The sequence below is a fragment of the Phaenicophaeus curvirostris genome, chromosome 25 (genome assembly GCF_032191515.1).
Source record: "Phaenicophaeus curvirostris isolate KB17595 chromosome 25, BPBGC_Pcur_1.0, whole genome shotgun sequence".
Taxonomy (NCBI): Eukaryota; Metazoa; Chordata; class Aves; order Cuculiformes; family Cuculidae; genus Phaenicophaeus; species Phaenicophaeus curvirostris.
Window position 1 is genome coordinate 5,199,604 of NC_091416.1, and position 71,751 is coordinate 5,271,354.

The following is a 71,751-nucleotide window of genomic DNA, read 5'->3' on the forward strand; positions in this document are numbered from 1 at the left end:
TCTTGTACTACATCCCAACCGAGTTGTAGGGAGGACGCCAGGATTCTGAGCGTGAGTCCGTCGTCCCCCCCTCCTCCCCAATATTTGGAATATATTTCTGTGGGTGTCGTTGTGGTTACATCACAGCGCGCGCCTTCCTCATCTCCATTCTTGTGCAAAATTCAAATAATTCCCCCCCTTCCCCGATAGCAGCTGTGCATGGGTTTTTAAGTCGGTCTTTAACGTTGCGAAAGGAACAATAAAATGAAAGGCAAAACCGGCATCTTAAAACTTGGCAAGTGAAAGCAGCTTGGACTGGCAGCCAAGAATCCTGCTGTGGTGCAAAAAGAATAGCATCCGCGAAGCCACCACAATCCGGGGTTTCGCTTCTTTTAACAATCGCATCGGCAGAGAGAAATAATTATTCCTTGTATCAGTGTTAAAAGAGTCAAAAAGCTTAAAATGCTTGCTTGGTGAACCTTCTCAAAAGCAGGTAACGATCCTCCTATTTGATTCTGTTTTCTCAAACTTTAATTGGATAAGAATCTAGATATAACTAATCAGTTTAAGAAGTTGGTGCGGGTTACTAACTAGCAGGGAATGCGTTTGCTGTTGCGTCTTCCACGTTGCTTTATTTTTCTTCATCGCTTTGGTGGTAATTGAGTTGGCAAGCTTCTTAAATGCTTGTGTTACCAGAAATGTTTTATTTCCACAGATTTAACTCCTTGCGTGGGGCAGGGCAGGGCTGAATTGAGGTGTGAGATGGAAAATAATCCTCATAAACAAGATTAAAAACTGGGATATCAGGAGGGGGGAGTAATTCCTCTCTTAGGACTTGGTCTGTTCCTTTCGCTTCTACAGCTGTAGCTTCTAGGAGTATAAAGGTAGAATCGATGTCTTGAAAATATGCCATGAAAATGTCCATAAATATTTTGTCTTCCAGAATATGTTTCTTGAAGAGTTGGGCCTAGCAAGATGGCAGCGTGCATTCAATAAGGTATCTCGTAAAATGCTGCTACGGAGGTAATGTGGTTTCTCATACCTTCTCCAGTCAGTATCTTCCCTTTCCTTATAGTTTCTTAAAATTATTTGAACTATGGAAATCTATTGATGCAGGTCTTTAAACCTAAGGTAGAGAGAGTGTCTGTGTGTGTGTGTCTATATATAAATATATCTATTTATAGGCCTAAATAGATTTAGGTTAAAACTGGGGGAAGGGGTAGGGGAAAAGAATGGGAATTATTTAGCAGTCGTGTTTCTTATTTGTCTTATTTTCATGGCAGAAGTACGAAATAGCTGCAAACAGCTTTTTATTCAGGCACACAATGCATTCCATAATGATCGATTTTCCTGAACAGGGCATTTATGCTTTGTGGTTTGCAAGAATACCACCCACAGACCAAAGCCAATGTTATGTCTTTGGAGACTTTTATTTCTACGTGTTTCCTTCTATACTCCTTTGGCTATAAATCTATAACGTTCCAGTCTTGGACTGGGTTAACACTAACAAAAATAACTTTTTTGGCTGTCCCAGGTTCTAGCACCAAAGCCTTCTTGATCCTGTGATCATTGACATGTAATAAAATCAATAGTGAAGCAAAATATGCTTCGTAAAAGGATATCACAAATATAAATAATGTGTTCCCTAATGTATAGATTGAAACTTTTTGTTTGTAATCTTAGCGTTCTAGACAAATGCAGTGGGAAGGGGATTGATTTGTTTGGCTCTCATGGATTTTCTGCCACTGTGCGTATGTTCATCAGGTTTTCAGAAGGTACAACAGCTGGATGATTAATCAATGTAGGGAAACGTTTCAAACCCCAGATCTTGTATAATTATGGCTCTCATTCAACCTCCCTGAATAGATTTGCTAGAAGTAAAATTCATCTTTAAAAAAAGCAGTGCTCGTTAAAAAAAAAAAAAAAAATCCATATCTTTCAAAAAACAAACCTGTATTTATTTGCTGCTGCCTTTATCAGTTCGCTGTCTCTGCAATTGTCCATGAGTTGGTTGCCCAAAATGTAGGAGGGGGAGGAGGCTGGTTCCTGGATAGCTTTAATTTACAGCGTGCAGGTGCCACTTGGTGAAATCTCCGTGCCACCGAGCTGCCTTTCCCCGGGGCTCCCAGGAACGACCGATCAGATTTAATAGTGGGGACCTGCCCGAGTGATTTATTTGGCAGGCATAGGTGCTTTTCTAGAGAGACCTAGTGCTGCTTTCTCTTCTGCTCTCTTTCCTTTTTTTAACAACTGAAGCTGTGGTGAGGGATCCTAACGCTCCTTCCCTTTTGTGTTGTAAAAGCCAATCAGGTGGCAAGGGAGGAGGAGGTGGTTGCCCTGAACTGCGACAGGGATGGGCTCTGGTGTAGGCAACTAAATAAAGGGGATATTTTCTGTGTGGGTCAACACCTAACAGCTGCCCTCGCAAGCACGTGGTGGGCTCTGAGAAGGTCTGGCTCAGTCCTGTCTCTGAGAAGAGCTGCGATAATTCAGTAATAAAGAGCAGTTGCTGATGTGAGTTGGGTGCCTGCAGCTTCCATTCAGCCCAGTCAGAATTGAGGACACATGTCCCATACCGCAAGGAGGTATGTACAGGCCACCCAAACGTTACAGCTTGGTTTCTTTCATGGACGTGAACTATCCCAGTGGTTAGGAAATGAGATTGTGAGCTTTCAAAGGGGAAGAAGAGTTTTAGAGGTAGGAAAACCTAGCAAAAACGTGACCTCTGCATCGTATAAGAACCTCAGTGAGATCACTACTTCTTTTCCTATCTCAAATGAAAAAAAAGAAGTATTTCTTTGCCTTGCAAGAGAGACATGCAAATCTGCTTACCTCCATATACATACATTAATGGAAAGAATATTAGGGTCAAAATGAATATACTCATAAAGAAAATACTCTGTTTTGTGCAATGTTGCATTATAGCTTGAGAGTGACACGTGTCGGATGGAAAAATTCCTTGCCATTGTAAGATGTACTGGTACATGCAGCAGCAACGTTACTGGCTCCTAATACTGTGCCCACCGGGCTCTGTTAAAAGGGTCGAAAGACAATTTGAATTTCAATCTTGGCCTCCCTGAAATAAATGAGCTTTGTAGTTGGAGGGCTGGGGTTATTTTTGGTAGGGTAACATTTGTTATATCCCGCTTGCGGTTGAGTTCCAAAGGAGTGCACAATACGTGTATTTGTGCATGATGTGACTCTGTTCTGTCTGCAGGACCACGTGCTCCCTGACCCATTGCCTTGACTGCTGCACAGTTATTGCAGGGTGAGAGCTCTCGGAATTCTGGGTGCTCCTAAATTGCATTTAGGCTCCAACATAAAAATAATCCTGAGTTTTCAAAGATGGGAAAGCCCTGCAGCTCCTGTTCTTGGTATGAATTCTGGGTGCTGTGAAAACTTTGAGAAAGCTGGACACTTTTAAGGTAGGTATTGGAGGATAAGTGTTAGGAATCTAAATTTAGAGGATCGATTTAGATAACCTTTGGACAGATGGTGAAAGTTTAACATCTCTGTCGCTGGATGGAACAGGAGTTTCTTGTAACCCAGCCCAAGCAGCAATTCCAATAAAGGAAAATTGCATGTTTTAATTGCCTACTTACCAGGCTGGAAAGGTTGAAGTGATTTATTTTAAGAACCTGCACAAGAAGTGGGGGAACTTTCTAAAAGCATCCAAGTAGCAGAATTCTTTTCCAAGTGTTGACTGTTTCATTTCATAGAGAATAACACCAGCTTGCATTAATGTAGCTTATCTTCTGAAGAAAGAGAAGAGACAGAAAGTGAAAATGTTGTGAGACTTTAAGTGACAATTAATCGTGCGGATTCTGTTCCCCAGTGCTCACAGCCAGACCACTTCTCAGCCCAACTCCCCACCAGTTGCCCACCCAATAAAATGTCATTAATTGGAAATGTTACGTGGGAAAGAAAACTTGGAAACTTCAGGGGAAGGAGGGGACGCTTCTTGCTTGCAGTGGCAAAACTTTGCTCCACGACTCTTTCTCAAGATTTATTAGAAAACTCCTAAAGAAGTTTTATATTTGTCTTTTTAGGACCAAATGCGGTGGGGCTGCAGAAAGCTGGGGCTGGGGGAGATTTCTGGGTTGTTCAGCGGAGTGAAAGGAATTTTTTTTCCCCTTTAAAAAGGGAATTAAAATAGAACTCCAGATCAGTAATGACTTCTCTGAAAGTTAAAACAACTCTTATGCAGTTGTTTTTTCTGTTTTAAGCAGGCTGCCAGAGTGGAAACAGGACAACTTGGAGTGGGGTGGGGGTATGCGTGTGTGCTGCAGCTCTGTCTACATATAAAATCTTTGCTGTTGGATGATTTGCTCCACTGCGAGCGAGATATACCTCCAGCGTTGGCTGTTAACCGCCCAGGACTGTGTAATCATCAGGAATTCTGTCCAGCAAAGGGCTGCCCAGAAACACAGAGCTGCTTTATTTTGTTTATTTTAAAAATCTGTTTTATTTTGCTGATCTTTTTTCAAGGGTTTCATGGGAGCAAAGGGAACTCTAGCTCAGAGCTAATGTTAGAGCAAAGTCAATACGCGAATCTCCCCCTCCCTAAAGGAGGGGCTTCAGTTTTTTAAGGTGCTGTGGAGAATGAAAGCTGGTATTTACTAACAGCTCTGAAATTTCGTTTGCAGAGATGGTTTTCCTCTTTCATTACAAAATCAAAAATCTCAACCCTAGCAAATTACAGAAGAGATTCCTGCCTGTTGCCACAAACCCGTAGATCCGAACTTGTGGTTATATTCCACACAAGCTTGTATCTATAGGTATGTGTCTGTCTGGCAAGTGCGCGGTGTTGGGTTTATGCTTTTCGACTGACAATGTTCAACTTTGCTGCTCGTATCTTTCTTCTAATGCCCTCTTCCCTCCTCCTGTCTTTTGTTTCCAGATATATAAAATTAGAGCTGTAAATATTGTTCCGCAATTATCGTATCAGCTTTCGGCTTTGGTTACTGTTCAAATACGCTCCTTGCAAACCAGCCGCTCTGTTGTGCTCGAGTAAAATGGGACGGGGGAGTTGTTTGACATCAGACTGGAGAAATTAAATCTCAGACACGTTATGCATTGGTCTGGCTGTGGGGACGTGGTAGGGACTGTTCTTAGGCTGTTTAATTTGGAGGTTGTTGGGAAGCAGATAAAATTCTGTTTATGAAGTAATGTGGATCCGTTTTTTTGCAGCTCTGTAACAGGGGAGAGGATCAACCCTCCACCTCCTATTGTCTCTCAAAAATTAGCTTATTGTAGAATCCCATTCCTCCCTATTTCATGGTATTATGTTTTTTTAAAACGGTATTTAAGGGAAAATAATCATGTTGTAAACTCCAAAGAACTGGTAGGGCTGGAAAAAAAACCTCCTACCATGTAAGAAGGCAGCAGAAAACCTGCTATGGAAAAGAAACTTTTTTGAGTTGTGAAAGTGGAACAATTCTTTTTGAAGCAGTCATTTTTTTAAAAAACCCAATATACACATTCTATATGAAAATAATTAGACTGTAAGCTCAAAATAAAGTCTGACTCTTTCTTTCCAGCAGCTTTCAGTGTTAATTCTACCAAAGATTTGGTCTGCGTTTCCACTTTTAAATGTCTCTGCTTTTGAACTTGGCTGGTTTGACGCATGCTGCTGCAGTCCAAAAAAAGGACTTTTTCTTCCTTGCTGAATTTCCAAGGTTTTCTATGTGTTTTCTATTTACTATAGAAGCATAAACCAATGTCAAAGAAGGCTTCTGCTAATAAAATTTCAGTCTAACTACTCTTCTTTCTCCCTGTGAGTTGAAACTAGCTTTTAAAAGAGGAAACAAACCACACAGTTTGGTGTTCTCTGTCACCATAAATTTGGGTGCAGGAACTGGTGGTCAATATTCCCCTCCCGTGAGTCTAGGAAATGAAGGTATAAAGGTTACCCTGTGATAGCTCCGTGGCTTCTAGGAGAACCTTTGCTGTCTCTGTAGTGCCACACAGGTGGTTTTCAGGTCTGCGCTTACTTTTGCCATAGTGGAGAATGAATGCTGGGCACCACCATTCTGGTCCCAGCTACATAAATGTGAAAAGTCTTTGATGTGTGTCCATAAGGAACATGTTGGCTCTTCAAAACCAGACGGAGGTGTCTGAGGAGAGGGGATGATAAATATCTTTCAGGTGAGGGTGCTGCAAGATTGTGGGAGACTACCCAGAGCAGGGATCTTGAGTCAAGATGTCCTTAGGGATGTGGTGCTGGTTCCTTCCTCTGCTTTTGCCTTTGCTGGTGGACATTGGTTTGTCCGTAGTGGGATGAGTGGCTCATCCTGGGCTATGATGGAAGTAGGATACGTTTTTGTCTAGTTGTGACAGCAAAAATTCATAGAATCATAGAATAACCAGGTTGGAAGAGACCTACTGGATCATCGAGTCCAACCATTCCTATCTAACACTAAACCATGTCCCTTAGCACCTCATCCACCCGTGCCTTAAACACCTCCAGGGAAGGTGACTCAACCCCCTCCCTGGGCAGCCTGTTCCAGTGCCCAGTGACCCTTTCTGTGAAAAATTTTTTTAGAAGGGCTGTTAATGTTCTGTGGTTTTTTTGTTTGTTTTTAAATGCTATGGATTTTCACTGCGTTAGATTCCTATGTTTTTGGCTATAGAAGAAGTATTGGCTCATTTAACCTAACCCCCAAAGAGAAACGAGCTGCCCAAACCCAGCTCCCAATATTATCTCTTCCTGCATGGTGGTCTCTTCTCTGTGAAACCATTTGGAGACATCAGGCTTCTGGCAGAATGTGCCAAGAAAAGCCTGGAATGTGTCACGGGTGTTTCCAGAGGCTGGCACTTCAGGTGCTGTTGCTTTGGGAGCTCCAGAAGCCCGTGGCGGGGGGAATTGGGCAGATGTGCTGCAAAACGAGATCCCGCAGTTGGGTCTGAAAGCATATTTTTGGATTAGAAAATCAATATTTGAATCAAAGAGGAGGCAAGAGGAAACAGATTTTTTGTTAAAGTATTTCAGTGTATCTTCTCACTGACTGTGCTGGGACCTGCTCATCGATATCCAACTTTATTTTTCCCTTTGGTGAGAGACTTGATCCAAACACGGTTGGATGCTTAGAAAGCTTTAGAAATGCACCATCAGGAATGGGGCTGAGATGCAGTCCCCGTGCTGCTGTGAGGAGAACCATCTCACTGTATCCTGAAGCTGGGCATGTTTTCTGGTTGCTTCTGGTTTTCTGGTGCTTGGCAAAGAACAAGGATAGCTGTGCCACTGCGTGGGCATGCATCAGCTCAGCCTGACATGAGCTTGGAGACGCTGTGGCCTCTGCTTTATGGGACAGGGTAGACGTGCCCGAGGAAGCCTCTCGAACGCTGGTGTCTTCTGCAGCAAGAGGTGCAGCAGAGAGGATGCCGACGGCACAGGTAGAGTCAGTGCTTCTGTCGGCGATACCAGCGTAGCTTCTCGTAGCCATGGTTTCTGCCACGATGCTACGTGTCGTTTGGGTATCGAAGTGTTCTTTCGCTGTACCTGTTTGCTTGATGTTGCTAAGGCAGCACTGGGAGCCAAAGTTAGTACTTGGGATGGCCTGGCTCCAACTCCTGCCTTCCTGCCACTAGCTCGGTGCCTTTCCCCTCCCCTCCTCCTCCTCTTATGTTGTACTAAATGTTAAAATTGTTAAACTACCCCCTGTTCTTCTTAACTACAGCCTCCAAAATCCTCCCCCACCCCTTTGTTTTTCAGCCTTTTGAAAAGCCTTTTTGTTATTGTGTTTTCAGCCTTAATTTGTATTTCTTTTCTGTTGGTTGGATTTCACTGCACTTCATTAAGTTTCTGAGTGAAACTGGAGTCTGGACAAAATGATGTGAAGAGCCCTGAAATGTGTCTTCCCTTTGGGATGGAAGAAACTAATTGGAAGCTGTGGAGCTTCTACCTGTATGTTTCTTATGAATTTTTCTTCCTCGCTTTGTTGATAAGGAGCTTACGTTTATGCAGCAGCTTTGATCCCAGTGCCATACAGTGTGCTGAGAGATCTCTTCATCTGTCACTGAGGCACAGACTCACTGCAAAATTACTAAGGGCAGGAAAGTACTGAATGCTTCACCCAGTTTGATGTTGCAGGGGAACTTAAAGAAATACATGACGATTACTGAAGCTGGAAACAAACCGGAGCACCTGTACGTAGAAAGTACCAGGGAGACCTTGGGGATATTAAAAAGTCCCAATATCCTCTTCAAAAATTGGTATCTTAATTAATGCAGCTCCTTTCTCCAGCAATAGGCAGAGTCATCGCTGTGGTGCCTCCCAAGAGAAAAAAAAATGCTTCCTGTGGAGCTACGTGGCTCTATCTGCATCTGGGGAGGCTTTACGATTGTGTTTCGTTTGGCCTGAGTTACGGTTTAAACCAGAAGCAGAGTTCTTGTCTGAAGAAGCAAACCAAAGCCTTTCCAAAGCAAACTCTCTTTTTTTTTTTTTTTCCCCAGATTTGGTAAATCATGTCTCTCTCCCTCAAAATAACAAGACCATTTCTTATTTCTGGTACATCTTTCACGGAAAGCACCTGTAAGGTCCCTTGCAAACAAGTCCGTTGCTCGATATCCATCCTTATGGGTATGGATATCATCACATTTGTGTGCTCCCTGTTTTCCCAGTCCTGTCTGGTGTGGAGCACAGAGAGCCCTTGTCAGCAGAGGAGCACACAATAGCATTTGGGTAATTAGAATAACCATATGCAGTGGCAAATGGGATTCATGAGGAGCAGAATGTAATTGTGTACCCTGGACTTTGAACCATATCCAAATTCTCTTATTCAGATAATCAAATCTGGTTAAACTCTTAAAAGGCAGATAAATAACTAATTCAGTACTCTGATGTGGTTTGGTTTTTTTTCTTTGTTTATCTGATTTTAATCAGTAAGGGAGAAAATAAGGAGAGGATGTTCTTGGGGAGGAATCCAAGACTAAGTACGACACCTGCCCTTGAGCCAGGAAGGCTCCATAACTTAGGAGCATTACGTAAGCATTGGCCAGAGCGATCTGAAGGAGGACAGGAGATGTGCTCCAGCCAAACTGTGGAGCCTTTGGTTGTAGATGTGCAGTATCATGATGCGACACAGCCTCTCCGTGCCACCTTGGAAGTGGCACCAAGTTTTAGTACAGCTTCCTAGCAGTCACCTATGAGTTCCTTTACTTTCCTGTGTGGATATGAAGCCAGCATGGGCTCTGGGTCTTATCCTGCTGTGCAGAGTATCAAATGAGGGTGTTCAACCTGGGCTTGGCTCGCTGAGCTTCACACCAAAAAAAAGGTGTTACGGTTTTAAACTGAAAGAAGGGAGATTGAGATGAGATCTTAGGAAAAAATGTTTTGCTGTGAGGGTAGGGAGGTCCTGGCCCAGGTTGCCCAGAGCAGTGGTGGCTGCCCCATCCCTGGAGGGGTTCAAGGCCAGGTTGGATGGGGCTTGGAGCCCCTGATCCAGTGGGAGGTGTCCCTGCCTATGGCAGGGGTGGTGGAACAGGAATTAGATGATCTTTGAGGTCCCTTCCAACCCAAGCCATCCTGTGAAATCATAGGGCACTGCTTGATCACAGAGCAGGCCCAGGATAAGTTAAAAAAATTAGGTTTTGGGGTCATTTGAAGTCATAAACCTTGCATCCCTTGCTAGCTTGTGGTATCTTACGCCCCAGCATCCCTGATCCACCCGTAAAGCCGGCAGAGAGCGTCTCTGTCATGTGTTGTCTAACCCAGAGCTGCTGCTGCGTCCCAGCTGCTGACAAGAAGCTACATATGGTTCAGGAGCAAGAGCATTGCTACCCTTCCCCTAGAAAGTACCAACTATTGAAATGTAATATTGAGCAAATCTTCAGATTGCTGTAACTCTTGCTAAAAGCTGGGGCAGAGACCATTTTTGTTATGTGTTGAAAAAATTTGGATAGGTTTCAGAGTATTTCCATGCTTTGGATTCCAGCTGAGCCCAGATGAGACTTCTTTCCTGATTTTGCAGACTCTTGAAGTTCCAGCCATGCTTAGCGTGCCTGCCAGACTTCTAGGAGAACCCTCTGAGCTAGAGTAAACCTTTGAACCTCTTGAGGTTCCCCATCGCAACCAAGTTCTAGTAACAGAGTTTTATCACATAGAACTGAATGGGTGAGATGACCAGTAGTTTCCAGTAGTCAGAGATGACCAGTAGATGACCAGTAGTCAGCGTTTCCATTGTAAAATCTCTTCTTTCTGAGGTTTATGAAAGTCAGCTGTAAAAAAGATCACTCCAGGCTGAAATTTAGCAAACAAGATTTCAGACCTCAAACTGGAACAATATCATTTGCGGGTTTGGGTAGTTATTTTTTTCTCAATGACTTAAGGAAATATGTTTTCTTCATGAGTATTTTCTGCTTTCCACCCCCTCTTTGGCTGGCCCTGCAATAGCTTGCCTGAGATCTGAAAGTGAAGGTGGGTTCTTTCTTCTCCTATATCATTCACAGCCATAAAGATTCAGAGCCAAATCTCAGCTGATGATTTTGTTGAAGGTAGTATCAAAATAGAATTCAGCCTTCTTGAACACATTTAGCCTAGATTTCCATTGCTGGTAACCTTATTCATATCTGTAAAGGCAGTAGGAGTGGTCTGCATTGAAGCGTGCTTTAAAAGAGTAGAATATTCCAGCTATTCCATCCTCAAAAATCAGTTCTAGATTTAAATTCTCCCCTTGTTCTTGGGGAAATCAAATGTAATATTCAGGTTCATGTAGCGTAGAGTACTGGAAGCAGGTTTCTGAATATTTCTCTCAGCTGAGATCCATGAAGAGAACAGGCAGGAAGATGAATGATGTTTCCTGGTCCAGACTAAGGCTTGCACCTTGATCTAACATCTTCAGAGGTTAACTTTAGAGATAGAAACCCTCGAACTGTCTGGGAAGAACTGTGACAATGGTATTTCCTCTCCATTTGAAAATAAATATTCCTTGCACACGACTCGTCTTCCCTGTAGTAAGGCAGCAGCCTTTTCCATTTTCACTTCAGCCGCTCGATTTCAGAAATCAGAGGGTTGCAGTAAGTAAAAGGGCACAGTTATTTGATTAGGCTGTTGCTTTTAAAATACAGCTAGCTGGGCTGGGACAGAGATTTCCTTTTGTCCACAGAAGTGTGAAATCATTTCTGTGACTCTGAAAAAGCAAGAGGCCTCAAAGGGTTCACAAACAATAGGCACTCGGGCACATGAACTTCTGCAGGGATGCAGCTCGACATGGAATGCGGGTCTCCCTATCACAATATTTAATAGGAAATTCTATGACATCAATACGTATCATAATTGAACATTGTCATTAGATTACATATTTACCCTAATTACATAATTAAGTATGATTGTGCTAATTGGGTGAGGACATAATTGACAAAAATCACTAGAAAACAAACATGGAGATTGATGTCACCAAAAGAAAGTGTCTTAATAGACACGAGCGCTGTGGGTCTCTCTCTCTCCTCCCAGAAGAAGAATACTTGTAGTACACAGTAACCGAAGAGCCAGGCATTGATCAATGTGAAGATGCAGAAGTGATGGTAACAAAATAACTTCTGGTTTAATATTTGATCTTGTTTCCTTAACTCAATACTTCATTTCAGTCGTAGCAGCAGATATTCTATTTGATGACACGACTAGATGTGTAACGCTAATATATCTGCTTGAGATTGTGCCTCCTCTGGGATGCAAATACATTTTCATCTGTCCAGGCTTCATCTGAGCTTAAAGTGATGGGAACAAAATACCTGTAATTCTGAAGCCAAGCTCTTATAAATGGGTAGAAGTTGCTGGGATGATCGCAGCAGGCTGTGAAGGTGTCTCACAATTGGCCAGAGGGTGGGTTAGGTATCACACCCTGGGACAGAAAGTGCTTTAGGATTTGGAAAACACTTTATCTTGACATGTCTTGTTGTATTGCTCTGTAAAGTGAATATAGGTTGCATACAAGTGTACCTAAAAACTTGTTTATTACCGTCACGTTTGTGCAGAGATGTTGGCACATGTGGGAACCTGGATGAGGATATCTTCTCAGTGAGGACCTCCTCCTGGCGGTTCGTTCTCGGATGCTGCCGTGGCACCTTGGAGCAGGTCTTGGTACTTGCAGTAGAAGCACGTGTGCCAAGCGGGGCGCAGCTCCCTGGCTCAATATAGTGATGGAGGAGGGAGCGAGAAGGCTCTGAATAAGTGCCAGCATGGAGCTGACAGCTCAAGGATTTGTAAATGTGGCGATGAAGAGGAAGTTGAAGTTGCGATGGAAGAGCAGCAAGGCGAGGTGGAGAGTCAGGAACGAAACAGACACAGTGGCATTTGCCAACCTGAGAAAAGTTTGGATTATTTAGGCTCAAGTTGAGAGTAAGGGAATTTTTCATAAGGAGTTTTCTATTGAAATATATTAACGAAGGGACCTTTACTGAGCTGAGGAGACAAATGAAACAAAACACTTTTTCTCCACCTTCTGTTTTAAAGCAAACTATTGGAGAGGTTTTTGCTCAGCTCTGCTGATAACTACCTGGTTTGCAAGGTGTGCCTGTGTTACTCTTAATGCAATGGTAATATTAACAGTATTTTCCTTAGCTGATTAAACTGATCAGATATAGAATCATAGAACAGTTTGGCTTGGAAGGGACCTTAAAGATCATCCAGTTCCACCCCACTGCTGTGGGATATAATTAATCATTGTTTAAGTGTAATGAGTATCTAACATTCCCAACAAAATTGAGGTGCAGGAAAATACGTGCAAGAATAAGTTGTAGAAAAAAATGAGTAGCCCAGCCATGTGATACTGAAATGGTTTATTTTATAGCTGCAGAATACGAAATAAGACGTTTTCGAAAATCCAGGTTTCCTGTGTCACATAGAACTTGAGTGGGATTTGAGATCTTCCATCATCCTAAAGGAGCACACAGGTTCATTGGCTTCCACAGAGCTACATTCGAACTATCACTGGGTTTCATGTCAGAGCACAGATGCTCGGTACAGAAAAACGGTGATGTTGCATCGAGGAACTGGGATGGTTTCAGGATGTTTTTAGACAGTAATAAAGCTCCTGGTCAGGGTATGGGCGAGAGAGCCACGGTTTCCTCATCCATATTTCTGCTTACATCACTGGTCTAACTAATAAAATGGTTAACAGTGACTCCACTGTTAGGGCACTGTGCTGTTCACTAAAATAACATGTTGTATTTCCACAGAACCTATCAGGTCAAAGTAAACTTTACAGACTATGAAGTCATTAGAAATTCCACTGATGGTATCAACATCGTGTACCTTTAAAAAAACCTTGCAGAAAGATTGTTTTTTCAAATAGCTGAATTCTGAAGAGAGGTGTTATTTCTTACTTTCCTCCTTTAGTTGTAGTCAGGCTTTGAATGTAAAGGTAGGGTGCTGGATTTTATTATTATCAGAAATTCTTCTTTATCCCAAGAGAATAGAAACAACCAAGATGCCATCAATTCAGCACAGCTCAGCATTCATTCATAGGGTTTGATTCCCTTGTAATCCCCTTCCAGCACAGAGCTGCTGTGCCTGAGGATACGTTCACCTGAGAGGCAGGATCTCTGGACTGATTCAGTCCATGGTCTGCACGAGCATATTTTAAGATGCTAATCCCTGTTTGTAAGCCATAATAGGCAGTGTACTGCTTTAAGTAATACCTTGGTGGGTAATGGGAGTGAGTCACAATGATAACATCCTGGTTGTTCGACTGTGAGCTACTACAAGTTAAAAATGCAATGTGTTCCTTGTTAAGGGAACACGGTCTTATTCTGCCTGCTGAGAGAAGCTCCGTGCTGCATTCCTGAACTCATCAATCTGAGCAAAGGATTGATGCAGGGGCAAAATATACTTAGAACTTTCTACGTTTTTTGTAGTTCTTCTCCTAATCCCACTTTTGCAGTCACAGAATCATGGACTGGTTTGGGTTGGAAGGGATCTCAAAGCCTACCACCCTCCCACGGGATCAGGGGCTCCAAGCCCCATCCAGCCTGGCCTTGAACCCCTCCAGGGATGGGGCAGCCACCACTGCTCTGGGCAACCTGGGCCAGGGCCTCCCCACCCTCACAAGAAAACATTTCTTCCTAAGATCTCATCTCAGTCTCCCATCTTGCAGCTGAAAACCATACCCGCTTGTCCTATCCCTGCCCTCCCTGGTCATGAGCCCCTCACCAGCCTTTCTGTATTCCCCTTTAATTACTGAAAGGCTGATATAAGGTCTCATTCTTCAAAGATCATCCTTTAACCATTCAGGAGCCAAGGTGCATGTTCCAAGGGCAGTGTCGTATGCGTTCAAAAAGGAAAAGACATGTTAGGGCAAATTTCATCCTAAACCTTCTTTAAGTGCTTTATAAAATGTGTGTGTGTATTCTGTGCTGCAGACTGGATGCATCTGCTGTGGATGGGGGGAAAGTATTTCTTTAGCCAGGGACAAAGTTCCTTTTTCTGTGAAAAGTGCCGTGATCTCACCTATATCCAGCAGTATAAACTATGGGTTACTGTCTCTTATCTATTAACATATGCAGTGTGTGGAGCTGCATTTGGTTTTGGTATCTTTTACACCAGTACAACTTTTATTACTTCCAAATCAGAGCACTGAGAATGTTGAGGACTTTTTTTTTTTTTTTAACTGAAAACCCTAACATTCCGTTGGCTGGGAAGTGGTGGGTAGCTTCCAGCATTTTTGACTGCATGCATCCAGGTTGAGGTAGTAGGTTGTATAGTTTAGAATTACACCAAGGGAGATAACTGTACAACCTCCTAGCTTTCCTTGGGTCTTGCACAGAACGGCGTGATGAGTGACCACAATTCCTCAGCAATGTTTGCTCTGGACACGTGGAAGAGGTAAGAGCAGGTAAGGTGAGCTAGAAAACCTATTCTTTCCTTCTGTGTCGTTAGAAATTCAGAAATGTTCATTCTCTCAGCGTTTTTCACTTGTTGGTGCTATATTATTGAGCGTTCAGCACGTTCAGTGGACTGGTAATGCTTGTCTTCCTTTAATAGCATTCGAGCAGCGCAATGTGTAACATTCCTAAAAAGCACCATGGCAACATATCAGTGTTATTGCCTTCGCGGTCACCATCAGAAGTCTCCAAAGGTAACATGAAAAAGCATTCTGTCCGTGTCTGTAATTGAGAAGTGAAGAAGGTTTCCCTCTCCGTTTGTCTTTGACTGGTTTGGTTACTTCTACACTAGGAGTTAAAGCAGGCTGTGCCCAGTTGCAGTGTGAGACCTGGCACGCTCGTTGTCTCTCAGGAAGCGTAGGAGGCTGGTGCTGATGCTTCCAGATAAATGCTGGAAGGGGTTTTGTGAAAGTACCTAAATCTACACAGTCTTCAGGGGAGCTGTTCTTAAGGAGTATCCATTAGAGATTGCTGTGGGTGAAAACAGGGATGGGTAAGGGGTGTTTTCCTAGGCTTGTACAGTTACGTCGGGTGTTTCAAGGGCTGATGCTTCTGGATGCATCCAGTAGAGGTGATTTGCTTCTTCCATACAGCACTTTGGGTTAAGGAGCTGTAGAGACACCCCAAGTTTTGCAGAGGAGCTATGTGGAGAATGGGGATATAATGAGCCAGCATTTCTGGGCAAAATACCATGTTTCTTATGTATCTTACATGCCTAAAATGCAGGGAAGTTACCAAATATACCTGGCTGCTGTTTAAATCCTCAGTTCTGTTTGCTTAACTAAATCCCTCGGAAACTCCAGCATTTATCTGACAATGTTTGAACACGAGAGTCAAGATTTCGTGTTGGCAGCATTGAGAGTTTGGGGCCCCGGGCAGCCTGGATGAAGCTAGTGGCCCTGCTGCTCCGTCAGGACCCAGAACACGAGCTGCCTGGCACCTTTGGACTGTTTATGTGATTAATTCTGGCAAGAGTTTTTGAGTCCCCAGAAACAACAGAGGCAGCTTGCTAGTGGGTCAATTTTCGAAGTTAGAATTGTTTGGGTTGGAAAGGACCTCGAAGCCCATCTAGTTCCACCCCTGCCATGGGCAGGGACACCTCCCACTGGATCAGGGGCTCCAAGCCCCATCCAACCTGGCCTTGAACACCTCCAGGGATGGGGCAGCCACCACTGCTCTGGGCAACCTGGGACAGGACCTCCCCACCCTCATGGGAAAACATTTCTTCCTAAGATCTCATCTCCATCTCTCCTCTTTCAGCTGAAAATCGTTCCTCCTCATCCTCTCCTTGCACTCCCTGATCAAGAGCCCCTTCCCAGCTTTCCCAGAGCCCCTTTCAGCACTGGAAGCTGCTCTAAGGTCTCCCTGGAGCCATCTCTTCTCCAGGCTGTACAACCCCAACTCTCTCAGCCAGGCCTCAGATGGAAGGTGCTCCAGCCCTCAGATCATCTTCATGGCCCTGCTCTGGACTCAAGTCCAAGTCAGCAAATAAAAAGTAAAGGGTAGGCATAGGGTTCATTTAATTAGGCTAATCTAAAAGTGTGAAATATGATCTTTAAACATATCTAAATAACCCAGAAAAATGTTTTTTCTGGTAAGATGACACTTAAAAACTTTTTAATATCTGCAAATCCTTGTTTAGTGAGTTCAAAGAGAAACTATTGGTTTCTTGAGTGTTACCAAAGCCAAATTTTAGTTATTCTAAGAGTGGATTAGTGGGATTTTATTTCATCTTGTTTTCAAAGAGGTTATAGATACCACTACCATGGTTTATAACTCCACAATTCCTTAGGACAAGGCAAGTATCCGGGCTAACACAATGCTGCTTCTGTATTTCATGAAGGCACATGCATTAAACATACGTAGGTAGTTAAAAAACAAGAAGTTTTTTGGTACATTTTCAGCAGTACCTTATTTTCCCCCAGTAAATCTTTTTGCGGATGGAAGTGCAAATTTTCAGGTGTAAATCCACAATTTGCATTGACTCCCATCCAATGTTGAGCTGTTCCGTGAGGGTCGATTATTGGGTTTTTTATCTGTTTGGTATTTTTTTAGGAATAGCTTTAGAAATGAGTGGTAATAATTCGCAAATAAGTACCGTCTCGTTTCTTTTTTGGTGCTAGCATTTTAGATCTGTTTTGCACACGCATAAAGGAACTTAAGAAGGTTAAAAAAATAGCGGTTATTTATACCAACACACACATTTGTAGCTATCAAACTTCACTTTATGTGAAGTATGTTAATCGTCTGGTATGTAAATCAAATGATCTATCTTGCTCCAAAGAACAAGGAGCAATAATTCAAAAGGAGAATGGTCAGTACATTGAAGCTGACAATAAGCATAATTCAATGTGCATATTTTTCTTCTGAACAAAATAGCATTCCAGCTCTCCCCCTGATGAGAGGAATGTATTGTCGATTAATTAGACTTCCATCATATGTCCTCGTATGCCCTTCTATCATATGTCTTCCATATGTCCTTCTATCATATGCCTTCCATATGCCCTCTGTGTAATTAAGCTTCTATCATATGGCTTCTATCATATGCCATTTAAATAGATTTCCAGGAGAATGTGGCAGTGTTACAATCGTGGACCTTTCGCGATGAGTAAAGGAGCATCTCATGAGCTGTAGATTAAAAGAGGAGGAAGCAAAAGGAAGGTGGCTTGCCCTGCACAGTTAATTTAATTGCCAGTTTTGTTTCTCTCAGCTTGGGCGATGAAGGGACAAAAGTGTCCTATTTTCCTTGTTTTCCATTACTGTACTAGTCCCAGTTTTTATTCATTTAAGCCTGTGAATAGTGGGAGAGAGAGCGACTGTTGTTCAGAGAACATTTCCACTGGAATGTACAATGAAGAAGAAACAATCCACCTCCCAGAAAATTGTTTGTTCTACGATAATGAAATGTAAACTTTGGTCTTGGTTTTGACCCTTTGAGTCTGCAACGTGAGGTGAAGTACTAGAAATACGTGGTGAGAGAGTTAATAAAAATGAGACAGTACAATTTACTTAACCACGCATCCCTGTTCTCCCTTACGGACAATGGGTGGAGATAGCATTGTGCTTTTCTTGGCATGGTGATCGCTGGGTAGAGAGCGTCCTAACGTACAAGAATATGTAGTGAAATGGATTCCAAATTTACTGTGACTTATTAAGGATAAAGAGCAAAAATAGGCGGTAATGCTTATATATGTAATGAAGAAAACTGCAAGAATCCAAGAAATGATGAGGTCTCTGAATGGTTTCCAATGAAAAAAAAAGATGATAAGAGGGCTGGAGCACCTCCCGTATGAGGACAGGCTGAGAGAGTTGGGGTTGTTCAGCCTGGAAGAGAGAAGGCTGTGGGGAGATCTTATAGTGACCTTCCAGTACCTGAAGGGGCTCCAAGAGAGCTGGGGAGGGGCTGTTCACAAAGGTTTGGAGTGAGAGGACGAGGGGCAATGGGGATAAACTGGAGAGGGGCAGATTTACACTGGACATAAGGAGGAATTTCCTCACAATGAGAGTGGTGATGTACTGGAACAGGTTCCCTAGAGCAGTGGTGGCTGCCCCATCCCTGGAGGGGTTCAAGGCCAGGTTGGATGGAGCTTGGAGCCCCTGATCCAGTGGGAGGTGTCCCTGCCCATGGCAGGGGTTGGAACTGGATGATCTTTAAGGTCCCTTACAACCCAAACTGTTCTATGATTCTATGAGAAGACAGCTAGTGTGCTTGTTCGCATTATGTTCATTTGTGTATCTGTGCCTTCTTTCTCCCAAACAGCTTCTGAGAGTGTTTTCTAATCCCAGTCAGACTGGATAGAGGAGCAGTGACTTCCAAGACTGTTCTGTCCCAGCCAGCTTTACAGAAATTACAGCCATATACCCAGTGCAGTTGGGAAGAAGGTTGAAAGGACAAAGAGAAGGTAAAATATTGATATATGCTGAGGTGTCCAAATTATAACGTGGAGAGCAGTGTGGCATGTGCCAGTTCACCTGGATTAACTGGGTTGAATGAAGTAATTAGAACAGTTCAAACTGATTCTCACTGGATGGTAACCAGCGTGTCCCTGAAGACTTGGTACTCCCGTTGCTAGAGCGTGCTGTAACCCATACCATATGACTTCACTGCTATTTTTATGTGCTCTGCGTAGATTAAGCTAGAATTTACTGAACAATGGTCCCATATTTTGCTGTGTAGTCACACTGCTAGCCAGTGTTTGTGGTAGAGATACAGTTCCTCAAAGACAGGTGATGGGTCTAACTTTGGATTAATCTTTTTTTCTACTCAGTTCTCATTTAAAACACATGCACACACACAAATACATAACCAGTCTGTAGCAAGGCCCTAGGTCATTAGGGAATTCATATGTTGTCCTGCACCATTAGTATTTTGCTGGTGCAAGTCATAAACTGCATGCTAATGGAAGTCAGATAAGACCTCATCTGGATCCCTGAGTCCAGTTCTCAAGTCTTCAGCGTAGGAAGGCCATGAAACTGTTAGAACAAGTCCAGAGGAGGTCATGGAGATGATCCGAAGGCTGGAGCACCTCCCATATAAAGACAGGCTGAAAGAGTTGGGGTTGTTCCGCCTGGAGAAGAGATGATCTTTATTTTTTGGAACTAGATGATCTTTAAGGTCCCTTCCAACTCAAACTAATCTATGATTCTAAGAAGGAGCTCTGCTTATCCACAAAATCAATATGTGGTTGTCCGTGAAACCATAAGCATCTTCTGCTCATTCTGTTGTGCCTCCTCACAGCTCTTTTTGGAGTGGGCCAGCCTGTGGTGGTGAGAAAGCTGGAGCAAAGGGTTTTTCCTGGACTTGGATGCTCTTCCTTTGGAAAGGAGGCTGAAACTTTCACCGTTAGAGGGATTTTTTTTCTTCTTTTAAACAATGCCTTTCATCTATTTCCACACCCAGTTGAAACTATGCTGCAACACTTCTGCTGCTAAATCGGATGCATTAAGTACAGTCAAATTTGTACATAAAAGTTTTGTAAGAACTGGGATGAAATAGAATGGAATGCTAGAATGACTCATTGTTTAATGAATAAGGCTCTAAGTGTTCTATTGATGCCATTTATAAATCTGTATAAAATGTATAGAATTCATGTCATAACTGGAATTCCAAGCACAGCAACCTTGTGAGCTAAATTATGATGATGATAGGGTACTGCACAAATTAATATGAATTCTAACACGCTTCTGCTTGAAAGCTGCTCAGACAGTTAAAAATAAGACAATTTCATTACACGGATTCAAAGCCCAGACCTGAGCAATGCTGCTGCTCTCTCCTTTGGAAATTGTTAATTACTGAAGAAGGAAGTTCTTTTTGTGTGTTAGAGTCAAAAGTATAACCTAAAAGGGAAGCAGATGTGCGTTCAATTAGGTGTAGTTATCGATCAGAGTGCAGCTGGAAAATAAAAGTTTTACCTGGTATAGACCAGCTCAATATCAGAGATTCTTCTATTGGGAATGAGCAATCTGAGCCCAGAACAGGGATCTGAACACTCTGTTTGACTTTTTCCTTCTCATTCTTACCTTTCCCTTTTCATAGTTGGGTGGCTTAGATCTGAAACCAGATGAAGCCAAACATCTCCAGCGTGAGTTTTCAAGCTAAATTCTATATCCATTCAGACACACTCATGCGTATGTGGTGTTGGCCTACCAGGATTTAACCTTGCAATAAAAGCTTCCAGTCTAAACTGGAGCAGAAAGGAAATCCGATGTTTGGAAATTTCCCATAGCAGAGGAAGATCCAAAATGTTTTATTTGTACCCTCCTTTTCTTTTTTTATCAAGACAGATTTTCTAGTTGCTCTGACTCCACTGATGCTCTAGGCAGTCCCAGCTGCATATATTTAGTTTTATATATTCAAAATATAAGATGTAGTCTCCCTGAACAAGTTTTTTTTTTTCACCATGCAATAGGTTGAAATTAGTCTCATTGTACAATGTCATGGCCCTGTTTCTTGGTTAAATAAGTTCAAGAATCAGGTTTCTGGGGCAGATAGGGAACGAAATTGAAAGTCTGCATTCTGTGTAGTGTCTCCTCCTCACCACCACCTCTCCCTGCTTCCTTCTCCAGTTCATAGAAAACAGCCTCCTCTCCAGTTAGGTGATCCAAGACTGTCTGAGATGTACTGCAAATGAGCACTACTGGCTAGAAATACGCCAAACAATTATTTTCTTAAGAGTGGGAGGGAGATGCTAAGGATGAAGTTGCTTATCTAGGGAAAGAGCTGCTGGCCAGAGGTGGGGACCTTACCCATGGCTGCAGGGATCTCAAGGTACAACTGCTGTTTCTTTTCTAAGAAAAAAGCCCATGATGCCCAAGACCACTTTAAGAGTACTGTTTAAGAGCAGGGTAGGTATAGACAATATAGACTCCTTGATTTCTATTTTCCGTGCATGCTCTTGTTGGATCCCACATTCAGGTAGCCACATTTGTGCCACGGAAGAGCAAACGTTGTGGTGCAGGGTTCTCCCTTATTCCTCTTGCCCTCAGAGTGTCCTTCCAGTACATAAATGGAGCTACAGGAAAGCTGGGGAGGGGCTTTTGATCAGGGAGTGCAGAGATTGGTTGAGGGGGAATGATTTCAAGCTGAAAGAGGGGAGACTGAGATGACATCTTAGGAAAAAATGTTTTCCCATGAGGGTAGAGAGGCCCTGCCCCAGGTTACCCAGAGAAGTTGTGGCTGCCCCATCCCTGGAGGGGTTCAAGGCCAGGTTGGATGGGGCTTGGAGCCCCTGATCCAGTGGGAGGTGTCCCTGCCCATGGCAGGGGTTTGGAACTGAGTGATCTTTAAGTTCCCTTCCAAGCCAAACTATTGTATGATTCTTGGGTCATTGAGACTAAATCCCCTTCAAGCATGAGTCACCCTGCTGCCACTTTTCCTTCCCCCTTTGCCAAGGGCTGATGACAAGACTGTGATTTCTCCAAGCTCGTCTTTGTTACAGGTGTGACGCGCAGCTCAGAAGGTTTCATTATGGCTTTCATAATGTGTTAACAGAATGTCAGGATCGAGTCATTTATAATTAACAGGGATGTGTAAATGTCATGTCTAACAATTGTAGTGTAAGAATATTTTTGTGAATGGGCCATTTTTTACACATGCAACTGTCAATGTCCAAAAAAAGCCTTAACCAGTCAGGCAAATGGCTTTTAAAGACTCCAAGCTCCGTCCAACCTGGCCTTGAACCCCTCCAGGGATGGGGCAGCCACCCCTGCTCTGGGCAACCTGGGCCAGGGTCTCCCCACCCTCACAGCAAAACATTTCTCCCTAAGATCCCATCTCAATCTCCCCTCTTTCAGTTTATATATACTTATATAATGGCAGCAGTCTCACCTGAAAGGAAAAGCGAATTGGTGTTATCATGAAAATAAAGGAAGAGGAGGTAGACTGAGAAATTCTCAGTTTCACAAAGTGAATGCAAGGAGACATGCAGTGAATGAAATGGCGACAAATTGAAGATGTTTTAAAAAGTGATTCTTTTCCACTAGTGTTAATTAAAAAAAAAAAAAAAATGGACCTAATTGCTATTAGAAGTTGATGTGAAGTTTACAAGCATAGAACAGATGAGATACTTATATTTTTAATAACCATACATAGAGTTATGGTAATTCATTGTGATAACTTCAGAACTGAGTTTAGACTTCATGTTTCATGGTTTAGGATGAAGTGCAGCAATTCAAGACCAGGGAAGAACCAGTGGAAAGGATGGCTCTGATCGTCCAAAGCTGCTAATACTTGTCACAGTTGGAAGAGGTATGTTAGAGAAGTCTGGGTTCTGGCACAGTCTGTATCTGTCTCCTGCAAAGGATTAATCACTTAGTTTGCTGCTGACTAATAAAAATGAAGGGCTGATGGATGTTTATCCGTCACTGGGCTTGCATATTGAATAGCTGCAGCACAGCAGTATCAGAAATAATCATTCAATGGCACAGTCCACCTCCAGTTCCTTACAGTTATTGTGTGTGGTGGGAAAGGATTTGCACAGCCACTCCAGGAATGAAAGCAGAGGAAGGTGAATTACTTTTCCAACAGCCAGGTCACTTGGATTGAAGTTCTCCATCTAAACATGTGTTGTGAGCTTTTTTCTTCCTCATTAGATAGGTTTCTTGGAACCCTGGCGTAACCAGAAGTAATGAAAGTGAGAGAGACAGAGAGGAAGGTCACACCTGGTTCTACTTTCACACTCACTTTTCACTGGGAGGTTAGAGCTGGCCTTTACCAGGCAAGGGCGTCTCACACGGATATGATCAGGCTGCTGTGAAGCGTGATAAGCCCAGATGTGGTGCCGCACTAGCAACAGTCCTGCCTCCTGGAAGCCTCCTGGAAGCCTGAGCTGGCACTTCCAAATGGGACTTGCTGGAGATCAGTGGCTGCGGCAGCTCAGGTTGGTACTAGATCTGCTGCAGGCAATCCCCTGAAGAGTGTAGGCAGAGCCTTTGTGTTCCTTGGCTTAAGGGAGATTTAAGGAATTGTAAACAGTAGGTCAAACCCTTTCCCGGATTAATGCCACTGATGTGGGTTTATTTTAAAGTTTGTTTTTCTTGTGTTTGAAGTGGCCTCTCATCTCTTCTGACAAGGAATAGCAGTTGTGGCATCAGAGAGTGGTTTGCTGTAGTGGGGTTTGTAGTCTGTGTGATGCCACAGCTTCCCCTTGGCTTTCCATTTCCTTTCATAAATGAGTTTGTTAGATTTAGAGGACAGGATTTTGTAAAAAAAAAATGAGGAAGAGTTGGAAAAAGAGGAAGGAAATGGGAAGGGAAGAAGGCAAGACACAGTTGCTCTCTGCTACAGATCTTGTGGTTTGAGTTGAGTTTGGAAATTGCCTTTCCAGTAACTTCTGAAATGTGAAAGGAGAATTTATTTTATAAGGGTCCTAAGTTATTTCATCCACTCCATTTTTATACAGGAACAGTTATTGAATGAGAAGGTAAACAGCGTAGGTCTTAGTGGAAAAAATAGGAGGATCCTATAGGATGTTCTGTCTTGGTGCTATCTAACATTATATATGTATATATTTATATACGTGTGTCACATGCCTGTGAGTAGCAAATTGCAAAGCAACAATACTAATGGGTTGAAGAGCCAGAAAAGGTTATCTGGAGCATGATAACTTTTTAGACTAAAAGGATGCAAGGTGAAAGCCTAACAGACTGTCTGAGAGTTGTACAGAGAGTCAGTCCTGCACCAGAACTGAGTCAAGAAGTTCTGTGGGGCACCTGGGATGTGGGGTGCTCAGGTGGGCAGGACTGACTCTCTGTACAACGTCTGAAGTCACAGGGAGGTTTTTTTCTGTAATAAAAACCTCTCTTCAAATTATTTTAAAGCATGCTTCTCTTGCATTTAAAGACTGGAGGAAGCTTTGCAAGTGAAAGTGGCTGATTTTTGCCATTAATCATAGAATCACCAGGTTGGAAGAGACCCACTGGATCATCGAGTCCAACCATTCCCATCAATCACTAAACCATGTCCCTCAGCGCCTCGTCCACCCGTGCCTTAAACACCTCCAGGGATGGTGACTCAACCAGGAGCTAGCAGTAAGAGTTCCTGTGAATGACAGCGGGGTTTTTCTCTTTGTCCTGCCACAGCTTTAAAAGGATTTAGACCCTGGGTTAGGTTGCAAATAAAATGCTTCCAGTTGCTGTTTCCATTAATCCTACTCTGAAATTTGGTTATGGAATCACTTCATTTGGTCGTCTCAAACTTAACTTGCAAACAAGCCCTAGGCAAGGGGACTCGAGCAACGCTTTAACAGCTTTCATTGCTCAAGCGGTGCCTTGAGACCCATGGAGGCAGTGGACCCTGATGGAGCTGCTCACATTCTTGTTTGCTCCTTGGATGAGGCTTGCAACCTCAATGGGAATTTGCTTGATCAACGATGAAGACAGAATTAATCTCTTATTTGCCTTGAGTATCCACGGGAGCTTTAAAAACTCCAAACAGGACAGAATTTGCTTGGGAAGTTCAAAATCTCAGCTCCTTTACTCATTGTGAAGCCCTCAGTCTGCCTCCTGCCACAGTGCATTACATATTAATGTAGATTTTGCATTATATATCAACGCAGATTTGTCCTCAGATACCCTGCTGTGGAGAAGGCCATTTTTAAATCTTTAATAGGGCATTAGAGCAATTTGCCTGTGATTTCATTTTAAGTGGGCAAGGAGAGTGGTGACAAACGAAGCTGGGAGGCCCTAAAATTCTCTGAATATTCCATGTTTTCCTGGAACTGTTGGGAAAAGGCTGCCAGAAAGGTCTTGGCAGGTTTTCTAGGTGACCGGCCAAGTCTGAAGCAAATGTGGATAGTTAATAGGCTAATGCAGCTCTGGTTCCAAGTCTGTGCGTATATAACATACGTTTTTATTTAAGAAATCCCACCGCATGGAGGAGCAAATGTCGTGCTAATATATCTTCCTGAGCGAATATAGCGAGGGAAAAAAAAGCGGTCATCTTGTAATGATAAAATAATAAAATAAGGTTCTTTTGCCTTTATTTTTTAGGGATTTGAGTTGTCAGTTGAAGGAGAGAAGACATGGGCAATGAAATCAGTAGACAGGCAATGGAGTTCCCGTGAGGGCCCAGTGTTAATCAGGAATGGCTTATGTAGCAATAGTTTGTCTCTAAGAAAAAAGGCAGAAGTTGCTCCAAGAATGGATTTCCGTTACTAGATCGACTTTTTGATGTTACTGTGCAAGTAATTAAAAATGGCAATTAAGCAGGAAAGTGACCAAATAATAGCTTGGGACCTGCTGGTACGTTTGGTTCCATGTGAACAGCCCATCATAGCATGACCTGCGTGGGTCAAATTGTAAGAATTAAGTGCTGCTACTGAACCACCCCAGGTATAGGTTGGGTTGGGAGGGTTTTTCTGGGATGCCAGGGTCAGAATCATGGTTCTCTGCAGTCACAGGCACTCAGGGAATAGGTGTTTGCTTCATGACCAGCAGCAGTTCATCATGGGAAACCAGAGTTCAGATTCCTCTTAGACACCAGGAGAATTACCTTTGTAATTTTAAAGTTACTGCGAGGGATTCTTGTTCATATTCAGCTCATGGGGCCTGTCTTGTTTTATTATTAATGGGGCGAAGGCTGTGTGCAGGCTCTACCATTGCAGTGGAACAGGGTTGTTTTTTATTAAGCCGTTGGTGCAGACCCTGAAATTCTGCTACACAATCCCTGTGGGATGGGGGATGAGTCAGTTGTATTTCTTTGGTTTTATTCGCTGTCTATAAAATAGGGGTCCATGTTCCTTGTAAGGAGTATTGTAAAGACAGAGAAGTTGCTCTTATGTGACTTGTTTGCAGGCTGTTATTGGAATTACAAGGAAGTACACCTCTACGAAATGTTTCATACGAGGACAGGCTGAGAGAGTTGGGGTTGTTCAGCCTGGAGAAGAGAAGGCTCCGGGGAGACCTTAGAGCAGCTTCCAGCACTGAAAGGGGCTCTGGGAAAGCTGGGGAGGGGCTCTTGATCAGGGATTGCAGGGACAGGACGAGGGAGAACAGTTTTCAGCTGAAAGAGGGGAGATTGAGATGAGATCTTGGGGAGAAATGTTTCCCTGTGAGGGTGGGGAGGCTCTAGCCCAGGTTGCCCAGAGCAGTGGTGGCTGCCCCATCCCTGGAGGGGGATTGGTTGTTCAAGGCCAGGTTGGATGGGGCTTGGAGCCCCCGATCCAGTGGGAGGTGTCCCTGCCCAGGGTAGGGGGTGGAACTGGATGGGCTTAAGCGTCCCTCCCATCCCAAACCCTTCTATGACCCCATGACTGCCTCCATGCTGACACATACATTCATTAGCAGTGCAGAGTTCAAATTGACAGTATTTATAATCTGATATGACTTTTATACAAACAAAATCCACTTGCAAAGGTTGCTATTACACTTCAAAAAAATCCTAATTAAAGAAAATAAGTCAGTATCATCATAATAATAATAATCTGATAATCATATTGTTCTGTTTGTTTTCTTCATTTTGTGTCTCATAAAAATGCTACGCTGTTTTTTTTGCATTATAAAACCAGCTAAATTTAAGTTTTGGGTGTACTAGAGCCTGCACTGCAACGCTAAGTGATGCAGAAGCACAGACTGGCACCAGGAGCGGGGAGACTGGCTGCTGCGCTTGCGTCCCGCTGCTATTTCTGGCACACAGAGACTGAGCAGTGTCTGATGGGCCAACCGTAAGTCCTCAGAGGTTGCCGTGTCTTCCTCGCGTTCTGACATTCATGCTGCCTGTCACATGCCTCTTGATATGTGGCTTTCTCAGTTTTAACACGCTCTCAACACCAGTGAAGCAACGGAAAACAAGTTACTGTATATTAAGACCTCTGTGTCTGGTTTCACAAGAGGTGAGGGTGGCTGGACTTGTGTTCAGCCTTCGCCCGTGTTAAAGTGCCCAAGCCTGTTATTTCTTTGACAGCGATACCTAAATGGAGCGGTGTCCTGGAGACACGCTGTGAGGAGGGACTCCCTGTCCCCAGGAGCTTGCAGTCTAAATAGACAAGGCAGGCAGAAGAGGCAGCACAAAGAGATGGAGGGGCTTGCCCGAGACACTGAGCGCGGCGAGCGGCAGGAGTGGGAATAGGAACAGGGCTTTTGAATCCTCGCCACTACTCTCATCACCACCGATTCCGGACTCCTCAAGCTCGTTGTGCCAGCTTCCACCCTCTCCCTCCACAGGGATCCGTGGCGAGTGGTAGAAAACGCTATGGTGTCCTACCTTTTGGGTTAATTCTTAAGCAGTGGCTGAGACAAGTATTTTGTTGATATATGCCCTCACATCTTGTGGCTTTTTTTAGTTGGGTCAACTGGAGGCTGTGACTGGAAAACCTGAAAAACATTTATTTCTCTGGTTTATCTTTGAAAGAATTCCACCCTCTCCTTAAAAAGGAAGCCAGTGCTGGTGGAAAGGGCTGCGAGTCCGACTGGAGGTCTGGGGGATGCTTAAGGATGATGCTTGGAGGTTCTTCACGTCCCTGTGATCTCTCAGGGCTCTTTACAGATGTTAGTTAAGGCTCAGAATCACAATTCCTTATCTGCAATAGTTACCTGTTTGTGTTGGGTTTAGGTGGGGGGAATCAAGAAGTGGGCTGCAGGTTTGAGGGTCCACAATGAATTTATTGGGGTGTGGGAATAGATCTGGGGACCGCAGGCTGCAGATACTGCCCTCCAACCTTGGAATTACAATTTCTTTTTACTGAGTGACCCTAGCACTTCTTGCCTTTTGGAATATGATTCATTCCAGGTCTGCTCTTAATCTTTCTAATTTTCATTTAATTTTCTACTTTTTCTGCAAGATCAGATTTCCCAAATGTCCCTAAACTTTATGTATGTTTCTGAGGTTGAACCTAGGTTCAGCAGTTTAGATTCTAATTGCTCAGCCTCAACATATATCATTTTTACTGGCTTTTTCAGAAAGAAAAAGAAAGAGTTGATTGAGAGACACTTTTCTATGCAATGACCCTATTGAAATTTCAAGTAAATTTTAAAAAGCATTAAATGTTGACCAGAGAGAGAGTTTTTGTAGCACCCTTGTAGGTTAACATATTAATACAGCTCATCTCTTAGCAACTGAAATATTTTACCATTTGTCAGTCTCCCAGTGTGAAGCCTCAGATCTTAAGAAATGAAGGCAGCAGCTCAAAACAGGTTAGATTTATCTGAAATTTTAGTGAGGTTCTTGGAGATTTTGTTCTCTTTTAAGAGAATCGAGTCTTATTTGGAACCATGTGAAATATGAGGGGTTTCAGGTGCTTTATGTGATACGGAAATGGCAAATCATGCAGGAGTAGATGGAATACTTTTTTTGCGTGACTTCATCCATGTAAATCTGCATTTCCCCTTGAGTTTCAGAGTTCAGATAAATCCGGTGTGTACAGGAGAACCCATGGCTAAGGGCCAAATGTTAACTCCCAATAGACAAGATGCACATAACTCTAGGTACTGCATTCCCTCTTCTCATACTCCTTCTTTGATATCAGTTGAATTAATCTCTCTAACCTTTCTCTGTTACATCCTCTGACCTTTCCTTGAACTCTTCCCATTTCCCAAAGCTTTGTTTTCAACAAGGGCACTGACTGGTGCAGAATTCCAGGCCCTTTCACCAGGAGGTGAACAGCGCTGCCTCATTTTGTTCTTGCTCTACTCACCTTGGGATAGAGCTGTTTATGGCTTTCTCACCTTATTATTTTAATTGTTCTCCATTATCCAGGGATTGATACGGTTGGAGCAAAAAAGTCTTTGAGAAACCTGTTAGCAGAATGAAGGGATGGAGAGAAAATGCAACAACAACTTTTTAAGCTGTGTTGCTGTCAAGACAGTGCTTAGGTGAGGTATTTTGGTAACAGATGCCTTGTTGAGTTTGGAGGTGAAAGTCGGTGGGTAAGCCAGGTTTAAAGGAATTGCTGGACACGAAAGGGAATTTACGTGGTCTTCAACCACACTCCATCCTCTGTTGACTAACAGGATGTGAAATGAAGATAACAAAAGTAATGTGGACGTAGCAGCTTTCTTCCAAGGACCTCAAACCACTCCAAGGACAGGTAAGCATTATCGTGATGGTTCTATACATGGGGAAGCAAGGTAGGAAGAGGTGAAGTGTTTTTCTCACTGACTTGATGTGGAATTGGACAATGATATACAAGCCAGTGAGGTTCAAATTAGAAGCTTCTGGTTGTCAAACTCCTCACTTGGTAGAGCCCAAATCATGACACCTTTATCCAACTTTGCTTTCCATGGACGTGCCCCACGCTATGAACTAGTACCTTTCCTCACATCATCAGGGTTCTTCATTTGCATTAGAAAGTGCTTTTTACTCCACTGAATAAATTACATTCATTCATAAACTGTTCTCACATATAATCATACATGCTCTCCATACAGCTGAGAGGGAAGTGTTATTTTACATTTCCTAAATGCTGCCTGTCTAGTTTGTCTAGAGTGAAGTTATTGAGTAGTCAATAGTTTATATAGTTAATGCTGAAGCCCCTGAAGCTTCATCTCTAGCTGAGCATCCTTTCTCCTGTGTGTCTTCTCCTTTGAATCACTCTTTCCAATTTGTCCTAAAAAAAAAAAGTAGGAACAGATGTCTCCACTCTGCTTTCTGCTATAACTTTGCACCTATACGGGCCTCTTCTTCCTTTGAACCTGTGCCTGTGATTAAATTCATTCTTCCTTTCTGTTTTCCAGCTTTTCTCTGCAAACTTCCTCTCACTCTACTTCTGGAAGGACTTTTCCTGCAAACCAGGTCCCTAAGAGGGTTAGGGATACAGGGTTATTTGCACCCACCCCAGCATGGTAGCAGCCAAACGTTATAAGTTGCTGGATGGTTAAATAGCCTGTAGCACATAAAAGAAGCTTCAGTCTTCTGGTGCGGTTCAGAGCGAGCGGGTGTCTTCCTCATTGCTGCTCTGAACTTATCCCTAGATCTGAAATTTGAGGGTTCTTTGTCCTTTTTAACCTGTTCACATTGATAATACGAACAGTCATGCTCAGGGCTGAAAGGACTCCAGAGCTGTGGCCTGTTTTTAAACAAGAGAACGATTTTCAGGCCAACAATTTCAAATTCCTGGTGGTCACAGTGCCAGGTGACGTGGCCATTTGTGTTTCCTTCTGTAATGCCTGGCTTGAATGATCCCAAAGCAGCAAGCTCAGTTAAATCCATGGCTATGATCGAAAGAGAATGACTCCTCTGTCTTTTTTGTGCCAGCCTGGAGGTCCTTAGGTTTTGGAATTTGGGTCTTTGAAAAACAAGGTTACTGGCGTCTAGTAAATTAAGTGTCTGGATGTTAGTGATGATTCACAAAAGCAATTAAAAAAAGGAAAGTGCTTTTCCACTGAGCGTAATGTCTTGGTTTGAAGATTGTTCTTAAGTGCGTGTGTAATGCTGCAAACAGTGGTCAGCGGTTAGTGACTGCTGTGTGTAAGATTATGGATCTGCTTGCAGCAAAACACTTCTTTTCACAGGGTTCTAATGACCAAAACCGTTTTATTTGGTGGCTGATTCTTTCTTATTTTGTATCTATTTCAAAATAGTTCCCATCTTTTCCTTCTTCTTAAACTTGTGGAAAAAATAATCTACTGAGGAGTCAATATTTTCCATGGGGAAATGCGTTTTTTGCAATGTAAATATTTGAGGTGGCAGATAATTGAAATACATCAAATACAGGTGGTTTTTTTTTTCTCCCCCAGTTCTACTCTCTTGCATTTCAGCCCTGACCTTCCACAAACACAAAATGCCTCACTTGTTTGGCCTTCAAAGCGGTTTTCAATAAGACTGAACTCAGTTAAAACATGATTAAGGTTATTGTTGAATACAAAGATCCATCAGCTCAGCCACATTACCTAAGCAAGAAGCAGACCCTGAGAAGAACTCTAGAGGCTTCTTCCTACGGGGACCTTTCAGGTCGTCTCAATCAACCTGTTAGCTATTAGTGATGGCTCTTAGGCTCTGCTGCTGCTGTTCTAGAGCAGATGCTTCCAGTCTTGCTTCCTCCTCCAACTGGATGCCTCTCGCTTCTCCTGGCGCATATTCCAAAGTTGGAGCTTGAGTTTGCTTTGCCCTCACGTCCTGCCCTTGGTTAGACCACGCGTCTATGCTAAGGCAAGCAAAATAGTTTACTGATTTATCATGGATCATTAGATGGAGTAACCATTCTTAAAACATCACCAGTATAGATACAATAATTAGCAATGTGCTTTTGTTAACATCGCCAGCCTCTACCCTCCTGTACGGTACCCTTGGGTACTAAATAATTACCCACTTTGTGTGGTTATCTAGCTCACTAATTACCCACAAAAATTGGGGTCAGGTGTTAACTGCTTGAAATAAGTATCCTCCAAAGGCTTGGTTAAATTGTATAAAGAAATTATGTGTTTGCAGCAAAACTTAAAAAAAAATAAAACAACCAACCCACAATTTTTGGGAAGAAAGATAACAGAATGGGGAAAAGACAATGGATGTAAATTGTTCTGCGTGATGGCAAAATCTTGTGAGGGTGAGGGCATCTGTAAGGGGAGTGAAAGGATGGTTGGCAGATACAGGCTCTCTAATCCAGACGACTTTCCCAAAGATTAGATCCTTCAGCACGCAGGGTTTGATTCTTCCTCTATCTGGGCTGATGTCAATCAGGATTATGTCGGTATAAATAAGAAAATTTGTAGCCATGGATTCCTGGACTGACTTGGCTGCATAATCCCACCTCCTCTACCACCCAGGGACTTCTGCATTGCACCTGATAATTTAATTATGCATCGTATATTTATTTCCATATGTTTGTTTTCCTTGTTTCAACCCCTGTGTGCATGCGGAATTTCATTCGAAGGCTGCCGCTCATAAAACGCAGCGCTTTGAGTAATAATTTCATTCCTGCGTTCAGGGAGTTACCCCAGTGAGTCAAAGATTTCTAGATAGCCCCACCCTCCCAACTTCCCGAACACTTACACTGCAGTCACTTTCTCTTTGCCAGACCCACACAAGATGTCTAAGCAGCCCAAATCCCAAGAGGAGGCTTCTCCTGCCTCTCCTCTGCTTTAGCCTCCCCAGAAATGTAGGAAATAAAGCCGCAGAAACCCTTGAAATACCCGATGGGGGTAACGGAGGGGTAGAGACCGTCCTCCTCACCTGGTTTCTTGCGTTGGTGCTCTCTGCCTTCAATACAAAGGGAACAGATTTCAGTGGGAGCTAAGAAGGTGTTTCTGAAACCCCCGCCCATCAGGCTCTTTGGATTCACGGCTACCTCTAAGCACACCTGTGCGGTGGCAACCGAACAAAGAAAACCCCCCTCCTTTATTGATTTCTTCTATATTTTATGCGAGGAGCACCTTCTGTTCCCGCAAGCGGAGGCAGGTACGAGGCAGCAGCTGCCCCACTGCCCGTCCCCATCGCTGGGGCGGACGAGGAGGGTCTCAGGTGAGGTCCCTAAATCCTAACTGGGTCTCCTGCCTTGGGGCCATACCTGTTCTCATCGTGCCGCGCATCGAACATCGTGCACATCGTTCCGCAAACGCAGGGCTCGGCTTCATAAAGCACAATGCAGATTTAGTCGTCATCTTTGTCTCTTCCACCCCCCTTCCCACCTCCTCCCCTGCTCCGCTCCCCGCTGATGTTAACTGTCTGTATTATTATTTATTGTTATCGAGGGATTTGGTTTGATCAATGAAGTGTAGATGCGTCCGACGGACATTGGGAGAGGAAATGCTTGGAGAATGAGTAACATGTCTGCAGCGGAGGGTGTGTGTGAGGGAGAGGGAGCATCGCTACTAGAAACGTTGACTGATGAGTTCATTTTAAAATCCAAGGGCATATAGCTGGTAAATTAGCACATATTGCAAATATAGTCTTGGTGCGAGGGGGAGCGGGGCTGCCGTTGAGCGGAGGGGTGGGTGTGGAGGCGGGGAGGGGGGGGTCGAGGAGAGGAGATTGTCAGCTCCAAAGTCATCACGGGCATGAGCCAGGCAGTCTGCTCGCAGACGTGGGGCGTGCGATTTCCACGGGCGGCGAAGCGGGGTGGTGGTGGTGATGGTGGTGGGAGCCAACCCAGATAGAAGCAGCGGGTTTTATTGTTTCAGATCCAGAGGGATGCTAAGCGAAGGGCTGCACCCCAACACCCCCACTCCCCCCCATCCCCTAATAATTTTTTTTTTTTTTTTTTTTTCTCCTTCCCTTGCACCCCCTTAGGAAGGAAGGTGGTGGGGAAGGGGATGGGATGCTCTGCGGGTTCCTCCCGGGAGCTTAAAGGATTATTGGGGAGGGGGGAGCAGGGCTTGGGGGTGCAGGGGGTGGTGTGCGAGGCTGGTGGCGGAGGGAGCCGGGTCCTTATTCTGTTCAAGATTTAAGTAGGCATGCAAGGAATCTCTAGGATAGTTGGCAAAGGGCGAGGGTGGGGAGGGAAGAAGGTGGGGGGGGGAAGGATCCAAAAGAGTCTGTAACCAGACACTGAAGCTTTCCAGGAGTGAGAGTGTGTGAGAGAGACGGAGACAGAGCGAGAGGAAGAGAGGGGGCAGTGTGGTCTAGTACATTTTCATCTGGTCGTTGATTTGAGCCTGATGCTTGCTGTCCCTCAACAGCCTCCCTTGCCTGTATTTTTTCTTTCCCCCTCTCCTCTCCTTTTCCTTTCCCTTCTACTTCATCGAAGCCTAGGGGAGCCAGTAAAGATTAAATGTGCTTTCTAAAAGGCAGCCACTTCATGCAGCTATGTCTACTCCCCCCCCAGCTACCCCTCACTCCCCCTTTTTGAAATAAAAAAAAAGAGAGAGAGAGAGAGGGGGAGACAGAGCGGGGGAGAAGGAAGGAGGAGGAAGAGGAGGAGGACTATAGTTTAATGATGTCGGGACTGGCTGATCCAGAAGGAAGGAGGAAAAAAAAAAAAAAAGCCAACCAGAAAAAAAAAAAAAAAAAGATTTGAGATCCTGGACGAGGAAGGACTTTGGTGAATGGGCTCAGACTGCTTGAGGTGAGAAAAGGAGCGGAGTGAATGATGATGATGATGATGATGATGATGATGGGTGCGGGGAAGGGGGCGGAGGGGGGGGTCGGCAGCCTTTTTCTGGATTTTAAACTCAACCTCAGCGGGACCTTTGGGCTTCTCCCCGCTGGGCCCGAGGCGGTGGCAGAGACGGGGTGGAGGGTGCAGCTGTTACGTTATTTATTTGCGGGGAGAAGGGGAAAGGGAGAAGCGAGAAGGAGGTGGCGGAGCGGGGATGGGATCCTTCTCCCCGTTATGGCCGGTGAAAAAAAATTTCCATTGGCTGGGGTGGCACAAGGTGCTTGGAGAGAGGAGCCGGTGCAGGATGGAGGAGCCTCTTTTGTGTGTGTGCGGCGCTGGCGGGGCTGGGGACCCTCCTCTCCCGGGGACAGCGGGGTTTTTCCCTCCAGGTTTTTCCTCTCTGGCCGGGATGCTGACAGCAGAGCTGCCCCCGGGCTGGCTCCAGCCCCCCCGCTGATGGAAGCGGACCCCCCAGCCCCTTAATCATCATCATCATCATCATCACCATCATCATAACAACAGCATTGGTGGGGAGCGCGGAGGAGGGAGGAGGGCGGTAAGCGAGGAGCTGCGGAGGAATTTGGTTCTTTTTTTTTTTTTTTTTTTTTCTCCTTCCCCCCCCTCCTTTTTTTTTTTTTTTTGATATATTCCTTTTTTTTTTTTTTAAAAAAAAAAAAAAATGTTTTAAAAATGCAAGCGGCTCGCCCGGCTGCACACACCCACCCACCCACCCGTCGCCTCCCTCCCCCGGCTCTGCGCACTCCGCACACTCGCAAATCGCTCGCTCGGGGTGTCAAAACCCTCCGGGCACCCCCAGCCCTGCTCCGGGCACTGCCCCTACCCCCCTACCCCTAACCCCAAACCCGGGGGGCCCTCCCGCTTCCCCCCCCCCCCCCCCCTTTCCATCCCTCCATCCCTCCATCCCCCCTCTCCTCCTCCTCCTCCTTCTCCTCCTCCTCCTCCTCCCATCCCTCCATCCTCCCGCCTCCCCTCCGCCGGGCTTTTCCCCCCTGCTCTTGGCGCTGGAGATCGGAGCCTCCCCCGCTTCCAAATGGTGAGTTTTCTACCTGATTTTTTGCCTCTCGGCTCGGGTTTTTTCGCCATCCGGAGGGGGCGGGGAGGCGGCTCTGGATGCTGCTTTGTGCCAGGCGGCTGGAGGGAGCGAGCCTGCCCTGTTCCTGCTCTTATTCCCGCATTCCTCTTCCTCCAAACAATGAGAATAATTCCGTCACTGCCCCAAACTTCCCTGCCTTTCTCCCTCTTCGTTTTATTTCAATGCGGGGACCGAGCGCGTTATTTGTCGCGAGCGACCGTGTTGGAAGCTGTAAGGAACCTGCCTTGTCATTTTTCTAGAAAACGATTAAAAATGGAATGTATTCTCTCAACAGAGGGTCCTTAGAGAAGCTCTTTCCTTCCACCTGTGTGTCCTGTTTTGTAATCTCGAGCCATGAATTGCCTGCTCTTCTTTCCCTCTTCTTCTTCTTCTTCTATTTTTTTTTTTTTATCCCTGTTGTTTGTTTCATTTTATTTTATTTTGCATTCGCCAGAACTAGTTCGTTGCGCCCCTCTCAATCCCTGAGACCCTAACTTGTGATGTTTAGCTTTTAAATCCACGGGTTAGGCTCTTGGGAGCTGTGAGTTGTGCTTTGACATCTTTATTTTATTTTATCGAGATATCCTCCCTATCTCTGTATATATTTGTGCGCGCGGGTGTATAGAGAGAGACGGATGCACACACATACAAATAGCATTCAGTAGACCTTTTAAGGGAAAAAAAGAAAAAAAAAATCATTTTTTTCCTCCGTAGGGTCGATCGGCGAACCGTAGGGCGGTGGTTGTGGCCGTTTACTGTACAAAAAAAAATAAAATAATAATCTCATCTCAAATTAAACCCCGGGGTTTGAACGCCAAAGAGATTTTTGTGTGTGTGTGTGTCTATTCGAGGGATAATTTTACAGCGGATGCAGATATGGGGGTGTCTGTGTGTGTAGACATAGAGTGATTATTATACGTGTGTAGATAAGATAGACACGATAGGGATGCATGTAAATACAGATATTGAGGTGTGTGTGTAGGTACCACATGGATATGTGAGGATAAATGTGGATATAGGGAAATAAAACCTGATATATATATATATATTGACATATAGAGGTATAATAACATACATGCCTGTGTTTTCAGATGGAAAGAGAGATTTGCCTTGCTGCAGGCCACTGCATAGAGCATCTCTCTCTCTCCTTTTCCCCCTCCCTCCTTCTTGAGAGCAGCACAGAGTACCCTGAGAGCGTAAGAGTAACAGCTCGGTACATTGGTGCTTGACCTCAGCTGAAATCCCAGCATGCCTCATGCTTCCAAGTTTAAAACCGAACGATTAATCTTGGAAATGTGCTCTACGGACACACACGGGAGGGGAAAAAAAAAAAATAAAATAAAAAAAAATTAAAAAAAAAAATTGGGGGGGGAAAAAAGCCAGGAGATGGGTTGGATCTTACAGAGCGTTAGGTTAAAAATAAACTAAAAGAATAAAATGGTTGCGTGTGCCGAGGGTTGGAAGCTGCGGAAAAGAAATTCTGAGCAAATGCTGGAGTTTTTTTTTTGTTGTTTTAGTCCTTTTTGGAGAACTTGCAGCTTTCCTGCTTTCCCACTCAAAATTATGTGTAAACCAGAATTGTTAAAAAATGTTTCCTGCTGCTGTTTTGTCTCTATTAGATTTTTTTTTTTCTCCTGTTGCTGTAAAATGAATTATGGTTGGAACTGTATTTCTGATCTCTGTTCTGCAAAGGCGATTTATGCCAGAGTTACTGTACCTTGTTATGGCACCAAATTCCTGTTCGATATTTGAATGCGAATGTTTTTCCTTAACCCACAATGCACCAAAGATGAATTGTCGGTGGAACATTTTGGTATCTCATAGCTTAGGATGCATTTCAGAGTAATCGAACTGGAAAAGGCTGCTTGTTTGATTATATATATAATTTTTTAGGTGCTTTTTGTTGACGCTGTAATTTTATCTCCGTAAAAAAATGCCGAGAAAGCCTTTTAATTCTGAATTTGTGTATTGTTCGCCTTGCAAAGCGAGAAACTTATTGCGAGTTGGGTTTATTCTCTTATTACCTGGAAGCAGAACACGATGCGCTGGACCTTTGTCCACTAATTCACCTCCGAGATAGCAAAAAAAAAAAAAAAAAATAGGGAAAAAAAAAAGAAAAGCGGGGGTTGACTTCAGAAGGTGCTTTTTTTAGGGCTTTTGTCTGCCTGGGGGCTCGCTGGGTGCCTGTAACACCTGGAATCCCCCCCTCTCTGCATCCTTTGGCGCTGGGGGGTGCGCTGGGAGCCCCGCTATTGTCTGCGCGGTGCGGAGGAGGGGCGGGAGTTGCGCGGGGCTGCGGCAAAGCCGGGGATGGAGAGGAGGGAGGAGGAGGAGGAGGAAGGAGGAGGAGGAGGAGGAGGAGGGGGGGGGACAGAGCTGAGCCCCGGCGCGGTGAGGAGCATAATTGGGAGCCGGTTCCATCGCTGCCAGTCTAGACTCGCCCAGACACATCAATTAGAGGGGCTGGAGGTTTAAAGGGATAGAGAGCGCGGCTGGGAAGGGCCCTCCCGGATCCGCCAGCGACGGGAACGGGAGGGAAAAGGGTCTGGAAGAAATAAACGAAAGAGGAAAACCTAAAAACGGACCCCCCCGCTCTCCTCGCCTCGCTTCTAGCGAGAGAAAAAGAGCAAATAGCGGCTGAAAGGGGAGATATTTTCGCTCGAAATCCCTCGCGCACGCGGGTCCGTGGGGTTTTTGAGCCAGATCCGTGCAGAAATATCACCTTTAGGGAGGCTTAATGACATTATAAATAGCCGTTAAATAGACATTATAAATTATTATAAATAATTTCTTCGTAAACAAGTAAGAATCAATCCGAGCAACATTGGTTTGGGTTTTTTTTTTCCCCTCCTTCTGCAGACAAAAGAAGGGATATTGCATTTAGTTTTACTTTATACCTAGAGCTATAATAAGGGTTTCTTCTCTCGAAGTTACAAAGCTCCTCCAATAATAATTTCATCAGTCTCTATAGTTGTATATTTTCTCTGGAATAAAAGGAAGCTCTGGACAAAAAGACCTTTTTTTTTTAATCTTAAGAGAAAAATGGAAAAGAAAATAAATATTAGGCATTATTTTAATTAAGAAACAGAATAAATCAGGCTTAGTAAGGATTGAAAATCTTATTCAACACTAAAAATAATACCAAACTGGGACTAGTTTCAATTAAAAGTCTATCTAATGTGCTCTAATGGCATTTAATATAACATGATCCCAAGTATTCTGTGCAATATCTGATGCAAATAATTAAAATGGGGGAAGATGAAGAAAGCAAGACATTTTTTGTTGTTTTTTGTATTTATGATTTTAAAAAATAACGCAGGATTTTTAAAACTCTGGCATCTGGGAGTTTTGTCTGAGCAGCAACTAGCGTTTAGCTCTGTGACTTTGACCTCGTTGGAGCTTAGCTGGAAGTTGCTTTCCCAAGTTGAAAGGCACGGGGTTTGGTGGCAGTAAAAGGTAGAAGAGGTCCGAGGCATTCTGCACTTTTCCATTGTTGCTCTTTTATTTCAAGGGTTTTAACGTTATTTCAAGTTCCAGAGGAGTGCAGCTCAAAAAAATGGAGACTTACTTTTACTGTCTGTCTTTTCCTGAATCGTTTCCAAAGGGCTTAAGGATTTATTGGCCCAGATACCAAATTATAGCTGGGATCCTGGGTAGTGGCTAGCGCTGATTAGATGATTGATTAATTTCTAATCAATTTCTAATTCGAAACTTCATTCACATTATAAATCCTTGATATTAACAATGCAGCTTATGTTGAAATCTGATTGCAGCCTCTTCACAAAGTCATATCAACCCACCCAAAATGCTGGTTGAAAATGGCAAAATAGACTTTTTTTATTGTTGTTGTTGTTGAATTTATTAACTCTTTGATTTCTGCAATGAATTCTTTGGCTGTGCTTCAGTACTTTAAAGCACTGAAGTGTTTATTCATAGTATGTTTGCGCACAGCCCCCAATAATAATACAAGATACTCTATACCCAGATGTAAGGTAAATGTCAACCCGCACCTCTACCCGTTGCTATACGATTTTGACTATTTTAATGGGCATTTTCCTTTTGTGCTGCCCTAATTTTGTTCACTTTTCTGCGGGTGAGGCAGGACGCAGATGTGCAGTTAAGGAGTTCAAACCGTGGGCTGACAAAAGGTACCCGCTTCCCAGTTTCTCGGCACGAGGTTGGTGCTTGGAAGAAGAGCCTCCTTGCCAACTGGACCGCGTTCTCGCTCCTCTGCCCTTTTCCCAGGGCTCAGAAGGAAAGAGCATCCCAGTTCTTCTTCACTCTTGGGAACACACACATTGTTTCAATAATCCAGGCAATAAATGCTAATTAGTAATGCTTAAGGACCCTACCAGTCAGCGGAATTATCATAACTTACCTCTTCCTTGTTAAAAAACATTCCTTGCTGGTTTAAAATTTTTTTGAAGCCAGGTCTTCTTTCCTTTTTCTCTGGAAAGAATTTTGTGTTGCGTTAGCAGTACAGATATGGGTGTGCTGTAGCTCTGAAACACGTTTTGCGTATTGGATAGGGAGCTGGAGCTGGAGAGAAACACGTGTAAAGATTTTCCCACACCTAAAAATTTAGTTTAAAATGGCTATTTTCCCTTTTCTGTCCCTCCCCGCTCCCCCATTTCTCCAGCACCGCCACCAAAACCCACTTGCAGAGGGAGAACAAAGGAAATCGCCAACTCTAAAGACGTCGTTAAGTATTTCAGAGCAACAGCACGATAGAGTGTGTGATATGACAACATATTCTATTGCACAAAAGTAGAGATAATTAAATAATTCAGTGGTATTCTTGGCTAATTAGCGCAAAGATCTTTCAGAAGCCATCAAGAAAATGGATCTCATCAAATCTAATAATATGCTACATTTCCCCAAGATCGGATATTTGGTTGCTAGTGCTTCACCACCTGATACAGTAACACAAAAGGTTACAAGTAGTTGCACAGTTAATTGGGCTGTTTCTCCAAATAATGGTTTCTGCATAAGGTGGTTCAGTGTCTAGAGGAAATGAATGCGTACAATGGGAATTTTTAATATTAGTCAGTAATAGAGAAAAAGCTCATCACTTCAGAAAAGCCAGATCTATTAGAAATGATCCATTAAAAAGATTAAATTATCAGCTAGGAGCCATTCTTGGGTTGATTGTGATGGGGCTGAATCAGTTTGATGTGGAATTGGAGAGCGACTGCTGGAGTCTGAGATCTTTTTATAGTTAATTGGGGAGCTAGATTGTCCTTTTTCAGCTTCTCTCGATATTGGGAAACGCGTGGCAGAATCTAGGAAGGGTCTGGGACCTCTGGTTTGATGTGGGGGTCTAAGTCCAAGGCCAGGGCATTGTCTCACTTGCTGATGGTACAACCTCCATTGTCATCAGCGGAGCTGGTTTAGGTCTTTAGTAAGATGACTATGGCTATTATGCCAAGCAAACAGTTTTTCCTCTAGATGCATGAGTGTTTTAGCTGGAATCAGTGACTGTAGATGTCGATGAGCACAATCCAGGTTGACAATCTGCAGATCCTATACAGGGGAGCAGGCTGCATGGGCAAGGACCTGCAGGGCATCGATATTGCTACTGGAAAGCTCTGTTAGGCATGTTCTCAGTAATTAGGTGCATCAAATATTACTCAGAATATCTCATTGTATTATTCAGACTATCTCGTTATACTCCTTTGATCCAAATGTATACACAGGTTCATGTGATGCATTTACAAACTGTACTTTACTGCCTCTCTCTTTGATGCAGCCAAGGTTAATTTTTCCTCTGCCAAACAAAGGAATGTCTGAAAATTTGACTTTGCTGTTTCAAGTAAAATGTCAGCATGCAGCTCACCCTTTAATTGAGGGGAGGGGCTGTGCATCAGTCTTTTAGACACAGCAGTGGCTCTTGATTTCACCCTGGGCCCAAACTGAATTTTATTCCTGTGTTACAGTTGTGGTGCGGATTGATTCCGTGCTCTCCCCAGACAAGAGATGCTGTGGGGTAAGATGCTGTGGATTGTAATGATTTGTTATGAATATAAGGCAGAACTCGCAGGCTTACCCTGAAATTGCACAGTGTCTAATCCAGTCTCTAGTCCATGGAGAGAGGCTTTTCCTTGCTCAGAAGAGGTGAAGGCTGATTTATACAAAGTAGATGGAGGGAATATGAAGGGAAGAGGCACCACAAAGTGATTTGCCCGAGGAAGCACAGTACATCATCAGCAAAGCAACAATTCGTGTCTCCGGGCATACAGAGCTCCTGTACTTACTAGTACACGGTCTTCCTCTGTGGAACTTTCCAGGTTGTGAATAAGGTTACCTGTATGCCAGGAGACCTTCTCATGTCCCCACAAATGCAGTCATGAATCAATATGTTATTTCTGTGAGCAAGTCATGCTTGGTTTTTATGTCACTTACCCAGAGCTCTGGCAACTGTATTCAATATACAAAGGTATATATATTTATATATATATGGTGTGTATATATATATATACAAGATATTTTCCGAGGTGAAAGATGTGTCTCTGCTTATCATGTTAGTCAAAGCGGCTGCAGAAGGCTGGAACTGCGATTGTTTTTATTTAACAGCCCTTCCCATGCTGTAGGCAATGGATCTCTAATCTCCTGGACTGAAATGTCTGGCACTTCTAGAATCATTTATTTGCTGGCCCTTGTATCCATGATGTTGTGCTCACAGAGCTCCACCTACAGCAGTGTCGTAACAGTGGGCTGATGGTACACTGGGTGTAAATTGTATGGTTTTTAAGGAGTGGGGAGGGCATAAAAGGACAAACATAAGCTTTGCTGTACAATATGTGCTTCTCGTGCCTTCCTCAAAGTAAGGGGTGGTCTCCAGCAGCAACTGTTGAAGGATGGCTTGGGCTTCTGCGAAACAAGGAGTAGATTAGCTCTGGCAGAGTTCGTTTCTCGCTGCTGACTCCCAGACCGTGGCTACTCATGTCAAAGAGCCATCGCGCTGACCGAAACCTGGTGCTATTTACTGTTTTGTGCCTTTGGAAGATGAGACAGACTGGATGCCCTTTGGTGTGTTGTATGGCAAAGAGGAGCATAAGCTAAGTCAGCTCCTGAGAGAAGTCTCCAAACAGCTCCCTCTGGCTACTAGAAGAAGTTGAACCGACAGCTTCTGTTCCCTAGAAGCTGTGCCTGATAATCACAGGCCATTATATGCTTCTCACTGGACTGCCCTGCTGGTAACTCCGCTTTTAAGATGAATTATGCAAGAAATGCTGTGAAGCATCAGACGTTCGGGAGCTGAGGATTGGGAAGAGTCCTCTCTCAGTGTATGAACTCATTTCTGGATAAAGTCTGAGACTCACCTGGATTCCAACTTCTCCGGAAAGGACAAAAAGTGGAAAGGATCAACCCAATGATCAGTGGACTTTATTTTTCCTGTGCATGTGTGCTTGTATCATGTCTGAACTTGCCAAGAATATACATGGTTATTCACAAGGAATCCAGTAAATGGTGAATCTGTAAATCAGTTACTTCAAGTGTCTTTGTCTCATTTGATTCCTCCTTTCCCCCAGGGTATCCTCTTGCTTTTAGAGCACCCAGTTGCCTTTGAGGAGAGGATGGAGTGGTTGGGGCTGGATTCTTCCTGGGACCGGGGGAGAATGCCAGGGAAACAGTACCAGTTTGGGAAGAAGGGTGGTGGGTTCATGGAGCACCTTGCACACAAGTGGATCAAAATTTGCCTTCAAATCTTTTGTCTTGTTGCATTTTGCACTTCACTATCTAGCAGGGTAAGGTGATTTAGAAGATATGTTGCATCTCACTGTTGAGAGCCCGTAAACACTGGAACCTCATGAGATCGGCATTTCTCTCCCCGGTATTTCGTAGGTTATTCAGAAATAACAGTGCAGCTTTGGCATAATTCCTGTTGTCCTTCATCCCCCTTTGATCTCTTTCCCGTGACCCAACAGCCCGTGTGTAGTTTTGGGATATAATGTGGATTTTGAAAGATGCTGGAGCACAATCGGAGGAGGAGGGAAGCCCTGGGTTTGAATTAGTGGCGTTCTGCTTGCTGTCTTTACATCAGCCTTCAGTCCCTTTTGGAATATATGAATAGAAGAGTTAAAAATAGTGATCAAAACCCAGCAAAACCATGACATTTTGGTGCAATTGCCAAAACTATTCAATAAGAAACTGAAGTTCCCATATTCCTCGGGCTGCCAAATGCTGCTGTGTGGAGGACTGGACTGGAGTTGGTATCAATTCAGTGGGAGCTAGAGAGAGGCAAAAGGAGACTCCAGTGGCAGAACCAAAGCTTAAATGAGTTTTTCTCACGAGGAGACTCTCCAGGTCCATACATGAAACCACAGTGGGGGAGGTGTGCGTTCACATTTATCTTTTCAGTTGAGATAGCCCCAAGGTCTCCTCTGTTGTTCAGGGACAGATGTCCAGGGAGAAGTCCTGTTCCTTTGGAACATGCTGCATGAAACCTTTCCTTCTTTCCCCCACCCCCCCTCCCCTTTTTATTTTCATTCCTATTTTGTTTTCAACACCCCCAAAGAGACAACGCTGTTGTTGGAACCATCTCCTCACCTCAGAAATAAAAAGACAAAATATTCTGGGATGTGTTTGCTCCTCTCCAGGTTGGAATGTATCTGTCTGTTGGAAAACAACACAGGGCTCAATGTTATAAAACATATGGAGCAATATACGAGTCTGTTTTGTTCACATAAGATGGTACCTCATTATTTAGTAATGCATCGCTTCTACGGCAAGTTCCATCTGTGGATCTCAAGGCACTTTCTGCAGAGAGAGCTGAATTAACTCTCACAGGCCCCTTTGTGAGGTGGGTATGGAAATGTTTCTGTTCCTTATTTGCATGAGGGGAAAACCACAAGCAAGTCCATTCTTTCCAAGACTTTTAAACTCTGTGTCCTCCTTTCCACACTTTCATTTCCCTGATAGCATGAAGTAAGACCAAATATCCCAAAAATATAGAATCATAGAAAGCTTTGGGTTGGAAGGGACCTTAAAGATCATTTAGTTCCAACCCCCCTATATCAAGCACAGTAAAGTCAAGTAGAATCTCATTTGTTCGCTTTTTTTTTTTCTTCTGGGGCAGGGGAGAGGAGATCGGCTTTCAATCCAGAGGGTTTGCTTTCCAGAAGGCTGGGGATCTCTTATTCTGCACAGAGCCTGTGGGGCAGGGAGGTGCTTGGGACCTCTGAAAACCAACCTAAAAGCACTGATTAAAAAGTTTGGCTTCAGCATTTCGCCTGAGATGGCAGAGCTGATAAATGGATTTCAGTTTTCTGAGTCCTAGTCCATTATTACTTCTATAAATCACAGTGCCTGCAATCATTCATCTAATGCACCCTTAGTTTTAAAATGTTTCCTTTACAGCCTTTTCCATCTGAGCCTGTGAAGACACCTCAACCATAGGTAATACAGCAGAGGAGGGATGAAGTTGTGCCTTCGGTAGCTCTTAGCAGCGTCACTTGTTGACTCCTGCCCAGCATTATCTCTCTCCATAAAGCAGTTTCAGATGTTCACAGTGGAGCGTGCTACGTCTGGCAGCTTGAATAGCTTTTAGACCTGTAAGAATTTTATATCCTAGTCGGGGAAGCTTCTTCCGTACATTTATTGTGTCACGTTAGGCTAATTTCAACACAAACTCCCTGCACCATTTGCTTGCTCTTTAGCTTGAGGCTGGGGAAAAAGAAATTTGCTCTCCACGCTAAGAAGTCCAGGCAAAGGATGGGGCCCTGCAGGCTCCTTCTACACCAGCTTCAGCATCTGTGAATTGAACTGTGTCAGGTTCAGATGGCTTTGCAATGCCAATTAGTTCCCGTTATATGGGCAGTATCAGAGGTTGTGATTTTGCAGAAAATGTGCCTGTGTTCACTGGTGTTAGCCTGAAGAAGACAAACCAGATGGAGAAGGTGCACGTACTTCACTGAATCAAGACCCTAACTTCTTCAGATCACAGAATCGTAGAATAGGTTGAGTTGGAAGGGACCTCAAAGCCTGTCCAGTCCCACCCCTGCCATGGGCAGGGACACCTCCCACTGGATCAGGGGCTCCAAGCCCCATCCAACCTGGCCTTGAACCCCTCCAGGGGTGGGGCAGCCACCACTGCTCTGGGCAACCTGGGCCAGGGCCTCCCCACCCTCATAATGAAAAATTCTGCTAAGTTTGCTTTAACCGCAAGTCTAAAAAGCCCATAAGTACAGAAATGGGAAGTCCTGGTTCATCATTTCTTTTTGTTGTTGAATAGATGATGAGAAACCCCTTGCTGACTACGCACACATTCTATTCTGTCATTACATTTTGCCTTACAGGGCAGGCTGACAGCCAGACCTCTTTTAGATAAATATAACAGCAACGAGGTGAATCTGGGAGAAATATACAGGAGTATCCCACTGAAGTGGTAGCATTAACTCAGATCGGATGCTAGGATGCCTTGCACTTCATCAGCTCCAGTTCTGCTGGAGTCAATGGGGTGAGTGCAGTTACCTTGGTGTGAGTCCTACCAGGTGGTCCAAGATATCCAGGCCTAGAGAGCTGTGGAAGCTGTGACTGGAGGATGAAGTGGGAGGGGGTCTCCCACCAGGGAACATATCTTTGACTTTGGTAGCAGCCTGCTCCCCCCACTTTTTACATCACCTGGGCCAGAATATCTTTTCCTATGGACCTCAGCTTTTACCTGTTTGCTGCTAAAAATGAAGACAAAGGTACTAAGCTTCTAGTGACCCTCCCTCTGACTGTCTGTGGGTAATTAATTCATGAAATCTTCAGCATTGTTTGTACATCTATGTTTCTTTTATAAAACCAAACATTTTTACTGCTAGAGGAGATGCAAAAATTAGAGATGTTTAAAGAATGAATGCTTAAATGTCCTTTTTCTTTTCCTTTCTATGAGTTTATTTCCGAGTTTTGACTTTTTTTCCTCTATATCTGTTACCTTCTGAGCCTTTCTTCTTTCCCAAGAGGTGGACTTCGGTTGATGCAAAAGCCACACATGCAAAGTGAGACAAATTCTCTCTTAACCTGCCTCCAATGTTATTGTCGGAATCGCACCCTGAGTGATTTTCACCCAGAGACAGTAAGATCAGATGTTAAAACACCAAACCAAGAGCTCATCAGCAGGAGATCTTGTTCCTGCTGAGATTAGTCAAGCCCATTCTCCTAGACGTTTTTTATCCCTATCAAGAGAAGTTTGGAACTAGGATTAACCCAGAAGCTTCCGATGATTTCATGTAAAATAAGGAGTTTGTTGTCAAGACAGGAACAAATTTTGGGGTCCCTCACAAGATTTCTCTGATTGGTGTATCCAGAAGATGGACTAATTGGATATATGATGGCCATAACTGTTGTTACTATCTCTCCAAAAACACACAACAAATGCCTTTCTCACCTTCACACACCCGCAGCTCCTGTCCTATGCTTAGGAACAAAAAGAATGGAGAATCAGGCCCCACCTCACCATTCAGCATTCCTAAAGAGATCCAGCTGAGTAAACCAGAGCGACTGGAACCAGCCTTTCATCTACTAATGGTCTAATGGGTTCCCTTTGTGTTGAGTTTAGCACTTTCTCTTCTTGGCTGAATTAAAGAATTCACTGTGGTAATGTCCAACCTTTTATTGTTGTGCCATGTTATTCATGAATTATTCCAGTTCCGTGGTTATTTTTGTTTTGGAATATAGCCTGTCTAAAAACATTTGTAAAACAAAAGAAAGGAACAGAGTTTCCCCACTTCCTATCTGTCTGTGCAGAGCTCTGGATCCAAACAGCTTACAGCTTTGAGAATCTAGCTGATAATTTATGAGTGCAGGTTGGCACAGACCTACGTGTGTTCTAGGCAAGTTCTAGTCCCATTCCTGGTCCTCAGCAGTGGTCACATCCCTAGAAAAATGTAACATAACCAGAACCCACATCCCGAGCCTCCTTAAACTGCAGGCAAAATACGGACTTGGACTTGATTTTTATCCTGCTGCTCAGTCTTCCCTAGCGAAGCGTGTTGAGAACTTGGTCCCACCTTTGTTGAATAAAATCCTGTCACACCCAGGTCTACACAAACCACTTAAAAAGTGTAGAACTTTACACATATTCAGAGAGTAGTGGTCAACGGCTTGAAGTCCAGACCGAGATGCATGACAAGTGGTGTCCCCCAGGGGTCTGAACTAGGACCAGTGCTGTTTAATATCTTCATCAATGATATAGACAGTGAGATTGAGGGCACCCTCAGCAAGTTGTGGCTGCCCCATCCCTGGAGGGGTTCAAGGCCAGGTTGGATGGGGCTTGGAGCCCCTCATCCAGTGGGAGGTGTCCCTGCCCAAGGCAGGGGATGGAATTGGATGGGCTTTAGGGTCGTTTCCAACCCAAACTATTCTATGATTCTAGGAAAAGGCAGAGGTACCATTTAGCAGCATTATGTGACGTGATTTCTCCTGCCCCTCCAGTAACAATGGATCAGCCCATCAGCCCATCAGCTGCACAAACTGACATCCCTTTTCTAAAAATAGATGTCTGAACACTCAGTCAATGGAGTAATCCAATTGCCTGAACAATCTTGGGTGCTTTATCATTTAAATTGTAATAAATCACAGTACGCCACAAGCCGCGTTGAGCTGCATCAAGTTACATTCCCACCAATAACAGGCGGCAACCAGATGAAATCAGTGTGATGTGATTGAACTGAAAAGTCAATGCACACGCTATTTTGTCTTAAAAAGTTGGCTTAAATAGGTCTCTTAAAAATCAGGGGGAATTTCTTAAAAATCACTGCCTGTGTCACGTTTTGACTCACTATTTCCCCCTTTATTTATCTTAAGTAATGATCACATGGGACCTGCCCCGAAGTCCATTGAATGCTATTGAAAGATTACTATTGATTCCAGAGTTTGGACTTACCTGACTGGGAATTTTGCAGTAGAATACAGAAGAATCACTATTGTGCATTTTTAGGACAGCTTGACGAATATATTAAAGCTCCCACGAGTTCCTCAGAAAGATGCCTCCGCAAACTAATGGAAATTTTCCATAGTTTGGAAAAACATCCTTGTATTAATTTTTCTCTCACCCCCTTTCTTAAGTAAAAGTAATGGGATAAAGTAATTTAAACACTCCCAAGCAGTTCTTTATTTCTCAGAGTAATATTTGCCTGGACCACCTTAATGAATTCCCTCCTCTCCTTGGTTTTATCCATATTTCAGATATTTATACAAGATGTATGAACATAAAAGGATTGTTCATAACATTGTTGTTTCTGAAACAGGGGACTAAAACTAAACATAATCTGGTTCAGTCCCCAGCCACTGTAAATCATTCTAGCTCTCCTGGAAGCTGCTGATGAAATCGTTTTGTGCACCCAGTTAGGGGTTGGTTTCTGCAGGAGCGGGAGAGGCTTGGCTAAAACTGGTGGGAACCTACATGTGCCACCTGTGATGGTGCCTGTGGGTGCTTAAGAACTCATCACAGAGGTTGGCTCTGCTGCTAAAGGTGAAGCTGTGATGAGATTATGGCTTGGGCTACCAGGGCAACCACTACTGCTAACGGGTAATGGTGGGGTGGGAATGCAATAGCACAGAAATTAGGCTGCTCTAGATACTCAAATAATATACAGAGCTCTTACCAAGCTAGATCATGGTACTGTGTGTCTTCTTGGCTGAAGTGTTACTAAGGTTAACTTGTTCAGACCTTGCTACATGTCCAGCTCCCAGCTGCTCTGGCATTTAAGCCCCCGTCTAGTTCTGCAAAACTCATTGCTTCAGTCAAAAATGACAAAGCTGAAATCCCTCGTGGGGGTGAGGTCAGTGGAACTTGCAGGGGATAGAGCTGAAGGACAGGGGGGGAGTATTACAGCTGACTCATTTTCCCCAGAAGAAGAGGGATATAATAGGAGATGAAAAGAAGTAGCGACTTGATAGGAATGATGAAAATGAAATGGGAAAACTGTGAGAAAGGGAGACAATGCACCAGCAAGGGATATGTCTCCTGTTATAAACCCTGACCCCAGCTGGGAAAAGGAAGGTGCTGGACAGTATTAGCCCATGGTGGGCAGGTCACTCTTGCAGTGCAGAGTCACTTGGAAGTGACTCCTGCATGAAGTGTCCATGGGGATTGCAGTCACTGTAGCGTGACTACGATGGAAGGCAGAGTTTGCCATCCTCACCTCCAGCTGCCTAGCCCTGATGCAGCTCTGCCTGCCCTTAGCCTCTTCAGAACACCTCACAGCACATTCAACTGTCTCCTTTTTTTTTTTTCAAACAGGACTCTCAAACCGAGTTTAAGAAGTGATAGGGCTTGCAATTGTGCTGGTATTTCTAGTGGGAGGACCTCCCCTCTTCCTCCTCCACTAAAAGCTGCAACGAGCGGCAGCTGCTGGAAACAGTCTTGGAGAGAGGCTCTGCTGCAATCAGAGCACAGGAGCATCCGTGAGCAGAGCTGAATGTTCCACCCTTCTTTCCTCGTATACTTTAGAGAAATTAATTAACGGAGGCTGGGATTTGAAAAGTGAGAAGCACCATTGCCAAACCAGCTCTTCAGTGTTCCCTTTATTGTTGCCTCTGACCAGAGCATCAGCACAGACCTCATTCCCACTGCTTACATACCAGATTGCCACAAACTTAATGGTTACAGTGTGGTGATGAGCAATAGATTATTAGATATTCAGATAAGATGGATCTAATGGCTGTGTTGCAGATCGTAGGGTATATACAGTAATTATTAAACACCTGCTTTTGAAGGCACAGGGAAATGGAATTATTTACCCCAAATTTCACATTAAGTCGATCACAGTGAGGGAAATGGCTAAGGTAATAACGTGGCTATATTGACAGCAGTGAAAAAAGTACTGGGATTTCATTAGGAAGCTGCAGGCTCTGACAATCGAGTAGCGAGCGTGCAGCTACTGCAATAAAGAGAATACGGAACTTAAACCAGTTGCGCCTTCCTCTCCTACACCAGATGAGAGTGCATAAATATCACCTTGTGGAAGAGATTCAATACCTCTCACATCCTGCCTGTTATAATGCTGTGAAGTGGCAGAGACAAAATCTTTAACAAATGGGGCCAGGAAGGAAACAGCTTTAATTCTTTGGCCAGAAAGAGTCCCTGATGAGCAGCGGTTTACATGACTACAAACAGACAAGAACCCTCTGGGCTTTTTTGAAAGTCTTGTGGTCTTCATATTTATAGGAGAAAAATGCCAGGAAATATCAAAGCTGTATCTTGTCTTCGTTTGCTAGCATGATTCCCCAGCCTGCAAAGTTGATTCTTTTTATTGGACACGAAGAAACCCCTCTTTTTCCCGTCTGTGTTCAGTGAGGGCTTTCTAATCCTGGCACAGAGGCCCTCCAATAGCTTTTAGTAATGTCTTCAGCCTCTGGCCTTGAAGCTAAAAGTTACTGTGGCCTTTTCAGGCTTAAATTCCTGGTAGGAAGTTTGGTTTTCATGCTTTACCATGGTTTTCCTCCAAACTTTGATCTTCACTCTTGGGAGTCTCATTTACACTCAGCTGCATGCGCATCTCTGGCCTTAATCTTTCATAACCGAGTGCCCTACTTATCAAAGTGTGACAGCTATCTTAACCCCCCACCCACTTGCCAATGGAGATGTAGGACACTCTCCAACTGTTATGAAAACAGATAAGTTAATTCGCTAGGCTGTTTCTTGTCATACTCCAAATATTTGGTTTCCTTTGTCACCACAGCTTGAGACCCTCAAATCTCTGTAGTCCCGGTCTCCATAGCGTGTTTCCATGAACAACTGATTCAGGCTGAGAGAGTTGGGGTTCTTCAGCCTGGAGAAGAGAAAGCTCCGGGGAGACCTTAGAGCAGCTTCCAGGACTGAAATGAGCTCCAGGAAAGCTGGGGAGGGGTTCTGGATCAGGGAGGGCAGAGACGGGATGACAGGGAATGGTTTCAAGCTGAAAAAGGAGAGATTGAGATGAGATCTCAGGAAGAAATATTTAGTTGTGAGGTGGGGGAGGCCCTGGCCCAGGTTGCCCAGAGCAGTGGTGTCTGCCCCATCCCTGGAGGGGTTCAAGGCCAGGTTGGATGGGGCTTGGAGCCCCTGATCCAGTGGGAGGTGTCCCTGCCCATGGCACGGTGGTTTGGAAGAGGATGAGCTTTAAGGTCCCTTCCAACCCAAGCCGTTCTATGATTTTTGCTCACCACTTTGCTGGACGTTGCGTTATTCTTGAAGGGCCACCTTATCATGGATGAAGACTAACAGTTGCAATAATCTTGACACGGATGAGTAGTACCAGCCATCTCAGCATGAGTCAGCAACGTCATCATATTGGGATGGTGAGTATGAGTAATAAACATTCCTCTCTACCAAGCAGAGCCTTCAATGTAGGACAATGTCTTCTCTTGGGTGTATGCTTCAGTAATGACACTAAGCAATCAATGTGGGAAAAACAGAAAGAGCGGTTAGAGGTTTATGAGTAATGACTTTCTTGGGGAAAAGTATGTGAGAGAACTGGGATGGTCATTCTAGAGAAGAGAAGGCTGAAAGTGAAACTTGAAAATTGCCCTCAAATACACAAAAGAAAGAATCAGAGGAAGTACATTGTTCTCCACGTCCACTGGAGATGAGGCCCACAAGACAGCTCTGTGATTCTTCTCTAAGGAAAAAATGTGTTGTGCCAATGCAATCTGACAGAAAGAGGATCTGATGGACTGCAGGGTGTGATACATTTGCCTGCATTTGTTGGTCTGCTGCGAATTGGTGACGAGTTTGGGTTTTTCCCCCCATGCTTCCTTCTTGGCAGTCCATTTAAAAGTGGCTCACATTTTCTTGTGACCTCTGATGGTTGGCAAATGACTGTATTTGTGAGTTAACTCTCATTTAGGATCATCTCATAATGATAAAGTGGCTCTTTTAAGAGTCGCGTTGCTTGCCAAAAACCCATTATTGCAAAAGTCTAAAGCCATTTCCAAAATAATTTATTGGACAACTGCACTCTGAGGAAGAAGCACTAGGAAGGCTCTCGTTTAATACTCTGTGTCCTTAACCAGAGTTTCCAGATGCCGTGTATGTAAGCCTAGCATTGTGTGCCTCAAAAAGAACAATTTTTCCCTTTAAAAGTGCTGCATTCATCCCTGGGATAGTTGTCAGGAAGGGCTGTTGGAGCCAAGGGATGTACCTGCTGCTGGGTCTCCATGAACAGGAGGCAGCAGAGAAGGACTTATCTACACAGGCAGGTGCAAAGAGACCAAGGCTTCTCTTGCACATGTCCAGAGCCGGCCAAACTGAGCCGACTGTGGTTTGGAAGCCACGCAGTCGTGTTAACATACTGGGATGTGTAAACTAGGGCTGGAGCTGGTTCGCATCCACAGCACAGGAATGCAGGATCATCAAACCCCATGGAAGTAAAGGAAGCAAAGCCCTTTGCCACAAGCAGACAGTTCTCCCAGAGGTTGTCCATGAGGTCAAACCATGCAGGGTGGTTTTGGGTCCAGATACACAATTCATTAAGTATATAAAGATGTGTTATTTCTGGGTATTTATAAATCATCCTCTCTCCTTTGAACACAAACTCATTCACAAAGGGGGAATCCTTGCTGAGCTATTTCCTTTTTTGAGCCTCTTTTTCTAAGAATTGCTTGCTTGGTTTTTTTTTCTTTAAAAAAAAAAAATAAAAAATCATGAGCTCTGTGACTCACAAGGGTTGTAGGTTGTATTATTTGTTTTGGTGTCCAGAATCCCAGTGTCAAACTTGTCTTTGTCAGGAGACTGATACAACGTTGGTTTTGGCGAGAGGCATGGTAGGAGAAAGGCCATCACTTAACAGATACTTAAAATGTGGTCAGGCTCTGAAAAGTGACTCTTAGAAATGACATTGTGGTTTTCCATATTTATTTTCTCTCAACGACTTCCAGAAACAATCTGCTGAGTTCACAAATCTAAAGGTGATTTGTTGAGCTGTCACCTCGTGGCGCTCAGCGGAGGGGTCTGAAAACCCCACCCTGTTCCATGTGCCTCTTCCATCATCACTGCTAATAAGGATTCCACAACTGGAAATGAGCTGACACGTTGCTGATGGATGCATGAGACTGAGTCAACCCCAGCTTGCTCTTCCGCAGCTCCCTCAGCTTATCAGGGGTAAAAAGAGCCATAATTCAGCTTTGGCTTGAGTTAACACAGAGGCGCACAGGAGGAAGATTACGATGCAGCAATAGGATGGGCCCATAGCTGAGACAGGGCTCTGAAACTAAAGAGATCTTAATTCAATTCCCATCTTTGAAATAATAAATAGTCATGTACCCTCTGGACTCGGCACTGGTGAGACCGCTCCTCGAATCCTGGGGTCAGTTCTGGGCCCCTCACCACAAGAAGGATGTTGAGGCTCTGGAGCGAGTCCAGAGATGAGCAACAAAGCTGGTGAAGGGGCTGGAGAACAGGCCTTATGAGGAACGGCTGAGAGAGCTGGGGGTGTTTAGCCTGGAGAAGAGGAGGCTGAGGGGAGACCTCATTGCTCTCTGCAACTACCTGAAAGGAGGTTGTGGAGAGGAGGGAGCTGGGCTCTTCTCCCAAGGGACAGGATGAGAGGGAATGGCCTCAAGCTCCACCAGGGGAAGTTCAGGCTGGACATTAGGAACAAATATTTCACAGAAAGGGTGATTGGGCAGTGGCAGAGGCTGCCCAGGGAGGGGGTTGAGTCACCTTCCCTGGAGGGGTTTAAGGGATGGGTGGACGAGGTGCTGAGGGCCATGGTTTAGTGATTGATGGGAATGGTTGGACTCGATGATCCGGTGGGTCTTTTCCAACCTGCTGATTCTATGAGTCTGTGATGACTGGACTCTATCCCACTTTACTCAGCTGTGGGCTTAGGCAGAGCTCAGGAAAGCAGTTTAGAATTAGTCAATATGACTAATAAGTATAAATGTTCTTTTAACATGATTGCTTTTATGTTTGGCCATGACAGGTATCAGAAATGCCCAAGGCTTAAAGGAGCATTTCCCAAAGTTTGGTTTTCACGGTTCTGTGATTCAGCTGGGAAATCTTACGTATGGCCAAATACACCTAAGCTACGTGATGGTACGTGACAGGAGAGAAAAAGAGTTGACATATAGTAGCTGGAGAAGTGTGTTTTACTGTGTTCTCCAGTATCCTGAGTTCTGGGAATTAGTGAGTCAGATAAAGCAGAACGTGTTTTCTTCCTTGCTCACGATACAGAAACAGGAGAATGCAGAAAAGATGGATTTTTTTCACCATGAGTCTGGGGAGGCCCTGGCCCAGGTTGCCCAGAGCAGTGGTGGCTGCCCCATCCCTGGAGGGGTTCAAGGCCAGGTTGGATGGGGCTTGGAGCCCCTGACCCTGTGGGAGGTGTCCCTGCCCATGAAACTGGATGGGCTTTAAGGTCCCTTCCAAACCAAACCATTCTGTGATTCTATGAAAAAGCAGGTAATTTAAAAATCTGAATACTGCTTTTTGCATGGAATGCAAATGATTTGGGAGTTACAAGATAACATCATTGAGAGTTAGGCTTTCACATTTTACAAATCCAGTTGTTAGGAGACGAATTCTAATGAAGATTCCTCTTACCACTTCAAAACTAAATGGATCTGCAGAAAGAATAAACCATCTTTTAAATGAAGGGTTTGGAAAGCAGCTTGCAATAAGACAAGTTTGTAATTGCCCCAGCGACCACTTGCTTTAACAGGGACAGGCAAGTGGAGCAGCCAGATTGCTCCTTCAGCCCAAAAAAGCAGTCACTGGCTTCCTGGTACCCGTGCAGGAGGTCAGCTAAAGCTACATGGAACACATAGATGATCTTAATCTGGCTCCAAAACTGAGCATAACTGTATTTGACACAACATTCTCGCCTGAAAAACTGTAGCTAATTAGTCCATGTGGAACAAAGCTGCTGATGCAACTAGACTGCTGCTGATGCCAGAGCTAGCAGGGGTTTCTCTCCTCAATGCCATGTGGACACAGTCATAGGATACTAGGCAAGGAAAAATGAATCAGGATAACTGAAATGTCCTGGACTTGTCATGGCAAAATAGTCAATCATCCAAGTGATGATATTTAGAAAAATCACTTCATTTTTTTGTGGAGGATATTCAGAGACAGTCAAGATGCCAAAAAAATTAAGTCATTCTTCTCTGACCCATTATCCTGGTGTCTATGGTGAAACCTTAGGGATGATCTTCTCCTTAAAAAATCAGGTAGCTGATTTCCCCATGTAAAGACATGCACAGGTTATGAATTTTTATTTCAAGACCATGTAATCTTTACGACTGACAGGCTTAGAGTATAATTTTCCTGTGCAAAGGTGGAGTAATTTTGGTTAAGCAACATTTATTGCTTTGCATTCTTATTTAATTGAACCACGTTCTAAATCACTATGTTAAGAGAAAGCTTGTTGGGAAGAAATTTGGCTTATGGAGGCCTGAAGTTGTGAGCCAGGAGTTCGAGGTCCTATGTCACAGTGATGTGGGAGGTTGTTAAAGTCTGGTCCAAACCCAGCTGAAGACTAACACAAGAGTCCCAGCGACTTCAAAGGGTCTGACTCAAGCAGCTACTCTCCGTGTTGGTGTCCTCATCTTTAAAGTTGGCAGGAATGTCTTCTCCTTGGGTATTGGAGCCTAATGATTCACTCACCCTGTGCAAGGATTATGAGGAGTTTTGCCTGAGGGGCAGCAGAGAAATTACAGAAGGCTTATTTTATCTTCCACAAAAATGATAGGAGCAAGGTTTTATCAGATAACCCAAGAGGAAGAGCTGATGTACATAAAAATCTATGAAGGGTATGGAAGATGGTGGCTCTGAAACACAAATATTATGAGATTTCAGGTTATGTTGCTGAGGAAATGTGCTACAGGTTTAGTTAATGTGCCCCGAGCAGGCAGAGATTTTGTCTCAGCTATGAATATTATTGAGCATTTGTCAAGGCCAGTGTCTATATTAGAATATGCTTGAGCTTTGCAGGTTAGGTATTTTTTTCCTAATCTCAAGACTCCTGTGTGTTTTCATTGTATTTTATCCAAATTTTGGAGTACAAAAGGAGAAGACAGACTGCTACAGTTTTAGCTCACGTTCATAAGGTCCAAGCTTGAACTAAGCCCAGATCCAGACATCCTCATATTTAAAAGTGGATTGCAGGTGAGATTTTTGGCAACTGGCTCCTCTTCAGCTTTTCCTCTTTCAGCCTTTTGCTGAATGCACCTGTGAACCTCAGTGAGAACCAAAAATCAGTCTGTGCATGGCTGGGTCTGACCCAGGAGGACTTCACAGAGACCAGGGATGGAACTTTCCCAACCCAAGGAGAAGGCACTGGATGAACCCCTGTGGAGTTCTTGGGTCAAGGGGATCTTATTTAGCCTTGGGTTGCAACAACTCCATGTAAAGCCCTACACCAGCTGCCCAGCACAAACTATGGAGAGGAACATTGGTTCCCACCCTTGGGTCTCAGCTGCAGCCTCTTAGGGGCTGAGTGGGACGGGGAGGGACTGGGAGGCACTGGGTGGGTTGCTGCTGGGAGTCGGATGGAGAGCAGCATCGCAAAGGTAGGTGTGCTGGAGAGGCCCCTCAGAAAGGCACTTTTTAAAGCATTCCCTATATTTCTGGAACAAAGAGAGCAGTGGGGAAAACAGGGATAAAAGCCTATTGACAAATGATATCTGGAATTGCAATACAGACACATAGAGCACACATTACAGTAATTTTAATTGCTTGTAATGTAGCCCCCTCTCCCCCCCGCCTTGCTCTCTCCTTCCTCCTCCCGCTCTCTGTCCCCCCGCCAGTTCCCCCCCTCAACGAGTTAATCTGTCGCTAGATTCTCAGCTTTTCTTTTGCTTCTGGTTTCATTTTCAGATGACAAAATTCAAGGCACACAGCTCTGCTGTCTGGTTGCCCTGGTAACGGCAGCCTATTATCGTACCTTGTCATTCATCAAGAAAGAATTGCACTTGACAGAGATAGACCAAAATGCCTGCAGTCTGCAGCATAAAAAAAAAAAAAAGAAAGAAAGAGGAAAAAAAAGAGAAAAAAACTGTTTTCTTTTCTTCCAAGTATGTAAAAGGCCTTTAATGCCTATTTAGCTACATGTTTTATTTAACGTTGCTTATTATCCACTAAAGTGATTGTCGAAACTCCTAGAAATAGATCTTTCCTCCTCAAAAATATATTTAAGTCAAATTTGTAGTTCTGCCTTCCTCTCAAACCCTTCCACCCTGATGCTCGCTATAAAGGAAATGGTTAAATGATAAACGGTTTGCATGTTGAATTCACCAAGTGACCACACAAATGCAGCCTGGCTGCTTGGTTATGGCTTGTGTCGGTCAGCGTTCCACCTCTCTTTATAGAGCTTCAAAAATAATTAGCAGGGTGTATGATAAATAATTGAATTTTGTCTTTAATTAATCCTTCAAGGGCAACGTGTTGCAGAATACAGATAAATAGGTCCATAACAAATATACATACAGTGTTCATGTACACACATATGTGTTGTAAGTATTAAAAAGGTCGAGGTTTGCTCGGGCATACGGTCTGTAACCACTCTTTCTGAAGTTGGACCAGTCCCAAATTCATTGTTCTTCAAAGGCAGGAAAAGGTAATTGCTTGTTATTTTGCCTACCTCATCTTTGCCATTTGAATTAACCCCGATGAATTCCTCATACCGTTTTGGGTAGCAAACAAGTTTGTGCGGTGAAACATCCAGTATTGTGATTTTTACTAAAACTCTGAATATTTTTCCTCATCATCTTATGGCTTTTTAAATAGCTGTAATGGAGGGTTGGGCTTTTCTGGCTACTTTATAAAAGGATTTTGCATCAGGTTGTGCTTGCATTGGTCAATTTGCTTGTTAAAGGTGAGATATGTTGTAAAATAGGTTTTATTGGCCGTGTGGTATTTTAAGTACATATCCTCCTTGCTTGGGGTTGGAATCTCTGATTGTTGAATCTTTTGTCCTGGAGATGAGGAGAAAAAAAAAAAAAGAAGGAGGAAAGAGAGGAAAGAGAGATAGAGGAGGAGAAAGATTGAGTGAACTTAAAAAAATAGGAGGGGGAAAGGAATTCCTCGCCGAGATCCTAACGCCAGCTCTGTTTATTTTCATTAAGCATCTCATTGGCGTTGTACCCGGCGAGGAGCTCTGAACTTTGAGAGTTTGCTTTGTGCTCCCCGCTCCGAAAATAGCAACCCGCGTGTTGCTCTCTTTCCCCGTTCAAGCTTGCTGTCTACACAAACTCCCACATGGGTAAAGGATCCTGAGGGGGGAAAGAGGCGGTTGCGATGGCACCAAATCAAATGCAGATCTTTTCAGTAGAGGGGTCCTCTTTGCGGGAGGGCTGGGAACGGCTCCCGAGGACGCATCCTGACCCTTTTAGACTCATAAACCAAGGGTGCTTCACCATGTAGGATTTGGGGTTGATTTGTAGCGGCAACTCAACAAGAAAGAGCGGGCAGAGAGGGCGATGGCCCTTAAACCCTGGATGGAGACGCTGGTTCCTAGAGCCACGGCTGAACTTTTTCCTTTAATAACGCCGCAACACCAGCGTTCATTTCCTGTTCAGCCTCGGCCCTACCTTTTGATTTCTCAATCTCCCTTAGGCTAGTGGTTTCAGCGGACAAAGAAACGAACAGGCAGAAACAATTAAACCAGCAGATACAGTGAAAACCAACACCGCGGCGCTTTCGCAGGAACTGCAGTGCACGAACGGATCCTGTCGTGCATTTGATGTTTCAACAGTCGGTCTTATTCTTGCAGTTCCTTCCAGCCTTCCTCTCGGCTAAAGGAATTCTGCCGTCCCCCAGGACCTCATAAATACATAGAAGCGCTGGAAATATTTTTGCTGTATATTAATATTACATGATAATCTCGTTGAAGGAAAATAAAATGCTCAATCTAGATTGTCTTAACTGCAAAAGGGCTCTTTAAATCCCTTTTAAATATTCGCATATGTCTTTATGAAAAATTGGGATTTGGAATGTTTATCCAGCCCTGAATACTGCAAGGGAATATCCTTAAATTAGCTTTTCAAGTTGATTTACAGCCTGAAATTTCCGTAACAAGACACGAGTGTTATCTGTTAAGAAAGGAATAGGTTTTTCTGTTATTGTCTGTCTGTATGTCTTTGCTGTAAAACAAAATGGGAGCCAAAACGCCAGCTATAAAATGAACTTCGAGGAGGAGAAAAGGCTATGTGGGAGCTAACAAAGAGGCAATTAACTTGGTCAAAAATTAAAATGCTCCTTGACTTAAAAAGAAAAGAAAATATTATAACCAGGATTTATTGATCAAATCTTATAATACAAGGGAAAAAACAAGGTGTTTTTCCCAGGGTGTTGGTATTTGTTTTACTTGAGAAATGACCAAACATTTATCAGATCTATCGAATTAATTGGTTCTGTCTATTGATGTGTGTATCATTTATCTCGCTGTCTTTCCAGGCTCTTATTTTGTGCTTACAGTGCTGGTACCCGAGTAGGTGATAGATCAGAAAATAAGGGCAGCAGGACAGAGCTCTATGTATTTCTGAGCATTTTTAACACTGTGTCCTGAACCAGCCCCCAAAAAAATGTTCAGCTGGATGGATGAAAGTGTATTTGTAGATGGTAAGGCCAGAAGAGACCCTTGTGAACAGCTTGTCAGGACACCTCCACGAGTGAAGCTGGAGAACTTTGCTCAGCAAACTCCACACGCGGTGTTTCAGCAATTACTTGAGCTTTATTTGCACTCTGGCACATGGGGAATAGCTGATTCTCCAAAGCCAAGTTCTTAAAACACACTTGGCGCATCCTCTGGGCTTTAAGTCCCCATCAGTCTCTGAAATAAGGCTGAGTGATGCTTTCCATGGGTCTGGCTCTGTAAAAAGCCTTGTCCTACTGTGGCAGGAGGGAAGCCCGTGTTAATGCTTTCAAGCCTCCAAAACTTGACTCTGGAGGTGAGGAAGACTGCTGCAAGGTCTTAGAGGATGTTGCTTTGTGTGAGAGCCAGATGGAGGTTTTATTGAATCCAGCCTTTGGGTATCGACACAATAAAACACCTCCTGTAAACCAAACACTTTCTCTCTCTCTCCCTCCCTTCCCCTTTCTTCCCTCTTTTTCTCTCTCTTTCCTCCTACTGCAGTGAAAATGCAAGGAATGTTCTGAGCAGACCAAAACCATGGCACAGCGCGTGCTTATCTAAAGTTCAGTCAGAACAGAGTGACTCTCCTACCTTTGGATATGTCTGAAATTAAAATGTCATGGCTCAGATTCTCGCTCTTGCTCATGATGAGTTATATCCTGTGCTACAAACCTTCCCTGGCGGTGCCTGATGCTCTTCTGAGGGTGAGAGGCAGTTGTGGGACAGTTGAAGGCTCAGACTATTTTTCTCCTTGATCCACATGTATATCGTACATATATAAATACATACATCTCTACGCTATTTTTGCACATAGAATCCTTGCTTTCAGTGGCTCCTCGGAAGTTATTTAGCAGGTACGACATTGCCATTGGACATGAAAACTGGGTTATTTGTTTCGTGCCATGTCTGATGTTCGAAAGTGCTGGGGAAAGGTGCTTCTTCCATAACTCTTCATTATATCCGTACTTTCTCCCGCTTAAGAAGCGATAGCTAAGTCTCATAATTATGACTTGCGCATGTGTCTGATCCATTGTAAACTGTGACTGGCAAATGCGAAGTTCCAAAGCTCTGCAGATAACCTTAAACTGTCAGAAACAGCTTTAAAAGCTGAACTAGAGCTTTCAAATAATGTTCCTGTGTCTCATCAGAACCAATGAAAGATCTTCTCTATCTGTATGATCCACAGTACCTTTTTTGGGTTTAGTTCAATCCATAGAAATATCTCAGTTAACGTATGGATAAGACAAATTTTGGAGTTTTTTCATACAACCCCTAGAGCAGTTTTTAAGATGAATTGAATTAATACAGCCAGGGAAACCTTCTTTCTTGCAACAGGACAAACCAAATAGTCCCTTTCAATTATCGGCTTCCCCCTTTTTGAAAGTCGCTTCATGATTTAGATCAAGATTAAAAATTTCAGAGTGAGGAATTGGTTTAATCGTTTGGTGCAGTGTGTTGCCAGACTAAATATCCGCAGCGGTTTAGTGAGGCATCAGTGGGTCTTTGCGGTCTCTTTTCTCAGTTTAATCTGTAAAAAGCTTAAATGCTGCTTTGTTTCATTATCATTTAAGTGTTTTGGCAAAGACTTCAGCCAGATTTTACAGCCTTTTCACCTTTTCCCTCATTTTTTTTTTGAAGCAGGCTCTTTTATAATAAAAGCTGGTATCTGATTATTCCTCTGTTAGTCTCCCCAAAGCATCTTCTCAGAAGCAAAAGGTGATTAGAACTGCTAATGCTGCTGGATTACCACACCCTGTACAGTCGCCTTTCGAAAGCTCCTGCTTCAAAAAAAAAAGAGACAAAAGTCTAAAATTGGATGAAGGTTTCAATTGTGGGAAAACCTGAGAAAATAAAAACGCCTTTAATGCTCTTCCCTTCTTCCTCTTTGTTTTAGTTAGGTTGTTTTAGGCATGATAACATGGATATGGATATTTCAGGCCATCAATAAATGGGATGCTGGTGCTTAAAGGAGTTAGAGCAGGCTTTTGCCACCCAGCTGCTGGCTTCTAAATGCTTCTTAAATTTTGATTTAATGACCAACATAGATTTGCACAAAAAAGCCCCATCCACAATGGAAGAAGGGAAAATGCTCAAAATTTCATGTGTGTGTGGATATCACTACTATAAATGAATGTTTCACCATATATCATGAACAAAGATGAAGCATAGCCATTTTTTGTTGATGTTATGGCCTCAAGTTGCTCCAGGGGAGGTTTAGACTGGATACTAGGAAAAAGTTCTTCAATAAAAGAGTGGTGAAGCACTGGAAGCAGCTTCCCAGGGCAGTGGTGGAGTCTCCATCCCTGGAGGGATTCAAAAAGTGTGTAGAGGTGGCACTTCAGGACATGGTTTAGCAGGCACGGTGGTGTTGGGCTGGTGGTTGGACTGGATGGGCATAGAGGTCTTTTCCAACCTTAACAATTCCGTGATTCTATGCTATTATGACATTGCTTTTTAGTAGCAGCCAGGCTGCTGGTTTCGATCTTCCTTTTCCTTCTCACCAGACCCTTCCTTTCTACCCTTCATAGCAATGAGGTGTTGAGTGCTTGGGTTAGCCATGCCACACCGAGTATCATGTGCCTAACATCCTTAGTCTGAAAGGGATGAGATTAGGAAAGGATGACGCTGGACTTATTCTCATTGCCTTATAGCTTTAGAAATTCTCATTTCTCTTTGGGTTCTGTTTTACCAGATCTTTCTCCTCAACCATAAGTGTTACAGGCATCTTCTTTTTTCAAACCCCTTTTAATGAAAAGCGTCATCGTCACAGGTTTCTATGATTTCAGGAACTGATTTCATGGCAGACCTTGTAAAAACCTTGTTAGGCTGATGGTAAGATCACGGTGGCAGGAAAACTCCGTTAGCAGAGAGTTTGATGTCTCTAAGTTGGAAAAAGGCATTTACAGAATGTGGCTGAGGTGCACGGGGTCAAATATTGCAAGTCTTATCTCATCTGTACTGAGCTGAGTCCCTACTGACTTCGGTGGGAGCTGAGCTGGAGCGAAGAGATGAAGATGTGTCCTACTTAGCAGTTGAGCCCCTGTCTTGTTGGCAGGGGGTTGTTTTGTTTAGTTGTTTTGATTTGGGAAGCGACAAGAGATAAACACTGCTTGGCGAAACAAAGGGAGCTATAACCAGACTGCGCTCATTACAAAAGCATCATATTTAATAATGGGGATGAAACAGAGCAGAAAATACTTTTTTTTTTTTTTTTTCTGGTAGTTCAGGTGCTTTCTCCCCACTGTCTTTGCTGCACATGAGCCCGTTAGAAGAATTTAGGGGTATGCAAGTAAATCTCTCATTTTTAGGGCAGGATAATTTCTCATCCAGTTTTAGAAAAGAAAGAAACCAATCTTGTGTGGCAGGAAGCAGGTTTAGCAATGCAGGCTCTGATCTTAGAGTTTCAGTGGATGTGAGATCTTGTCTCAAGCGTTTCTGTCAGGACCCCTTGGGGAAAGCAGGAGGAAGATGGGGGGAAAAAAAGAAAAAGATAGGAAGGCAATTTTAAAAATTATGTTTTAAAATGCTTTTTAATGAGCAACTGTGCCGAAACGGTTGGACTCGATGATCCGGTGGTTATTCTGTTCTATGATTCTATGAAAGCACCTGTCACTTTCTTCCTAATAAGTTGTCTTGATAGTTTGGTGGATGGTTTACTGTAGTTATTTCTGGTAGACCATATTATGTACAGTTCTGAGCACTCACAATTTCCAACAGAAATCCTGTTGGAAGTTGTGTGAGTGCAAGGTCCTCCCAGGAGCAGAGGATTCGGCCGCCTATTCTGCATAGATGGGAATCAAACCACTCGAACTTTCCTGCTCACTGTTGGGACTGAGCAAGGTCTTGCTTTGGCTCAGCCAGAGCTGTTCTGACCACAGAGCCTTTGACCAGCCAGACACCACTTTTGGCACTTCCAAAAATCAGACCTTGCAGCTTCTTTGTTGGCTGGAGATGTCATGCGAAAGAAAGGGGGGGAAAGGGCTCTAATCTTCATTATTTTGATGTAATTCTGGAGAAATCAAGTTGGCTGCAAACCTGCAGCTGTTCCCAGAACTGAGAGCATCAGGGAAGGTACAAGAAATGTTTATTTTCTGAAGCAATTTGATCTATAGTTCAGGGAAGAGTGCTGAAAAGGCGGAGAATTATTGCAAAGAATTTTAGGAAATACTCCTCTCCTTCCCTGCATCCTGTGCAAGTCTTGTCTCCAATAACTGAGGCTACTGCACACGTATCTGTGTTCTGCCATGGCACAGGTATATTCTGCTCAGTTGAAGCACAGTGAAAAACTCAGAGTAGAGGGATTTTAAGTCTTGTTTGAACATATCCAGGAAAAAAAAATATGCTTTTCTCTGTCTTTTTAGCATCTTAATTTAAAATAAACTGCTTCAAAACTATGATGGTGTAAAACAAAGGGAAGAGAAAAGCTCTTAAAGGAAATGCTCTTAAACATAAGGATATGAGATAATGAAACAAGCTACTGGGATAAGCATATTTATTGGGTTTGTTATGTATCAAATGTAACAAAAGTGAAGTGTCTGAAGAACTCCATGTGTGGTTCCTTCACACTCTTTGATCACACAATTCCCCCTTTAATTCAGATGCAGTAGAGCTTAAGTGGCTTCATTGATGTGTTAAGTGTGGAATGATTTTTGTATAAAATAAAAAAAAAAAAAGACAAAAAAAAAAAAAAAGAAAAGACCCCATTATGTGTCCAGCAAAGCCTTGTGTGCACTTGTTTATTGAGACAGGAAGTCGGTTTCCCACACCGAACAACGGTGCCGAAACACTGAAAAATTGTGTAGGGAAGAAAAGTAAAGGAAACTTAATTTTCTACCTGGCAGAAATCGGCCTCCGGAGGAAGAAGGAGACAATGCCATTTGGTTTAAACCGAATAATAGAGCCTGATTGATTTTAGGAAAACGCTCCACACCATTTATATGAGGGCTTCATGTGCTGCTTTTGTTAGTAAAATGCGAGGCTTTGGTACAAGCGTCTTTGTAGTCAGCCTGCTGCTTAAATATTGCAGCCACTGGTGCGGTGCCCAGCGGAGCAAACACCCCGAAGAGCGGCTGTCAGGTAGAAACACCGCATTTAAATATATATTAAAAATAAAAGAATTACCTTTAGCCCATTTCTTACTGGTTTATTGCTGACGGAGAGCGAAGTGAGGCCCTTTTTGAACAAAGACCGGGATGCTGCAGTGGTGTAAATCAGGTTGGTTTCTGTTCTCTGAGACAAAGGAGCTACGCGCCGCTCCCACACCTGACGCTCTGGGCCAGTCTTCGCACATGGCAGCAGAGCGAAAACCAGCATTTCTGTAAAACCTGAATTTTAATATTAAAGGCAAAACAAAAAAATCACCCAAGGAGCTTTTCCAGGCTGGTAGCTCCTGTGTATTTACTGACACCGAGGAACTGTAACATGATTAATAAGAGGCTCCAGCTGTAGCTTGGTCTCCCGTTTGGTCAGTGAGGGTTATGGGCTGAAAGTGAAATATTGAGTAGGGACATTTATTGGTGTTTTCAGAAGCAGCTGTAGGTCTCCAGAAAGGTTAGAAGCGCTGTGGGCCCAGAGCCCGGAGTTTTAATCGAAGGAAAGGAACCCAAGGTCTGAGGAGCGAGACTGGCACGAAGCAATCAAGTGAGTCGCCAAAGGGCACGAACTATGTTGGTAGCAGAATGAGCAGCAGAGTTTGCAAGTTCTTGTTTTGATGCAATTTCTTATTTTCTGACTTTCCTCTGATTTTATTTGGCAGATAATGATGTCATGTACCTCTGCCACAGTAGCATGTGCTCGGCACTAAGGTCTCTTTTTGCTTTGGAAGCTCGTAAAACCGTGCGGTTTCCTACACTCTGATGCCAAACCCAGGGCTATTCAAAACAAACAAACACAAAAGCCCTCCAGAACGCCGAGTGGGCCTTTGTAAATATTACCCTGAGGTGGACTTGTGCAAAATAGTCACAGGGAAAAGACTCTCCTTCTCCTTTGCCCCCAGCCAGGAGGTTTGTAGGACTTCGGAGACCACAACCATCGGAGTTTGTCCTTAGCTGCATCCCTCCTGGGGTGAGAAGTGCTGCAAAGCACTTGTTCCTTTTACTGGAATGCCAAACCTCCCTCACAAATGTGTGTGCTTATACGTAATCTGAACTTAAGTATTTTTACCAGCCTCTTTTCAATCCTTGGACGGCAGAACTTGGAGAGAAACCACAGGTTTTCCAACTATGCGGGCACTCTCCCACTGACATGCTCAGCTCCCCCTTCAGCAACTTGGCTTTTCCCTGAGCCTTTTCCAGCCTATATAAAAGTCTTCTTCCTTTCAGCACCATCTCCCCACACCCAGCACATTCCTTTCATGTGCACAGACCGATGGCCTTATCTCTCACTCTTGCCCTAATTATGAAATGTGTGGTATGTTGCTGCTCCATGAGAACAGAGCGGGTTGCAACTAGGCAGAAGTTACAGGACTCTTATTGCTCTCCAGGCAAGCCAGGTTCAGGGAAAACTGGCAGTTCTTGGTGTTATCTTTAATTTCTTTTGCCTTTGAGAACATTAGAAAACCCCATAAGCTATATCTTGCATAAAAGGATGGCTTAAAGAAGCTTGTTTGCACTGAGCAAACCTTCCCAGCACTGAATAAGGGTCCAAAGCATCCGTACATTTGTTTGTCACACCCGACAGACCCTGAGACAGCACAGAGGATTCGGATGCTGAGCTCCTGAGACTGACCTGGGGCTCTGGCTGTCTCGGTCTTACTGCATCTCACAGTCAGCATGGGTCAGCAGAGATATTTCTGTTCTTGAGAGGTGCAGGACCTCAGTATGTAGCAGGAGGCTTTCTGTGTCTGGCAGGCATGTGGTCCTTAAAATGCAACCGTCAGACACTCTGCAGTGGGGTTTTCAAAGCAGATGACTACTGGCTTATGTCTGATTCCACCAAATTGTCTGTAGCTGCAAGACAGGCCAAGATTTGAGCATCTTTGAAAAATCCCACCTTGAAATTCTCTATATCTGAGAGCTACATCTGACCTGGGCAGAACCCTCTCTTCCTCAATTATTGAAAAACATAAGCTCTAGTGTGCTAGCCTGGTCATCCGTTCAGAAAGAAGAACATATTCGTGACCTGCCATCAATTCCTGCTCTTCCTGACCCTCCCCCTCTCCCCACTTTGTCAGCCCTTAGTGAACCAAAAAACTGGCTTTTCTGATTTGAATCATGATTCAGCCTGATGCGATTTGAAATGTCTGAATTCTTAACCCCCCGCATGATGGGATTTTATCTAATGGAAATGCCAGCAGCCTTTAAGTCAGGCATGGCAGCGTCTTGCCAGCCGCTATACCCAGCATGCTAAATAAATGATAAATATTGTTGCACATATGTTACATCTGTCAAAAGTCTCAGCATCACGCAATCATCACGTGGCCTTTATAAGGTGATGAAAGGAGCAAAAACAACAACAAACCCCGATGCAAACATCGGATCTGCATTAGACATTCTCTGCCAGGGCAAATAAAATATCCTGTTAGTGAAACAGGCTTGTAAGAGATGGAGGAGAGCTTTTACTAGGTGAGGTAAAGAACTGAAAGCAGTGGACAAGCCGTGGATTCAGAATCTCTCCCCCAGCTCTCCCGTGTAGTTATTCTGCAGTGGTTATGGTGCTTTTACTGTTTTCATTTAAGAGGTCTCAGGTTCTGCTTTAAACGTCAGGTTCAGGTGTGGGAGGGGAAGGGAAAGTAAATAAAGAAAACTCTTCAAGGTCTTAAGTACCTACTTTGCTTCGAAATGTTTGATGTGTAGTCCCACACCACACTGAAACATTTCAGCCTGCTGAAGGTTGGTGTATACTATTTTTCTCTTCCCCAGGGCAGGAATTTTCAGTATTTCCTGCTTTAAAAGGGGCATTAGACGAGTTGCAAGGAGCATTAAGGCACAAACGCAATCAGTCTTAACGCCAGCCTCCCAGAGCGCGCAAATTCCTTGCCTATCTGAGGATTGTCAGGGTTACCTCGAAGGGCACCCCACCTTCTGCAAAGGCCTGTTCTACCCACAGAGAGGAGAAAGCTGGGAGAGCGTGAGAAGAGGGAGGAGAAGGCCATGGGGATGCTGAGCCATGGTGCTGCTCCTCTGCACCAGCTGGATGCTGGGGAGGAAGGATGCTGAAGTGCTAATGCATCTTCCTTCCCTCCAGCAGAAACGAGTCGCTGCGGACGAGCAGATCCTCAGAGGAGTGTTTCAGAGGCAGGGTCCCTCCTGAGGGGAGGAGCAGAGAGAATGTGTAGCTGCTCCACCTCTCGCCCAAGGCTCTGCCTAAGGGCAAAATCTCAGTCCAAGAAACATATTCCTCTCTCTTTCTCTCCCTCCTTAAAAATAAGGGTCGCAGTGGCATTTACCTTCAACTCTATTAAAAAACATTGAACTCCCAGAGTGTGGCATGTGTGTTTCCTATTAAGGAGGCAGTTCCAGACTAATAACCATTTTTAATGGCTGTTGTTGTGCTTTGCACTAAATGATATCAGCTATTATTACTTGAGAAAGGCAAAAAAAGCCTGGAAAATTAAATGAAAGCCTGCTGTAGAAATTTCAAAGGGGATCAAAGATGGTCCCCAGCCTTTGCTTGAGCCCAGGTGGAATGTTTCCTAGTTCCAGCATTAGGTAGGGAACCCCTTGGTAAAGCAGTTCTAGAGGGAGCAGGTATAATTTTCCCTTTCTTTCTTTGTCTTAAATCAAGTAAATATTAGAGGTCAGATAATTTACTTAATACAAATGAGAATAGAATCGGGTCCCCTGAGGCTTAGGGAGGTCAGTGCAGCTGTGTGGACAGTGGCAGAGGGCAGGAGAAGTGATGTTTGATCAGTCCCTTTGCACAAACACGAAAACCACAGCCAACCTAACCGGCTTGAAGTATCCTCCTAACGTGGGATATGACATATTCATCATCCCTCATTGACAGAGAGCGGTGTTGCTTGTGACTTAAATGAGGCTACTGTCACTTAATAACAGAGACCAGGGGAGAACTTGAACTAGTAAACTCTGCCGGGTGTGTCTGCATCTGATCTAATTGTCTAGATTCACTAGTGCTCCACAGAGGCAAAAAATGCTGCTTGTAGGATATGATTCATCTTATCCTAAAGTGCACGTACAAAATATGTCAGATGGGTTGTACCCTAAAAAATGGCTGTGGCAGGAATCAAGGGTGATGGGCTCTAAGAGTAAAGACCTTACCTTGGGAAATGACGAAAGGGAGAGCCAGGGATGGGTTTGTTGACCTCAATGTGGTTCAAATTAGTTGTAGGCTATGATTGCAAGCTGAGAACAATTCAAACCAGCCTGATGATATTGAAGCAAGTCAAAGTTAGTTGAGGCCAAATGGTTTGTAATTTAGTTTAAGACCATGACTGTGAGTCTTAAAAATCCTAAACAGTGAGTCTTGCTGGCAAGCCAAGCGTCTATTAATAACGTGGCCGTGGAGGCAGAGGATTTTATTCTCAGGGTTCAGTCCTGCCAGGTTTTGAGCTCCCCAGACCTCCCACTACTTTTGCGGGAAGTGAGGGTGTTCAGCACTTCGCAGGATCTAATGCTAAAGAACTCACAGGGGTAAATTATCTTTGTCCCATTGATTTGAACAGAGTTGCCTCCGTCTAGACTGCTGTCAGTACTCCTGGTATCTACAGAGAAACCCTGCAAGTCAGGGCGATCCATTTTGATTATCCTATTAAAAGAATGCAGCCTGTTTCCCAAATGCACAAAAATCTAACTAACATAGTTGCGTTAATTAGCCCCTGCTGCAATTTCCACCACGCTATTAAAATACGTTATACTCAAAAGCAATGAAATGCTTGTAAATCAAGCGAGATTGAAAATCCTTTTGGCTGCAGAGATATGTTTATCATAAAGACTTTAACATCTTGAATTTTAAAAGAAGCTGTATGGTACTAAGGGAGTGAGGGCTGATAGGGAGGAGCAGCAGCTTTTATTGCATCGTCTCACAGAGCGGAAGAGCAAGACAATAAAAATGAACACATTTTCAGGCACACGAACTCTTTCTCCAGACCAGCACAGGGATGGACACATGAAATCACACAGGAGCGAAATGTTTACTGCAAAACCAGTGTTGGGGTGAAATGAGTCCCATTGTCTTGTGTGATTTCGTTGCAGAGGTTTGGATCTGGTTCACTCGTCCCGTGCCTGGCACCACTTTCCTTTGAGAAACGGTCAGCTGTGAGAACCATGCCTGTGCATCCCGAGTGTCGTGACATCCCTTCAGATATCCCTATCATCCACGCCTTTTTTTAGCACGAGATACGTAAAAGTTCAGTTGTTTAGGCTGAAGGTGGGTGTTGCTTGGTGCACATTCAGCACTGCCTCCCTGAGTTTTGTTTCCCGATTCAGGGTTGGGTTTGAACGAACCTAGATCAGAAAGGGAACTTTAGACAATTATTATCTAACCTGTAATGAGTGGTGTTATAGCTTAATGTCTTAAAAAGCTTTCCTTTTACATTTACACTTACATTTGACTAAGCAAAGGTGATAGACCCTCACGTAATAAAATTTCCTTTAGGTTCTTTAAGGCTATCTTGGCAAGCTTGGGGTATATCAGGTGAGAACTAATCCTAGAATTCATGCCAGTCTTTACTCATCACTTACTAGCTTATGTCTGCTTATTGAATTCCCAACGTTTATTTTCTTTTCTTTCTGATCTGTTTGGTTAAATCCCTTTTGGGTACACACCCACCCCTCTCTTCCCCCCCTTCTTTGTAAAGCACATGGAGAAAATGGGCCCAATAGACCTCAAATGAACAAGGAGGTGGTAAGGTTTATCCTCAGTCCAGTTTCAGAGAGGTTAAGTGCCTCACTGACAATCAGTTAGGGAAAGCTGTGGCTAATCTTCAACCAGATCTCCCTTGCCAGCATCACAGAAGAGCAAACTGGTTATTTTAAGTTGTTACTTCTGTTTATTTTAGCTGAATACTTACACCCCTCCCCTCCGACTTTGTCATGGTGGCCGGGAGCGTTGCTATGTTGCTGAAGAGCCTTCCTCTTTGCAGCAGTTGTGCAGAAATGGCTTTCCTCTGTCCTTCCTCTTCGGCAGCAGCAGTTTGTTGTTCACCAGAAATAGCAGCAGCTTTAGCACCTGTTGTGCAGCCCGAGCGGCTCTCATCTGGCACCTCACAAACAGAGCTTATGCTCACAGGACTGGACCAGGATCCTCTTAGTTTTTTTTTTCTTTTTTTTTTTTTTTTGGTAGAATTCTCCTTCTGTTTTACCAGACAAATAATCTGTTGCGACTCTTATTGCTTCTTATCTTTTGCAGCTTGGACCCGTTCCACGCACCATTTTGTTCTCAAAGATGCCTAAGCTGATTCTTCAGCGCTAGCCAAAACAAATGAGAGTCTTGGCTGCCGGCGTGGCAGCAGCAGCTGGTTCCACCATGGCTCCCTACACCTAACGCTGGGACAGCTTGGGCTTGGATAAAGATCCTTCTCCCGCATTAGGGGACTGGGAATCACTGGGGAGTGGACAGGAGGGAAACAAAGTCCTATAAAGATGTTCAGCTGATCTTCTTTTTTAGTGGAGTGGTGGAAGTTGGGCCATGAAGATGATGCAAGGGCTGGAGCACCTCTGCTATGAGGACAGGCTGAGAGAGTAGAGGTTGTTCAGCCTGGAGAAGAGAAGGTTCCAGGGAGACTTTAGAGCAGCTTCCAGTACTGAAAGAGGCTCCAGGGAGGCTGGGGAGGGGCTCTGGATCAGGGAGTGCAGGGATGGGATAGGAGGTGGAATGGTTTTCAGCTGAAAGA

At 43.9% G+C, this 71,751-nt stretch overlaps 1 long non-coding RNA gene across 4 annotated transcripts; it reads left to right on the top strand.

Moving 5' to 3' along the window:
- The first annotated feature begins 258 nt into the window (after positions 1–258).
- On the top strand, positions 259–42,908 carry LOC138730918 (uncharacterized). 4 transcript variants are annotated; one of them, XR_011339112.1, is made up of 7 exons: positions 259–472; positions 923–1,002; positions 18,650–18,761; positions 22,514–22,606; positions 26,891–27,020; positions 29,305–29,381; positions 41,992–42,908. It is a non-coding gene; the product is annotated as an uncharacterized lncRNA (long non-coding RNA). The 4 variants fall into 4 exon arrangements; XR_011339111.1 differs by lacking the exons at positions 259–472; positions 923–1,002 and adding an exon at positions 14,602–14,810; XR_011339110.1 differs by lacking the exons at positions 259–472; positions 923–1,002 and having other exon boundaries at positions 16,987–18,761.
- Positions 42,909–71,751: the final 28,843 nt, after the last annotated feature.